A 72,089-nucleotide genomic window follows, 5' to 3' on the forward strand; every position below is an offset into this window, starting at 1 on the left:
TTGGCCAATCATAAGGCTTTATCTACAACCCTAAAACATCATCAATCTTCCTTTATACTAAGAGTTTTTCATCGCTCTCTCTTTTCTTTTCCCAAAACGTGAATATCCTCTCTTCCTCTATTTTCACCCTTTGATTTAGAGTTCTAGGGTTTCTAAACATCAACCCACCCCTTAATTAATTTCTACACCAATTAAATAAAAATAAAAGACCCTTTTGCCCTTAGGCAAAAATATAAAAAATAAAGAAATAACATAACAATTATGTTCTAACAAAAATATACACTCAAGAACACTAATTTCCAAACAAAAACTTAAAGTCTCAAAACTACTTTATTTTTAAAACCCTTATTTTCCCGAATCTTACATTATCTACTCCACAATGGGTCTTAATGTTTCGATCCTAAGTTCATCGACTATCATCGTTAAGGTCAATCACCCTACGTTTGAGGTATTTTTTTGAAGTACCTGAAAAACACTAGAAAGGATGAGAGCAAGGGGGTGGTGGGGACGGGTGGTTTAATAATGTCTTTGGAAAACTTTTCGCAACCCTCTTTATATACCACTTTCGTCGAGTACAAATTTTTTTAGGTAGTTGTTAAAGGTTCGACTTTGTAAATGATGTTAATCAACAAATTCTTTTTTTCATACTATATAGGATATTCACTATAGTTTTTTAAGAGCTTTCTTTTTAATGAACAATCGTTTAGTATGAACAAATATTGTATTTAAAACTAAAATACAACTATAAGTTTAATAAGAGAAGCATTTAAACAGAATTAAAAAATAAATGCACGAATATTTTTTATAATGATTCATTCAAACTAAGTTACGTCCAATCTCCACTATCAACTGAAGGTTCCACTATAATCTTCAACAAGATTACAGTTGAGTATTTCTTGACTTTTCTCTTTTTCTCTTCTCAGATATTCTCTTTTTTCTTGAGCTTCTCAGTGCTTATCTTATAAACGCCTTTCATAGGATTGACATTTACATTGTAAGTTATCCTCTTGATTCTTTCATTGAATGATCTTCTATTTAAAGGCATTTTCAAAAGGTATCCGTTAGACCGAGCTCTTGGTCTTGATTCTTATGTCTTCTTTGTCTTACGTGTGAAGAAGTCGTTGGTTAAAGTCAACTTATCAGAACAGACATGCTTTTTCAGTACTTTGCTTGAAGTAGGTTGTACTTTCTTTCATACACTTCTTCTTATGAAGAGAATATTCCGTGCATGTCTTCTTTGTCTCAAACGTCCACTTATGATATATTTCAAATAAAGCAGTGAATGTGTGTAGTAGGTTATCTGTATAAAATAGAGTAGATTGTGCATGCAAAAAATATGTCTTATCTCTTATCACTTTTGTTGTTTTTGAACGTTAAGCATTTTATGACATTTAATGTTTATTCAGAACAACAAAGTGCATTTTATATTTTCTATCGTTGAGGTATCGTTTATCATTTAAGTTTTTCCTTAAGATATCATTCGTTGAGTAAGAACTTCATTGTTGGACGAAGTAAAAAATTTAGCTCATGGTATCGTCTAATATGTTATAAATGTTTTTTAGAATATTGCTTTTTAGGGCTTGAGCGATTAGCATGTTTCTTCTTTATAAGTTTTTTATCTTTGTTTAAGACTTTTAGAGAGTTTGGTCAAAAACTTTGTCTCGACACCTTTTTGCTTTTTGAGAGTTCAACTGAATACCATTGGGTACAGTATAACTTACGCCATTAGTATAACCCACTACAAGAAAAAAAAATTATTACCTACAGACAAAATTCGTATATAAACTCTAAAATTCACATATAATGCATTGTTACCTACGGATTACATATGGATAAAAATTCGTATCTAAAATAGTTGTAGGTAACATTACATATGCATTTTTCTGTATGTAATTACATATAGAAAAATCTGTATGTAATTACATACGAAAAAATTTGTATATAAATCTGTATGTAATTATATACGACAATATACGTATGTAATTACATATGGATAAATTTATAGATAATTATATATGAATAAATTTACATGTAATTAACTACAGATAAATCTGTATGTAATATACGCCAATATACGTATGTAATTACATATGGATAAATTTATAGATAATTATATATGAATAAATTTATATGTAATTACCTACAGATAAATCTGTATGTAATTATCTATAAATAAATTTGTATGTAATTATCTATGGATAAATCTGTATGTAATTACTTACGGATAAATTCGTATGTAATCATCTATAAGTTTTGATTAAAATATGATGCTTATTTAATCCATTATAGTGTTGGACATTGACTTCATTATATAACACATAATTAGCCACTAGAATATCATTCATTCAACACCAAACCATTCATTAAAAAAAAACTAACATTTTAAGTATTGAAAATAAAAATAACATTCATTTATTGGAGTTAAAATTGAGTACTTCAAACATATTTCTATATAGATATAATGTAATAATTACAAGGATGAGAAATATATAAATTAACAAAGTAAAAAATATGGGCTAAAGTTAGAAGCAAATGTTTCTTGGATACATTGTCAAGAAAAATTACAATATACACATTCCTGTCAAAAGCCTCCTCAAGTTTTCAAAATTTCTTCATGGATAAGTTGTATGTACTACACAGGAGAATCTAACATTGTGGCACAATTTAACTTTTCATGTTGATCCACCCGTAACATAATTGAAAGATAAAGAACAGTAACAATCAACAAGGCAATATTGAGATACATTTCTTTTTCCTATAAGAAATCTATTCCATATACAAGAGGTTAAATAGTCAAAGTTCACTCTCGCAATATAAAGAATAATTAACATAAATTTGAGATTTGGAAAGTTTCGTGAAAGAGTTTCCAGAAATAATGAACTCAGTCACTATCCATCAATTTTGCAAATGAAGGGAAACTTTTAATTCTGAAATCATAGTTTTTCCTTAGTGAGTTTAAGATTCTTGTATGGGTTTCTATTGATTATTTAGAATACTTTTACTATGTAGTGAAGAGGTAGTTTTTGCAGCCAAGCACCTGCTTTTATTCTTGGTGAGCCCATAGACATCATGACTTGTGCTGAGAAAATCTCTTGCTTATAGTGTGGTCTTACAAGAGGTCTTCAAGAAAGTGCTAACATAATTGAGAAACATGTTGCACAATTCTCTCTTTCTCTTAATTCTGTTGATCTAGTAGGTAATAGTTTTAGATCTATTTGGAGTCATTGCTAGAGGAGCTGTTATATGTGTTGCACGATCTCTTGTCATTGCAAAGATGTTTCTTCCATTTGATAGCATGAGGATATTGACAATTTGATTGTGAATCATTTTTCTCAATAATTGGACTAAAAGAAAAAATTGGAATAAATTTATTTTATTTAGTATACTATGAATAATGTATTTTATTTTATATTTATATATGTGTAACATCCCAAAAATATAGTGTAAAGCCATATAATAGGAACATCACATTCATAATACTACAGATCAGTTCTTACAAAAGATACAGTGTACGGTTATGGTCGAACGACCTTACAAAATAACAAGGGATTAAAATTGTACAAATATACAATCCTAGACCAAACGGTTTACAAAATACTTATACCGAACGGTCCTCTAAGATAATAAAACAGCAGATGGCCGAACGGTTCTATTGTTCGACCTTAACATCTACCTCTACCAAATTTTTTTCTTCCAGCACCTCTTCCAGGAACGCTTCTCCTTCTGCTCACATCCACATGGATAATCATTGCAACAGAAGGACAACCACCGAACGTACAAAACGGACAAGACAAGAAGTAGCGTAACCCTATGTAATTCAATTCAAGTATCAACATAAGTTTCACACAATTCAAATAAACGAGATAGTTCATTCACTTTTACATGCAAAGCCTAATACTAGACTCTGACTGTCCGGATTGTATGAATTTTGTGTAGCTACGACGTTCGTGCACCCGGGTGATGTAGTAACTGGGATACCCTCAACAGCTGCCACCCGAGGTTAGTCCTATCTGTCCAAATTAACCATAAGGACTAGGACCTCCTGTCATTCTCACACATGACTTACCCTTCTCTACGTGAGAACGAGTAATCACGAAATATCAGGATGAACCGCTAGCTTAGTATGCCCACATTCATACTTTACCAATTCCAATATCCATTCATGAGATATTCCTCCCCGGAATACTCTTTCATAATCAAAGTCATTTCATCCATATCATATTCCATCATCTTTCATCATTAAAACTTCACTTAACCAATTTGAATACAAATCCCGTAGGATACCAAATATCGAACGTAAATCTTCAACCCCGAACGAGACCGAACACTTGGAGTGAGACCGAGAGGTCTCTAGTTCCAAAACAGATCAAAACCGAGAGAGTTACTATCGGGGTTGGGAAGAGACCGATTACAATAATATTTCACAAAGACTAATAGAATCGAACGTTATTTACAAGGTGAGCCAATTTAATGAACTGACTCATGAGAGTTTAGACCGAACGCCAATAAGCCTAGGCCGAGTACTAAGACTCTAGGCCGAACACCATAGAAACTGATACTGTAGGACATCGAATAATAATAAGTGACAGAATTATATGAAGAAACCGAACGCTATAAATACTTAGCTTATTTATGAGTTTAACATCAAGGAGAACGAGTGCTAGTCAAAGACCGAGCACTGTAGAAACTGAACGCTATTGAGTTTGGTCGAATGCTCTCATTTTAAAAATCATATTACTGAATCAAGGTCGAGCGCTTGGTTTAAGACCGAGCACCACTTAGTACGAGCGCTTGGTGTAAGACCGAGCACTACATAGTACGAGTGCTTGGTGTAAGACCGAGCACTACTTAATTTATAGAATAAAGGCTTGATAAATATAAGATATCATTTAACTAATGTTCAAGAACGAACGAAATATACAAATACATATAGATATACTTAAATTTATAACAGAATACCAAGGAACGAATATCCTTGGTTGAACGCTTATATACAAATATTACTAAACGAAGACGCTCGGTCCTCAACTGACATTCCATCCAAATGAAAGAATCCAGTTCCAACCGAGTCCACAAGAAAACCGAATGGTCAAAGACCATTCAGTGACGAACATAAATTTTCATATGGAATTTTATACTTAGAATTCTTTATATCACTTCATTTCTCAACATCTATCTCCATAATTTCATACATCCATATCATAGTAAATCTTCATACTTCATACAGTCAAAACATAGCAACAATCATATTCATTCAGCAATTCAACGAACATGCATCCATTCAAAACGAACATAAAAATCAAATTATATAAGCTTCCCTTACCTCTAACGTGACCAAACGCTTCCAGATATGGTTATTGGTTCACCTCTATAAGTCCTTCTACCCTCAACGCTCAACAATTTCCAAAACTAAACCAAGTGAAAATCAAAACACTATCAAAACCACTCATTTTAGAAGAGTGATCAACACATGAAACCAGAACTTGGTTTGCATGTCCAGGAAAATGCACGACTGAGTGAAGAGAAGAACTTACCAGCTCAGCTTCACAAACTGATCAGTTCAATCGAAAGCCCTTGAGATCGGAAGAGTGGAAATGGTGCCTGAGTGATGATCGGAGAAAGGAATGGTTAAGATTTCTTAGAGAGAAGATGAAGAAATCTAGAGAGAAGGAGGAGATTTCAGAAGGTTGAAGATGGATGGTGCATGCAGAGAAGTGGCATAAAAATTTGAGAGTTTTAGTTTTACTCCTACCATCAAAACCGAACGTCCAATCTGCATCACACACTTGTCTTCCACTTTCTGAACTTCAGACACTCCGATTGCTTACACCTGGCGTCCACTCGAATGGGGTTTTTAGTGGGTTTTAAATGGATTCTGACAATATGGATCAACAATTTATTATAATTTTATGTTCTTGGACTTGTATTTAATTATTTCCAAATTTTTAGTTTATTATTATATTTTTCTGATGGTAAAATGAAAAGTCAATGAACTGACTCTGATCCATAAAACTTTATGGATATTTAACCTTGTGGATTTTTTTAATAAATTTTTTTTTTAACTTTGTGGATTATTTTTTGACCCGAACCTATATAGATTAAGGTTAAATCTTATAAAATGGACTAATTTGAAAAGTTTAGCTCCTTTTACCATGACGACAATGTCTCCCGTCAAAAGGTCTATAGCCAAAAACAATAGTTATGTGACAAAGATGGTGAGGAAAGGAACTTTAACGGGATAACTATGTTCTCGTTTTCGAAGGAGGAGAAATGACTTTTGGATAAAAAAACATTTTCGGAAAGATTAGATGGTGGAGTATTTCGAAAAACATTTCTGAATCCAAATTGCTTTTCGAAACACTCGTTCGTAATACATTTTTATACCTTAAGATAGATAGAGTGTTTTGGAAAATACCTTTTATAGGAGTGTTTTTTTATTATAATTTTGATGAGAGGTAGTTTTGGAATTCCACCTTTTATAGGAGTGTAAGAAAAAAAAATATAGTACGGGAAAAAACACCCTAAAAAAACTAATAAGATAAAAACCCACCCCACCAAAGTCATCCCACGAAACCAAACAAATCATCAGGCCCAAAATACTAATACCACCTCCGCATCACAAACACCCATATGCTTAATAATCAAATAAAATTAATCTAATACCGAAATAAGACCCCATATTCCTAAAATCTTACACCGATTATATATATAGCATTACAAAAAAAAAAAATCAAAGTAGCAAAACGCCATCTTCAAAACGGCAAATTTCATCCAAAAAATATATGCAATCCCAACACTATTTTGCATCACCAAGCCCTCAAAACCTTATAACTTTAACTTTTTATGACACACACACACTAGTTAAGTTTTCTTATATTGCCAAAATATGTCTTCTTGATCATCGCTCTAAACAATTACCAAGTGGACTGACTATGCTTCCCATCAAACTTAATGTTTCCCATCAAACTTATTCCGACTTGAAGAAGAAAAAAAAATCACAAGACTATGCGTCTACAACTCTCAAAACATATTTGTGTTGCTTTTTTCCATACAAAAATTTCTAATTGTCCTTAATAAGGTTCATGTCAACCTAAAAAAGAAAAATTGAGGTTCAACTTTTTACTTACCATAATTGCTTAATGATAAATATTATTTGCCTAGGTTTAGGAAAGTGTATGTCTTTTATTTTGCTTTTCTCTGCCATAAATTTGGTGTGGTCTTCTTTTATTGCTTATATATATATATATATATGGGAGAAACGAAATATAAATCCCTATTTGATCTGAATAATAATAAAATAATTAAAAATATCTATGCATGTAAATTTACGTATGATAAAACTCTGTAGTTTATTAAATAATAAGAGAAGTCAATGGAAGATACTTGTGAATGGTGTTGTGACACATATCAAGTGTTGTTTTGTACACGGGTGGCTGCGGGGTACCCACGGCAAACCAAAAGGTAAAGGAGGAAAGGGTGTGATGGTGGGACCCTCCCTGCACTTTCTCGTGTAAATCCTCCTCACTCGCTCTGTAAACTCTTTATCACTTTCTCCCTAATTGCATGCAAACAAATTCATTTATCAAATGCTTCATTATTCATATCACATGACTTCTCTCTTACCCTGCTCCACCTCCACCAATAACAACTTAATATCTATAATAATGGCAGCGATAACAGTTCAAACAGGAGGAGATTATAACATCTCCGCATTAAACAATAATTTAAATGTTGTAAATGTTAACCCAAACTTTTCAACAACTATAGTTTAATAAACATCCTATTTAAGTATAATTTGACGTAGCCTAATTTCATCACGTAATCATCATTAGCACTCTTTCAACAGTAAATGTTTTAGACATGTGAATAATACTTGAATATTAAAATCACTCTCTTTTGTAAGCAGATTATTTAAAGTTTAAGTAAATATTTTTTTATTATAACTTTTTTATATGTTTAAATCCAAGAATATTTTTATTTAATTTCTTTTACGTATCTTAGTTTCATGTGTGTGTGTGGTATTATCTTATTAGACGTGTTCGTCGAGACTCTTCTAAGAGCTTCTTTTGATTGTTAAAATAGAAAAAATTGGAATTGATCAAGAGTGTTGGGAGGGAGTAATCTAGAGTGCCAATAAGGATGGAAAAGCTTTTTACTTTTTAACAATTGCACCAATTCGCTCCAAACCCAATCTATCTCCTCATCTCTTCCAAAAACGAAATCCAGATAACAATAGAATCCACTGCGGGGGCCAATAATAAGTGCCCACGTGTCAATGGGAAACACGTCACATCATCCCTTCATTCGTCCCGGTCCCACCTCTGGAAAAAGTCCTTACCTTTTGGCTCGCTTTTTCTTGCCTTCCCAAGAGTGAGAAACCGAAACTCTAACGGAGAAAGAGAGAGCGTTGGTGAGTGTTTGTGTTTTGGTGTGTGCGCATTCATTCAGTGATGTGCAACAAGAACAGTCCTTCTTCTCCAAACATTCAAACAACCTCTATTATGAAGAGGACTCGGAAACCGACGAAACGGTATCACTCTTCTTCCTCCTCCTCTTCGTCTTCTTCCTCGCTTAAGCCGCACCGGCGCGGGAACCGGACCAAGACGCGGAGGCCCAAGTTCGTCAGCTTACGTCTTCAGCTATCCGAGCCCAAGAACATGGGGTCCCAGCCCAAGCCCAAGCCCAAGGCCCTACAGCAGCCGCAGCTCAACCTCTTCCCTCTGCATCCGGAGCACCATGACATGCAGGAGGAGCAGAACGTGGCTCTGCTCTTCAGCGCGGAGGGCGGGGCAACGCTGACGGGGCTGCTAGAGGAGGATTCGATGTCGCCGTCCTCGGCGACTACAGAGGGGTCGCTGTCGGCGCGTACGTGTCCGGAGGAGGACGCCGGGAATTGGCTAGTGAGGAAGGCGATGCGGCGGAGGGAGAGCGAGGAGGGGAGCGAGGAACGGTGGGTGTGCTATTCGGAGGTGGTGGAGGAGAAGAAGGAGACGATGGAGGAGGTGACGAGTTATTGCATGATGGGGACAACGACGACGACGGCGATGACAACGTCCTTTGGATTGTTGTCCTTGAAGCTGGATCACCAGGGGATATTGAATGCTTGGTCTGATAAAGGCTCGCTATACGTCGCGGGGGAGGGAGGTCCACACATTGTCCCTGACTTCCTCAATGGTTTCCTCCTTCATAATGCGTTCCTCCCCCATGTAATTTTCTCTCCTTAATAATTATATTTTGTCTTTGTAAAATTTCAATTTATTTATTTTTGTCTGATCTTTCCTTCTTTTTTTTTGCCTGATTTAGTACTGTTGATGCCATTTTTTTATCAATCATCATTAGTGAATAGATATTTAACCTCAGAAAGGTAGATGGTGGCCACGAATTGATACAGGGGCCAGAGAAATTGTTCTAGTTGATGAGTTGGTTTTTGAACAGGTTGCATGGGATGGTTGGGGGAATGGTGTGGTTGGGAACACATGGAATGTTACTGAAGATTGTGGGGGTAACAAGACGAATGTGAAGGAAGAAAACGGTTGGAAGTTGGGGCAGAGAGAGGCAAGTGTTCAGAGATACAAAGAGAAGAGGCAAAGCCGACTCTTCTCTAAGAAGATCCGTTATGAAGTTCGCAAGCTCAATGCTGAGAAACGGCCCAGGATGAAGGTACTATTCCCTACACTCATTTTTACAATGTCTTAGGCATTCGATCATATAAACTTATGGGTACAAAGTTGATGTTGGACTCACTCACAATGGTTCTACAATAAGTTCACGTGCCCTACGATAGTTTGTGGTAATGTCATTGTAGTTACACGGTGGTAAGTCGACATCGTGCCACCCCGTGATACACTTCAACTGCACTCCATAGTGCTCAGGATTAGAAATCTCTTGCTGTCAGAAGCCTATAAGTCTAACAGTACTAGCATTAGTGATCTGGATCTCATATAGTAGTGTGGGCACATCCTTTTGTGAATAAAAATGCAAATTTGATCAAGTTGAAGCAACCACATACTTTGCTTGATCCTTCAATCCTGTTAACTATAACTTTTTCTAACTTTGTTAGCCCAACTATTTTGTCATTGCAAATATAAAAGATGAACAATATAAAAGAAAGTGGGGACAACAAATAAAAACTCACTATGAAACAATCCTATAACAAAAGTAGAACAAATCTACTTTTATAACTCTAGAATAAGAAATTTTGCCCCACCAAATAAAATCCTGAGATCTAGTATCATAATCAGGAAGCTTATAAGTAGAATCCAAATACATGAGTAAAATCTAAAAGCATATGTCTAATGTGATATTGAACGAACTTACCGTTATTCATATGTATTTTATACTTTTTGAAAATAATGTCATTTATTTACTAGCTTTGGTACGGTCAAGAATGAGCTGCGATTAATGATTTTTTGTGAGTGAAAGGGCAGTAGTAGAAGACTAGAAATGCTGTCATCACTTTCTGTCAAACACATTTTCATATTTGGTGAGATTTATTTGGGTCAGCGTGTTTTGTAAGATTAGGATCAGATGATGCGTTGCAATTACTATAAACAAACATTTTTGGTATAATTCTTGTTTGCATGTTTGTCCGTTAAAAGTGGGTTTACAATATCAGAACTTGTTAATCCCATTGTGGTCATGCTAAACTCTTGTAAAATGAATTTCATTTTGGTACATTTTGCAGGGACGATTTGTGAAGAGGGAATGAGAAGTGCAGAAGGATTGGGACGGTTGATAATAAGAATGTTGTGTGATATTACAGCGTTGGAAGAATTTTTCATGTCTTTGGTTTTGGGTAGTGCTGGGATGCTTTCTTGGTGAAATGTTTATGCAATGTAAAATCCCAGTGGTACAAATATGAACAACCGGGAAACTCTATATTCAACTGCTGTACTGGCGCAACATGTAAGGGCAGTTTCTAGACCTTTGATTGAAGGAGTTTGACAAAGTGTTACAATGTGTTTTATATCAATCCAAGGCTTTAGAAACAGTCAACCATGTTGTACTAGTACAATAACAAAAAGTGTATAGCTTACTCTGAAGACTCGAACGTAGTCTCAAAATTAAATATTTGGAACATGCTAAAATACTGGGGAACTGGAAACTGAACCATAGTCAGACCGACAAGGGTAGGCTCTAGGTGAAAGTATATGTTGTGTGATTCAACCCTTATATTTTGACATTTAATGAAATAAAAATAATAAACATTAATTAGTGTCTCTTTGTGGTTTTTGTATTATCTTTCAAGATATTAAGAAAATCTATTAAAAATATTATAAAATATTTTTAAGATATTTTCTGATAGTGTCTTATAATATATTAATTGATTATTAGATTCTGATATATTTTTAAAAACTTTAAAGATAATATCTTATTATATAATAATTTTGTTATCTTTTAAGATATTGATATTATTTTGTAGTATAATAATTAGTTATCTTTAAGATAACTTGTTTAATATATATATATATATATATATATATATATATATATATATATATATATATATATATATATATATATATATATATATATATATATATATATATATATATATATATATATATATATATATATATATATATATATATACTATTCTACTACATGGAATAAATACTCAATTCTTGTACTCCATATCTCTCAGATTATTTTGTACTTTATATAGATCCTTTAAGTTCTTATTGGTTTTAGTGTAGACGAGTTTTTTTGTATGATTTTTTTTTGTGTGTTTTCATTAAACTTAAAGCTTTCTCATTGGGAGACAACTCATAGATTCTTGAGAGCCTCATAATTAACCTTAAGAAACTTGAACCAAATTTTATAAAAATATTTGACACTCACTAAGTGGTTTAGATAAAATTGTTCTTTGACCATAAATGTTATGACAATGTGCTATAGTTGAATTATGAATAAAAATGATGTACGTTTTTTTCTTACCTTAGCTTTTATGTCTAACGAGAAATTTTTTGAGCAAAGTTTGAATGAGGCACATTCTATAAAAAAAATCTTTTCATTCAAATAATCATATTGTGACATTTAATGATTTTATTGTCTTATATGTTACTTTATCCAATGTTTTTGAGATTATTGTATGAATGTGTAAAAAACCAATAATATAAAAATTTATTTGGTTCAAGATTTTTGACAATGATTAGTAAAGAACACATTAATTAGACATGACAAATAGAACATATTTGAATCAACAGATAACACTATTCTTTCTATCTTGATGAATTAAAATTATTAAATTTCAATTTCTTCCTAATATCTCATAATCGAATTGAATCATAAATTGTCGGGTTAGTGTGAAGAAAAATCTTGAGAGATTGAATGAGGATGAAAAAAAAAGAAAAAGAAAAAGAAAAAGACTTTGACGTTTAAAGCAAATCTTGATAAAAGTTTCAAAGAAGAAGAAGACTCTGAAGAAGATGAGAAAAATGAGTCTCTTCGTTAAGAAATTTAATAAGTTCATAAAGCTCAAAGGAAGAAGAAGATTCAAAGGTAAAAAGAAGGAAAACAAGGAATCTTTGCAAAATTATCATTGTTATGACTACGGTGAAAAATGACACATGAAGGCAAATTCTCCAAATTCAAAGAAGGGTGAAGAAAGAGGCCAAAAGAAGTTCTTCAAGAAAAAGAAGGAATATATTTCTTGGGAGAAAGATAATGATTCTACAACAAGCTCAAACAACTCTGATGAGCAAGCCAACATATGTCTAATGGCTGGTGATGACATCTCGGAAAATCAAATAAGTATCTCTAGCGACTCTGAAATTTCATATTATAGTGAAAGTGAATTGTTTGACACATATAAGGAATTAGTATTTGAATCAAAGAAATTAGATAATGCTCATTAGAAATTAAAGAAAGAACTTAAAGAATTAAAATCAAATCATGAAAAAGTTCATGAAGAAAATAAAGATTTGAAAAATAAAATTTTATATTATGAGAAAGGTAAATATGCTAAAAATGAAAAATGTATTTCTTATTTAAATAAAAAGATGTCTCTAAATAAAACAACCAACGCTAAATGTAGAAATAATTCAAAAATAAAAAAGGTTGTTAAACATGTTCCAAAAAATAATTATAATTACTACGATTGTAATTATGGTAATAAAATTTAAAATATTCCTAAATATAATTATAATTATAAAAATAAAATAAAATATGTTTCTAGATATAATCGGAATTACTATTATGACTATAATTATAAAATTAAAATAATAGAACCCATAAAATTTGGGTAGAACATGGAACTAAAAATAATAGGAAACCAAATGTTGCTACTTGTTTCTATTGCATGAATAAGGATCATACATCAAATAAATGCAAGATAAAACATTATGGTATTCCTTGTGGAAAGCTTACTTGGGTTATAAAATAATTTAAAATATTTGTCTAACTAACCCAAAGGACCTAATGATTGGGTACCTAAAATAGTTTGTTCTCTTTCTACTTTGCAGATGAGTTCTAAATTCAGGAAGTCCATGTGGTGCCTTGATAATGGTTGCTCAAGGCACATGACAGGTGATATCAAGAAATTTACATACTTTCGAAAGAAAGGACAAGGTTATGTCACATATGGTGACAACAACAAGGGAAATATCCTTGGATTAACAACTAGATGTAGGATCTTTATGATCCAAACTAGATGTAGGATCTTTATGATCCAACTAGATTGGGTACCTAAAATAGTTTGTTCTCTTCCTTACTCTTTATATTTGTTTAAATTGTTTTAAGGAAAATTTTATATTTATGAGAAAATTATTATAAGAACGATTTGCGATAAACCAATTCACCCCCTCTTGGTTTGTTGTACACACTAACCATTTCGTTGCACCGCTCTGACACATACCACAAAAATCATCTAAATAACAACATATCAATCATGTGTTTCACCTAATCAAAAATAATAATAAACATAATAATTATAATTCTAGAAAACATCTAATCATCAAACACCAATTAACAAACAATAAGGTCAAATTCTCGTAACCACATTATTCCATAATTACCACCTTTTCCTGGGGTCTTACACATGATGATAAGAGCATAAGTCCACCTTCCACAAATGACTCCAACTCTTCTTGAGTGTGTTTAGCCATGGCTAGGGGAATTGCCATCAGATGGACACACTAGGCACGAAAGGTCACACGTTCTCTAGCTATTTAAGCATTCACCCATAACCCATATTCACTAAGTTTGAATGGACAAACATTTATTAGCTACTTGAGTGTTCACTTGTAATGTATATTTATAAAGCTTAGATAATGACACATTCGTCAACTACTTGAGTGTTTTCCATAACACATATTTACTAAGCTCGAATAAACACACATATGCCAACTACTTTAGCATTTACCCATTACACATGTTCACTAAGTTCAGATGGACACATATCCATAAACTACTTAAGTGTTTAACCATGACACATATTTATAAAGCTCGAATCCACAAACATTAACAAGCTATTGGTTAAAGCTTAAATCCACAAATATTTGTAAATTACTCGTTAAAGCTCAAATCTATAAAAATATGCAAGCTTGTTAGAGTTAGAAGCTCATAAATTCGCAAGTTATTTACACGATAAAATCCATTAAAGCTTGGATCCAAGTGATCACATGTTTACTTAAATCATGTTAAATAAAATTTATTTAACATTTCCATTAATTAGATCCAAATTGAATATATTGAAGTTGTTTCAAAATAAACAACCCGTAAGACCTAAGAAAAATAAAATACCTAGAAAAGTGGTGGGGGAGGATGTCTTTAATTAAAATAAGAAAAGATAAGTTATATAGAAGCAAATTGTAGAATAGTCGGTTAGAGCTCTTTGTTATGGGTTAGAAGTCATGTGTTTGATTCTTGTTGTGTACATAAAAATGTTTTTTTTCTTTTATTTATTTATATTATTTGAACCTAAGGAAACCTAGGAAGGGAAAGTTAATGTATGAACGTGAGATTTCTTAGATTGGAATATCTAATTTAGGGATTAATCAGAATTGAAAATATATTTTATTTTGTGTTTATTTTGTAATAATGGGCTTTACCAAGGCTTAAGGGATAAACCTAGACACTCTCGAATTAGGGTTAGACGTGCCTTTTATTTAAGATATATTGAGATAGAAACCCTAGAAATTGTGAAAAAGAGGTAGAAATGTGAGTGTGTCGTGAGAGAAAAATAGTATTCGTGTTGAAGGTTCGTGAGAGCTTGTGGCTATTTTAGAAGAGCATTTTCTGATCAAGGATAAGAAGTAGTGGAAACCAAGGTAAGAGGAGTTATCCTTATACTTGTTTTATGTGTTGATGATTGCATTAGTTGTGTAGGTTGCAGCAAACAATGTTGTTATATTACAATCTGAGTTGTCTTCCTTTTATTTTACATGATGTTGGAACATTCTTTTGTTAGTGATGATGCTTTGGTGTTGTCATGAAATGTTCGTGAAGCATGGTTTATTTCACGTTAATCAATTTTGTAATTATTGTGTTATTAAGAAATTTTTGGGGTGAATGCTCTCGTTTCATCTTGTTAATTTTCTGTTAATGTGTGTATTGTCAAATGTTGTGGTGTACCATGCTTTCTTTGGTTCGTGATTGGTTTAGGAAGTCATGGAAATCTCCTTAGCTAGATTGGGCCAAAGCTAGAAGAGAAAGCCATGGTGAAGGGTGAAGGGTGAGTGTTTGCGAAAGTTAGTAGAAATGACAGCTAAGCTCACAGTTTTTTGTGGTTTATGGTGATGAAGGTGATGTTGATGATTCTCTAAGAGAGGTTGAGCCAACTCTTGGAGAAAGGTGGCTAGAGGAGGCCACTTAGGTTGCTCTAGAGTCCTCTCCATTCCTAGAGTGACATGTGGTCATTAACTATGAGGAAAAACTCTCCAAAGGGAAGGTGACACATGGCATGGATGGCCCACCCCTCCTTGTCCACCAAGTTAAATGAAACCTTGGTTAACAAACCCAAAATTCATGTCCCACTTTGGTCAACATTGGGCCTTGGCCCTTTGTTGACTTGAGTGGTCTTAACCCTATTCTACTTAGCCCAAAAATACAAGGCCCAAAATATATCCTACATCACTAAGCCCATAATACAAAGCCCAATTAAATCATATACTACTTGGCCCAAAATACAAGGCCCAAAATTATTCTCACTCTACTAGAAGCTTCATTATGGCCCAAGATAGCCTAAGAGAGAGAGAGAGTTTAGGTCCATCTTCCACATATGACTTCAACTCCTCTTCAAAGTGCTTGGCCATAACTAAGGGGTATGCCATTGTGGTCCATGGTTAAGTGTATGTGGGGGGATCCTTTTATGATTTTAATTAAACCAGTTAATGTTCTTTTGGGTCTTGATAACTTTCTTGGGGTAAAGTTGACGTGGCAATATGGTTTATTGCATGAGAATGTATTTTTCGTAGGTATATGAATTATTACATGATGTATGACTATTGTGGAAATTTTGGAATATACTTCTTGACTTTATGATAAATGCTATCAGTAGTATGTGGGTTTTGTTGTCTGATCTATGGTGTTAGATATGGTGTAGAGCTGGTATATCAAAAACCGAGTTGTGCTTCATTTAAGTTGTGTTGTTCCAAGTTTAAAACATATGTTTAAAATTTAATGTGTTTAGTTTCTATATAGGAACCATGATGTCAGGGTTAGAAATCGAGTTGTCTACATTGAAACTATGTTGTTTTATTTTTTTATCTGTGCTAATCAAGGTTGAACCCTACTTTTAGGCTTGAATCGTACTGCTTTACCGTAGTCTGGGCTATTCTTAGTGTTAACCATGCTCCTTGATCAAAACCATGTTGTTTTGTATTGTTGTCGTGTTGTGATTTTATGTTGTCATGTTTTTTTGAATATGATGTCATGGTGTTTTATATGATGCCATGATGCTTGAGTACAATGTGGAGTTGTTTAATACATTGTCATGTTGTTTTAGTGCATTGCGATGTTGTTTTAGTAAGTAGCCATGTTGTTATGCTATGTTGTCGTGTTATCTTTCTACTTTGTGCTAGGCTGGGTTAGACAAAGTGATAATAGGTTACGGAGAGGAAGAAACATATTGGTTGGATATTACTTGGTGATAATATGACTTGGTGAATTTCATGGATGCGGTTTTATTTTTTGAGATGGAATTGGTTATTTGAGTAGTGTAGGTGAGTATGGTTATTGTTTATTATCTTGTATTGTTTTACTAGTTAACTCACTCTTATTTATTTGTGTTTGTTCAATGATCATATAACTCATGTTGTTATACGAAAAAAAATGTTGTTACAAACGATGTTGGAGATGCTTAGAATGAGGATGCACGTTGAGAAATCTTTTGGGGAATTTTGAAATGAATTTGGAACAATAGTTTATGTTTTTTAATTACAATTTTGAAAAAGTATATGAAAATTTGGAATCAGATTAAAGTTGTTTACGAATGATTTTAAATTTTTTTATAACGATTAAATAAAGTATTTTTTTTTGTTGTTCAATATTTAGTGAAGGTATTAGATGTTTTTTTTAAGTTATTGAAGGTTTTATAGTTTAGAAGTGAAGAGTGTTACACAACCACTTAATCGAGTCAAAGTAATATTTCAAAACCATTTTGGAAATACAATTAATTACCTATGCTATACTTGATGAGTAATACAACTCTTTCATCCATCAATTCGCTCCACATGCATTTCATTTATGGATTTCTAGTTAACCTAAGTCGTTTTCCAAGAAATCTGATACAAGAACTTCACTCATAATAACTTTTACAAAAGTGTAAAATTAGGTGTTAGAAATATATACAAAGTAAAGGGGAAGGTTTTAAACCAACAAAAGAAATAAAGCAAAAAAGAAGATAAAAGTAACAATTAATAGCAAAATAGTTAATAAATAAAAAAGATTAAATAAATAACAAATAAAAATATAATGACTTAAACAATAATAATTAAATACGTAATTCTACTCTCTTTTCGTAATTATGATGTCTAGTTGGTTATCCAATTATTATGTTAAATTAATTATTATTTTAGATTTCAAATTAATCAAATTAACTTCTTAAATTTGTTCTCGTTCTCAAATTCAGTAAGATAATATTATGATTAAAAGTAACAACTTTTTAGATTAACTGTAGCTTCTCAATTAAACATTATTATTTATAATTATGTATATTTTTTTAAATTTTTTATCAAGTAAAGAACTAATTAACTAAAGTGATTTTTTAATTAATTTTAGTTAAAGACCTTTCATCAAAGTAATTTTTGAATTATTTACAAAAATTCATCCATCACATGAAAGATACGAAATTTAACCAAAATGAGTTCTCAATTAAAATTGAAAATCCTTTGACTCATAATATTGTTATCGTAAAAACCATACTAACTTGATAGAATATAAAAATCATTAGGTTTACTAGACTAGGATATGAAACATATATATATATATATATATATATATATATATATATATATATATATATATATATATATATATATATATATATATATATATATATATATATATCACATTAAGAATAAAAAAACATACAATTTGATTCTATGTAACCTCAAAATATCATTCCCAAAGCCTTAGAATTCCATGACGGATATAGAGAACGTAAAAGTAAAAGAAAATAGAGGGAAAGAGGTAAAAAGAAAAGGAGAGGACGTTAAGATGAAGCAATGCTTATCTTAATTTCTTATATAGCTTAGCTAATCCATACACTTAAACTTAAAAATAACTATTCTCATTTTTTGTTTTTCTTACCAAACAACTGGTATAAGAAAAAAATAATATTTATATATAGTTTTTTATTTCCTCTCCTTTCTATTTTCTTCTGTTCAAAATGTGTAAATAAAGGGTAAAAGAAAAAACCATCTTTGATTTTAAAGTATTCTTTTTAATGTAATATTTTTACTAATCTCTTTACCAAGTAAAAAGGGACCATTCATGCTGAGACTAAGAATTTAACGCAGTTATTATTTATTTATTGCGGGTTAATTTCTACCTAGGGATTGTGGCGTAAAATATTCTGATCTGAGTTGCAAGGAAAAACCGGAACAAAGCAAGGAAGCATACCATACCAACGGCCTTCAACAAGTTTTCTACTGACCACCATGGTTAGAATACGGTTGTTTCTCTTTGTGTGTTGCCGCCTAATAAAGTCCAAACAAAGATTCCAAACATCTAAATCTAGTTCATCTACTTACCCCGATTACTTGCAGCATGGTCTTGGGGATCTACTTATCATTGAATATTTCGTCTACATCATTATTCCATGTATACTTTACACATTTCAAATATACTTACACCTTAAAATAGTACATACTATTGTAGGACTATTCCCTAATGTACATTACACTAATTTCAGAGACCGTGTTGAAGTTTCTTTCATTGCCTAAAACACTAAAAGAGTTTAGATGCGACAGTTATGTTGTCTTGTCACACTGCAGAGGTTATCACATATACTAAAGTGAAGACATAGAGACAGCGGACAAGAGACAAAAGAAGCTTAAGCCTTTAAAGCTTCCTTCCTCTCTCTTGGAGTCCCAAAAACTAAATTACGAGGAAAGAAAGGAAGTTGTTTCAGGCGGGGTTATTCCTTTCGATGCGTTATTATATGTAGGCCTATCACATTGCACTTGAAACGCAACTAACATAAGCCTTATCACCTCTTTCTTGCCTCAAAGCTAGAGTTCTTCATCTGCATTTTGTTTTCTGTAGCCACAATGAATAGCATTGGCAAGTTGGGTGCTATGCAACAACTTATAAAAGGTGGAAGAATGCTGCCTGCAGCTGCAATATCTGATGACAGCGTTTTGGTGAAGAAAATAGTGGCAGAGCATAACCCTGAGGGGATTGAATATGATGTCAGGCCCCTTCTCCAAATAGTTGAGGATGTTCTAATACGTTCCACCTTGAGTTCTGAAGGTGCTACAACGGTATGATGCTGATAAAAAATAAATAATCATTTCATTCTCTCGTTGTTTAGGGACTAAAATGTATTTTACAAATTTGAGGGTTATCATATATTTAATGCTTGGTTTTAATTAATATGATGTTTTGTTTGAGTTTTTTTTTTCCTATTTTCTGATTAACCTGTACATCTTTCAGGGTGCCCTTGGTCGTGTTGATCATGTGGAAGACAGAAGCTACCATCCTGGCCAAACAATAGAGGCTCTATCTGCTAAGATTGATAGGATTTCCTGTGAGGTGATAGAAAAATATCCTAAACATTAATGTTAACATGGCTATCACAAGAGTTTGAGCTACTACCTGATATATTCTGTTCATAATTTCTAAAACGGATATATTATATTTAGGAAAATGTTTTTAACAATTAAAAAATATTTAATTGCAGTATACTCTCGAAACCTTATTTTCCTCATGTTTGGGTCATGGCTGTCATAGCTGGAACATGTCTGCATGCATAATTTCCATCAAGGTTTAATTATGTTTCAGCCTCTGAAATTTGGGGTAAACCCGTTTTCAGTCCCTCAGATTAAAATAGGTTCATTCTAATCTTCCAAATTTAGTAAAATATGGTTTTAGTCTCTAAAAATTAAATTTGAAGGACAAAAGAACAGTTTTACAATTTACTCCCTCAAATTTAATGTTCAGGATTAAAATCTTAACTTTTCAATTTTGAGGGAGCAAAATAAGTTCCAGTGAATTTGGGGGAACCAAAACAAAAATCACCCTATATTTTGAGAGACTGACATAAGGGAGTCTTTGCATCAATGGAACAAATTAACAATATCAAAACCAACATGAAATTTCAGATTTCCTGCAAGACTCTCGGTGGTGATGCACACTCCACAACAGTTGGAATATTTGACATGCTTACAATCTTCAAGTGGGATGTGAAAATAGTGCTGACCTTAGCTGCTTTTGCTCTAACGTATGGTGAATTTTGGCTGCTGGCCCAAATTCATGATAAGAACCAGCTAGCCAAATCAATGGCAATTCTGAAGCAACTACCTAGTATCATGGAGCATGCAAGCTCTCTAAAACCACGGTTTGATACTCTTAATGATCTAGTTAGAATCATAGTTGAGGTGACCAAGTGTGTCATAGACTTCCATGATCTGCCATCTCAATATATTACGCAAGACATAACAGCCTACACCACTGCCTACAACTATATCCCAGTTGCTTCGTACTGGACCATCAGAAGTATTGTGGCTTGCGCAGCTCAAATTACCAGCCTCACTACCCTTGGCTATGAGTATGTTTTCCAATCATTGTCAAGTTTTTCATGCTTCTTAGAACATCCATGCTCAGCATTTTGAATTCTCTTTATAAATGAATGGTCATATGTATGAAGAGGTTCCATCTCCAACACCGTGTTTTAGATACATACCTATGTCAGGATTTTGTTTAATATCACAGACACAAATAATATACCAAAAACACTGTTTCAGGATATTCACATCCACTGATGCTTGGGAGCTATCTACTTTGATTTTCAAGCTCAAAAACATAATTCACCATCTCAGGCAGCTGCTAAATAGTTGCCACGAACATATTGGTAGGCCACTTTTGGCATATTTTGTACTTTCATTTTTAATTACAGAAGGGTTACATTGCTTTTACTTTATTTCCTACTTTCAAAATTTCGTATAGGAAATAGTGACAACAGAAAACAATATAAGTTGGTTTTACTGTTTTGTAAGTAAACTTTTTTAGATAGGAAACAGTTAAAACAGTGTAACTCGTTAGCTAGCCAACTAATTTAATATCATCATTCAATGTAGGGAAAAAGATGGATACTGAAGCTTACCAAATGCTGCGAGATTTGTTTTCAAAACCCCACACTGACAACATGAAGGTTCTCAAAGCTCTCATTTATGCACAGGATGATATTCTACCTCTATATGACGGTGTTACCAAGAAAAGGGTTTGATTTTCTAACACAGTACCTACCTACAATATGCATCAGTATTATGAGAAGCTGTGTTGGTGATGCTAATCTTTGAATAATCAATGGAAACAAACAGGTTAGCCTTGAGCCATTGAGAAGGAAGAATGTGCTGCTTCTATTTTCAGGCATGGAGATCTCCACCGATGAGCTTCTGATTCTTGAACAGATCTACAACGAATCGAAGGCTCATGCACCGAGAATGGAGAGTAGATATGAATTGGTTTGGATCCCAATTGTGGATCCAAACTCGGAATGGACAGAACCAAAGAAAAAACAGTTTGAGAGTCTGCAAGAAAACATGTCATGGTACTCAGTGTATCATCCATCTTTGATAGGCAAGCCAGTCATCTGGTTCATCCAGAGCGAATGGAAGTACAAGAATAAGCCAATTCTTGTGGTTTTGGATCCACAAGGGAGAGTTTCTTGCCCCAATGCTATTCACATGATGTGGATTTGGGGAAGTGCTGCCTACCCTTTCACAAGTTCTAGAGAAGAAGCTCTATGGAAGGAAGAGACCTGGAGACTTGAATTGCTAGTAGATGGCATTGATCAAGAAATTTTGAACTGGGTAAGCATATATTCTGACAATCAATACACTTTTTTTCTCCTTTTTACCACTCATGAGGTCGAGTTGTTGTTTTTCTACTAGCATATATGTGTGTGTGTGTGTGTAAATATATATATATATATATATATAATTCAGCCTTTCCTTAGGAATGTCATGAAAGGCTTAACACCACAGTTCCAATCCAAAAGCATAATGCTGCTATCTCAATGATTAAAATAGTACAGGACTAAATGAGCCAATCAAATTTTAACAGGAAAAATGTCAAGTATGGCCACTAATTCAGGTGGAGAAATGAAATGTTACTATGTGTAGTTATGACAGCACACTGCGGTCAATGCACTTACTATGTTTTCTGAAACACTGTATATTAACTAAATTTATCCATGTTAACTACATGAAATGGGTCTCGCTCTATTTAACGAGTTTAGAGAATAATGTAGAATGTGTTACTAATGTTAAGAAAAATAACAAATGCCAATTTCTGATTGCGCAGATTAAGGATGGAAAATACATTTTCTTGTTTGGGGGGGATGATCCTGAATGGGTAAGAAGATTTGTGAAGGAAGCCCGCAGGGTTGCAATGGCTACACAAATACCCTTAGAGATGGTATATGTTGGGAAAAGCAATAAAAGGGAGCAAGTGCAGAAAATCATCGACACAATAATTCGTGATAAACTGAACACTCAATATTGGTCAGAGCAGAGCATGATATGGTTCTTCTGGACCCGTCTTCAGAGTATGCTGTTCTCCAAGCTTCAACTGAAGCAGACCGATGACGACGACCATGTGATGCAGGAAATCAAGAAGCTTCTGAGCTATGACAAACAGGGAGGATGGTTTGTTCTGGCAAGAGGGTCTCACGTTGTGGTAAATGGGCATGCCACAACCGGGTTCCGAACCCTGGTGGAGTTTGATTCCGTGTGGAAAGATGATGCTGACAGGGAAGGGTTTGAACCAGCTTTTAAGAATCACTATGACAAAGTTCATTCCGTTGTTAGTCCTTGCTGCAGATTTGAATTCTCTCATGCAATGGGGAGAATCCCAGAGAGGCTCACGTGCCCTGAGTGTCGCCGCAACATGCACGTGCTCACCACCTTCCAGTGCTGCCATGATGAAAAAATTGACGAGGACTTTTTTGTCAGCACCGTAACTCCTCCCACCAATTGATCAATCATTCTTCACTCACTATTGCTGCTTGTGTTTCTCTCAAATTTCAACCACAGCCTTGTGTCTTTACTACATGTGTTTGTTCTTTTTATCACATATTAATGTAATAAAGTGTACGGTGAGGTTTGGTCTCCCCACTGTGTGATGAGAAATTATTATGACTTTTGTCCCAAGTTTGGATGATCAATAATAAAGTTACAATTTCATTTACTTCTCGTAATACAATCTTCATCATGTTTTCGTTTTTAGAAAATGCCGTAAATAACAATGATTAAGATAAAAAGTATTTTTAATACTTTTATAGAAATTGAGAAAAAATATTTTCAAAATTTTCTTACTTATTTAAGCATTGTTTTATTTTATTTTTTTTAAGATTTTGAAATTAAGTACCTTTATGAACACTTTGTCTAAATTCACTAACCTTGAAGCCTTATTTGGATCACAAATAAGTGTACTAAACAAGTCAGGAATTGGCTATATCGGTAAAGACAGTAAATTAAGATTAGAAAGTTCATTAACATTAGTAAACTCTCATCTCTAGCATGCTTTTACTGCAATCATATTGGTCAAAGGCTTGTTACTATAAAAATTTTAGTGTGTCTACAGGTTAATTTAAATGGATTCCTACAGAATCATCACTGTAACGCCCCAAATTTCAGGGTGTCACGGGTTATTACAAAAACTGGTAATTTTTAAAACTTTCTTATAGTACGGAAACGTATTTTCAAAAACCTCGGCATTTAATTTTACATTGCATAATAGTTTGAAAATACTTGTTCAATTGCATTATTTAAAGAAAACCGAAATTAGGAAGAAAATAAAATAACTCCAATTACATTGTCTTAAAAACTCAATTGCAATAGCCTTAAATAAAACCCTGAGTTTGTCCCTCATCATCTCATGGATCTATCATGCTTTATCTTCATCTGTAGCATTATCTACTCCCTATAACATCACACATTATACAATCATCGCATTCACATACACAAACACAAACATGTATGAGTAACTTACCGATAAAGCAATCATAATAATAAGATATATACATACTGATTATATCAACAATAATCAAACACCTCTTACATAAAAGTAATAATAAAAGGATTCCTAAACCTCTAACCCAACAATCAATCACGATAAATTACTAAATCCTCGAACCCCGATCCTCGATCATCACATATCTAGACTGCACTCTATTCGTTCACCAGCTCATATGTTGTTTACACCACATAATCCCATCACTATCAATATACCATTCCTTGGAGCATCATCGTCATAGATACACCACACTCATGACTATCCCAATAAAAAACAACACTGCGATCATCACTGTACCATAATATCATAGTGGAAAGAGTTCTTCTCACTTTTGTACCCTACCTCACCGACTGTAGCCACTCCTACAACCCACTTGTAGCCTCCCCTATAGGACATTTGTAGCCTCCCCTACAGATCATCTCCTTCCAATGCACACAAGACAAAAGGAAACACTTATCCGTAGATAGAACCAGGATTTACGAGATACAACAAGTAGACTTATCATTCACTCTCATGCTCATCAATCACATACTCAAGTACATCCCAATACTCACTCATGCTCCACTCTCAACCACAAGTCAAACTGACCCTAAACATAACCATTAACCTCAATATCTGATTATCATCATGTTTCATAGCTCCTTAGGCTTGGCACGTCCATTCTTCATCAAATACGCCATTTTTCACCAAAATGCACTGTGATGATCGATCACACTTAAGATAATTGATTTGTTACTACCCAAATCACCCATGAGTAAAGCAACACACCTAAAGAACCACGCCTATAGTGGTAGAGAACTTTACCCCTCATGCATAAGTTACACCACCAAAAACTCCACTATTTAAACCAAATAACGTGATCTAGGAAATACACAACATCTACAATCACAACCATATAGATTTATCTCCCCTTACAACATTATCATAAATTGATCAATGCATTCATAATAATACCAAAATGAACACCAAATCACCAATATAACATTTATATCACAATAGTTAAGTCCTTATTACAATTCCATCACACCAAACAACATCAATTCATAATAACACTATAACAACCAATGCGATAACCACACCTATATTCCCTTAAACATGTTAAGCCCATTAGCTCTACACCATATGTCAATTTAAGGCAACTCGTGTCTATCCAACTATCATTATAAATGTATGTCAACTTTCATACTTCATCGTATCATTCTTGTTTATCAAAACAAGATGATTCTAGTGGTCCTCATCCGCAGTTTTGGACCTGTCTCCCATGTTCCCAATTGTTCACCCCAACACTAAACTCAACATGAGTCGAAACCCTTCGGGCGAGACCTCCATCCCTTTATACCCTCTCGCAAGAGGAAAAAGTAGCACTCGAATCTCAGTCCCTTCCACCGCCCCTCCAGGACTAAGAGACTTATCTCTTCCACCGCCACTTAAAGACGGCGAGATCCACCTTTCTACCCTCTCGCAAGAGGAAAGGTGACTACCTTTCTACTCCTCGAAAGAGGAAAGAACAAGACTCGAATCTCAGTCCCTTCCACCGTCCATCATGGACGAAGAGACCCATCTCTTCCACTGCCCTCATGGACGAAGAGACTCATCTCTTTCACTGCCTTTTAAAGACGAAGATATTCATCTCTTCCACCGCATTTTAAAGACGAAGAGATTCACCTTTCTACCCTCCCGCAAGAGGAAAAGTGACTACCTTTCTACCCCCTCGAAAGGGGAAAGAGCAGCACTCAAATTCTAATCCCTTCCACCGCCTATCATGGACGAAGAGACCCATCTCTTCCACTACCCTCATGGACGAATAGACCCATATCTTCCACCGTCTTTTAAAGATGAAGAGATTCACCTTTCTACCCCCTCGAAAGAGGAAAGGTCACTACCTTTCTACCCCTCACAAGAGGAAAGGTACAACCTCGAATTAACTAAGTATAGCCAGAAAACCATACTTAAAACATACCCACCATCACACTACATAGTTGGTTCAACACCGTGACTCTCTCACTAAACTAATCAATTATCACATAAAATCATTATCACGCTTCTCGTAACCCATCCTCTTCCCCTGCCTCACACAGGTGAAAGAGAGACCCTAACTTTAAAGGTATCACCACCACCACGCTGAATCACTTCCTACTCTTGAACAACATCACGTAGGAAGGAATAATGGATTATCATTCGAAATAATCAACTATTTCCTAAATCACACTCAAAACCAACGGATAGATAATCGATTATCGTAGAGTATTTTTACTCCAAAGAGAATTTTAAAGCATACACTACAAGGAAACAAATAAAACACTAAGCCCTATATAAAAACAACTTATTACAAAAACTTTTATACATAATACAAGTCTTTATAAAAATCTTCTTACAAAATCAACATTTGAGACTTAATTTATATATCATCAATATGCTTCAAGATTTTGTAATAGATACAACACAGTCAAAGAGGTTGTTATCAATTACAGTGCTTCTATTTTTTTTTGGGTAACGTTCTATTTTTTTTTAGTAAGGTTTATTTCAACCGTTTCAATATACATCAAATCTCTTGTTTCGAAAGTATGATAAAATATATAAATACTCTAGTAAACATTTTTAATATTATTTTTAATCTTTTATATTATGCTAGTTAATATCCTTAGTTAGTCATTGTCTAGTCTATTTTATTGCACTGAATTATGTTGATACTCATAATTGACTTTCATGAAATACAATCAAGAAACAATTTCCTTCCCGAAACTAATTCTTGTAGATTTTTGTAGAATGATTTTACACCCATAAAGAAAAAAAAAACATTTGAATTTTCTGTATCAAGTTTGGTGGTTAGAATGGAGCTAAATAAAAGTTCCACATAGATTGGATCAAACGACTGCTCTTAAAACTAAAGTTACTTCTTGATCTTCCAGTTATGGGATGTGCGGGGTCCGCTTGCAATGCCTTCATAGTAGTGTGAATCAAGTTTTCCTTTATTCCAAGCTTTGACAAAATCTGTAAACAACTCATGTGCTGACTCGGACAACAGATCAGAGAAAAACACATTTTTCTCTTCCTTTAGCCAGGCAGCGAACTCATTATTCTTTGCAAAATAGTCATCCTTTGACAATTGTAGGAATTCCTACATCCAAAGTAGCCAAGATGAAACCTAAATACCAATGAATCAATATATAAATAATTTCAATAACTACTCCTATCAACTAAAAGCACATAACTTGATCAATATAAGCCAATTGACAAGATATCAGTTTCAGCCTTATAATAGAAGGCCAGGACCTATGTTGAATAGAGTGGTCAATCCTAAAAGTTTTCAATAATTTGATAATTATACAATTCAACTAAATAAAGTCATTAAAATAAGGGAAACAAACACTGTTGGACTGTTAGACGTTGCAGCATTAACCTTTTTTTTTTCTCTTTCTAATAATATAAAAGCTTTCCCTACAACATAACAGTGAAATTTTGTAGAAAAAACAATGCGGTAAAATGTGAGGGTAGAAGAATAAATTTAATAGAAACAACTGTTGAACAGAAAAGCATAAATGAAAAAATGAAAGGGTGAGGTCCCAGATACAACTTGATAGTAATACAATGTTATTTTGCATGTAGCACAACTAATGATATTGGCAATACAACTTACCGTATGGGCATCACCTTTTCTATGCTTGTTTCTGTGCTTATCTTTCGACTTCCCTGAAATAACAACAAACTGTAGATTTAATTTGCCATGAAAAAGAAACCCATTTGAAAAAGGGGAGTAAATTAACCAGAACTTTAGTCGATAAAACAACCAAAGTTAATGCTCATCTAACATAATATTAAGCAATAATGACTGGAAAAATCGTAATAGAGAGGAAGAGTATGACCATCTTCACTTCACTTGGGTTAAAATGTAGGCATTCAACTATTTAGAAAGAAAATATTTCTAAGAAAAATTTCTAGTTTTCTCACCATTCATCAGCGGAGCAATTGTTTTACGGAGAGTTACCAAGGTATGAGAAACAAATTTTAGCCAAAATTTGTTTTCTTAAAAATTGAAGCATTTTTTAAGAAAAGGTGATGAAGTACCATACACATACAGCACTACGTAGAGCCACTGATACCAATAATTCGTGCGTTGTTTCTCTCAAAAATCAATTGGGCAAATTCAACTCAAACACATACAATATTAACGTAGGACAAACCGCACACATGGCAGGAAGAAAGATCTTTGGAACGCTGAAAAATAATAAGGAATATGGAAGAAGGGTGATATACTAAGAAATGAGGAATAAAAGTAAAAGAAGAATCAATAAACAACTTCGATCATAAATTCAGTTTTGCAAATCCCTAAGAGCAATGGTCAATAAATCATGATATACAAAGTTTTTATTTGAAAGCATGGTAATTAATGCATTGATAACATTAAATGTTACATTTTGAAATAGACTTACCATTTTAAATTTCCTAATGGTTGCTGATAGTACCAAACACAGAAATAGAGACAAAGGTAAAATAATCTGTCATTGCTCACTCTGTCTAAACGGAACATAGGAGAAGAAAAAAAAAAACTGTACAGGTCATATACTCTGACCTCACTCCCAATTTCCCAAAATTTCCCAAACCCCCTACACGTGCTCCCCCTCTCCTCTGTATTCTCCCTTTCCCTCTCCCTCCAAAACCGAGAAAGAATCTTTCTGTTAAGATCATAATAATTGGGTGTGTGCATATGGTCCTAGAGAATGGGTTTCCAGTTCTTTCTTTTATAAACCTTAATGAACTTCCCTTTTTGCCCTTTTTCATTTAAACTTGTATTCGTATCAACTCCATCCTCCATAATTGTTACCTTGTCCTCAAGGTGAAGTTCTGGAAAGTAATTTCCCATCTTTTGTAGATATTCCCATGAATTTTCACACGATGGCATACCCTTCCATTTCACTAACACCTCAGCATTCTCTCCCTCTCCTCCCCTAACTGCTTAAATCTCTTCTGGTTGCATTTCCAACTCCCAATTTTCAATTATACACAAAGGAAGTGACTGCATACTTTTGTTGACACAATTGGCTTTAATAAAGAAAGATGAAAAACTGGATGGACCTTGCTTCCTTCTGGCAACTTCAATTTATAAGCTACCTCTCCCACTCTTTCAATGATTTCACAGGGCCCATAATATCTCTTACACATCTTTTGATTAATTCTCTTGGCTAATTTTTTTAGCTTATAAGGATGGATCTTCAAGTAAACCCAATCCCTTATCTTGAATTCCATCTTTCTTCTATGTTTGTCCGCCTGTTGCTTCATGTGGTTTTGAGCTTACAATAAGTGGTCTCTGAGTTCAGTTAACATCTCATTCCTCTCTTGTAACATGGAGGTCACTTCTTCCATGGGAGTGACTGACACATCTCCTCATACCACCGGAGGGGGATCTCGCCCATAAAGGGCCCTGAAAGGAGTCATTTTTGTAGCTTCATGGTAATTGGTATTGTACCAAAACTCAGCCCAACTCAACCATCTATGCCACTACCAGGTTTTGTCCTTGTCATGCATGAGATAAGTCTCCAAGAAACTATTCACCACCTTTGTTTGACCATCCGTTTGAGGATGGTAAGCTGAGCTAAATTTTAATTTAGTCACGGCCAATTTGAACAACTCTGTCTAGAAAGAACTCATGAAGACCTTGTCTCTGTCTGAAACAATTGATTCTGGAAATCCATGAAGTTTTACCACTTCCTTCAAGAACAGTTCAACAACTTCTTTAGCACTATAAGGGTGTGCTAAGGCTAAAATATGTGCATATTTGGTGAACCTATCCAGCACCACTAGAACTGTATCCATTCCTCCCGACTTAGGTAATCCCCCCACAAAATCCATGGATATGTCAGTCCAAATTTGTTTGGGAGTTGGAAGAGGTTGTAGCAACCCTGCTGGACTAAAAGTTTGATACTTATTTCTTTGGCAGGTCTCGCATCCTCTTACATAATCTTGGAACATCTTCCTTATTCCCTCCCAATAGAATAGGTTAGATATTCTTTTGTAGGTCCTGAAAAATCCAGAGTGACCACCTATGGCAGTATCATGGAATTCCTTCAAGATAGATTTGATCTTTGGAGAGTGTTTAGGAATGACGAACTTATCTTGGTAATATAACTTACCCTTCTGCACCATATACTCTAGATGGTTCCCTTCATTCACTGTCACCTCTTGGAGGATCTTCCTCAGTTTATCATCCTTCTCTACTTCAATCTCAAACTCTTCCCATTCATTGAATTGAACTATGTTAATGGCTGAAAATTGCAGTTTTCAAGATAAAACATTTGTTGCCTTATTTTCCAGCCCCGATTTGTATCTTATTTCAAAGTCGAACCACATAAGCTTGGATATCCACTTGTGTTATCCCTCTCCCATTAATTAGCCAAGAATTTTAGATTCCTTTGATTTGTGCGCACAGCTTCTCTCCGATCAGCTTTTGGGGCGTGTTTGTCACACGCCACCTTCCCGGTGTCGGAATCACACTGCGCCACTGCCGTTCGTCTCGTCGAACCTCCCTCTCTTTGTTCTGAACCTCCATAGCAGCCATGGCAAATAATTGTAAGACTTCATGGCATTCCACATTTGATTGTTAGTGATCGAGACCCTTTGTTTATGAGCCTCTTTTGGCAGGAATTATTTCGGTTACAGGGAACAACTTTGAAAATGAGTTCTTCTTATCATCCTGAAACCGATGGTCAAACGGAAGTGGTAAACCGATGTTTAGAAGCTTATTTATGATGTTTTGTGTTGAAACAGCCCAAGAATTGGTCATATTGGGTACCTTGGGCAGAATTATGGTATAATGCTATTTTTCATGGATCGACAGGAAAGACTCCTTTCGAAATCGTTTATGGGAGAACACCACCTACATTAGTGTGCTTTACATAGGGAGAAACGCATGTGGACGTTGTAGCCGCTGACTTGGTTGATAGAGATGAAGCTATTCGACCATTGAAATATCACTTGCTGCGAGCTCAACAGCAAATGAAGAAATTTGCAAACAGAAAACGTAGATTCATGCAGTTGGAGGTAGGAGAGTGGGTGTTTATCAAATTACGACCACATAGACAGCTAACCATAGCTTAGCGTATTAATCAGAAGTTGGCACCTTGGTAATACGGGCTTATTTTAATAGTGGAAAAAATTGGAGAATTGTCTTATAAGGTGCAATTTCCGGAATCAGCCAAAGTACATCCAGTTTTTCACATTTCCCAACTGAAAAAGGCTATTGGAAACCATGCACAAGAACCGACTTTACCAATAGAGTTCAGTCTTAAGGAGGAAGATAAGGAAAAGCCTGAGGCAGTGTTAACAGCCAGGAAGATTTAGGAGGGTGGTAACATCATCAAACTGATGAAATCGAAGGGGAGAATAGAGGAGGAGACAACTATAGAAGATGAGGTGCTACTGCAGAGTCAATTTCCTTCTCTCGGCCTTGAGGACAAGGCTGTTGTTGAAGGGGGAGTAATGATAGGACTCCTAATAAGGATCATAAGGTGGGAAGTGAACATGGGCCTATTACTTACACTTGAGATTAAAACTGATAAAATATATTCTTGAGGGCTTAACAGATCCCTCTCATTAATTCTATATATATTGAAAACACAAGAGTACATGGAACACCAAGAGTCTACACTAGACCTCTAGGTACAAAACTAGGTATTAATCATTACTGGTCTAGCATACTAGCCTTAATGATGATATGTAACAGTAATTATTCTAACACTCCCCCTCAAGCTGGAGCATACAGATTGTATGTACCAAGCTTGGAACAAATAAACTCAATCCGAGGTCCCCTTAATGACTTAGTCAACACATCTGCGAGTTGGTCATTTGATCCAACAAACTCGATACATATTTCTTTTGACAATAACTTTTCTCAAACAAAATGACAATCAATTTCTATATGTTTAGTTCTCTCGTGAAATACTAGATTTGATGCAATGTGAAGAGCAGCTTGGTTATCACAATACATCTTCATACTTGGATGTCACAGAAGCTAAGCTCTTGAAGGAACTGCTTTACCCATATAAGTTCACATGTTAGTGACACCATTGCCCTATATTCAGCTTCAGCCAGCTTCAGCTGTTGATCGAGCCACTACATTTTGTTTCTTAATTTTCCATGAGATAATGTTTCCTCCAAGGAAAACACAATATCCAGTGAAGGCTTCCTTTTTCTTCATATAACAGCCCTTGCCCGGGAGCCTTTTTCACATACCTTAGAATGCGAATGATAGCATTCCAATGGCCAACACATGGAGCTTGCATGAACTGACTAACCACTCCAACTGCAAAAGATAGATCCGGCCTTGTAATAGTGAGATAGATTAGTTTTCCAACTAGCCTCCTATATCTCTCCGGGTCGGAGAATAACTCACCTTCTTCTGTTGTTAATTTTTTATTTGGGTCCATAGGACTGTCAACCGGTCTACAATCAATCATGTCTGTTTCTTGCAAAATATCCAGAGCATACTTCCTTTGAGAGATTACAACTCCATCTTTTGACTAAGCTACTTCAATGCCTAAGAAGTATTTGAGGCTTCCAAGATCCTTGGTTTGGAAATGTCTACACAAGTACTCCTTCAATTGAGATATTCCAGCAGTACATTCCCTGTAATAACGATATCATCAACATATACAATTAAGTAAACACATTTCCCGAGAGACGAGTGATAATAAAAGACTGAATGATCTGCTTCACTGCGTTTTAGCCCAAATTTCTGAACAATGGAGCTGAATTTTCCAAACCAAGCACGTGGTGATTGCTTGAGCCCATATAAAGATCGGTGCAATTTGCAAACCATACCAGACTCCCCCTGAGCAACAAACCCAGGAGGTTGCTCCATATAAACTTCTTCCTCAAGATCACCATGGAGAAAGGCATTTTTGATATCCAATTGATGAAGTGGCCAATGACGAACGACTGCCATTGCGAAGAAAAGACGAATGGTAGTCATCTTGGCCACGGGAGAAAAGGTGTCACAATAATCAAGGCCATAAACCTGAGTGTATCCTTTTGCAACTAGCCGGGCTTTTAGCCTATCAATGTCACCATTAGAGCCGACTTTAACTGGATATACCCAGCGACAACCAACAGCCTTTTTTCCCGGAGGAAGTGGAAAGAGCTCCCAAGTATTACTGTGGTCAAGAGCCTACATTTCTGCAATCATGGCTTGTCGCCATCCAGGATGATCAAGTGCTTCTTTCACATTTTTGGGTATAACCACAAAAGAGACTGTTGGAAGTCTCACATTGACTAGAGATAAGGCCAATTCATAGTTTATAAGTGGGTGCAAACCTCATCCTATAAGCCGGTTTTGTGGGGTTGAGTTAGGCTTAAAGTCCACTTCTAACATGGTATCAGAGCCATAGTTAGAGCCTATCCTAGCGATATTTGTTGTTTGCTGGGCATATTGTTCCACCCGCTATCGGGTCGCTATCGGACCACCCATTATAAATGTCTAATCCCACGCTCGAGATGTATATACCTCGGCGTGAGGGGGGGGGGGGGGGGGGGGGGGGGGGGGGGGTGTTGGAAGTCTCACATTGACTAGAGATAAGGTCAATTCATAGTTTATAAGTGGGTGCAAACCTCATCCTACAAGCCGATTTTGTGGGGTTGAGTTAGGCTTAAAGTCCACTTCTAACATATATATTGAAAACACAAGAGTACATGGAACACCAAGAGTCTACACTAGACCTCTAGGTACAGAACTAGGTACTAGTCATTACTAGTCTAGCAGACTAGCCTTAATGATGATATGTAACAATAATTATTCTAACACTTACCAAGGAACAATTATAGAAGGAACAGTTAGGCCCAAAATATGGAATGTTTATGTCAGAAGAAAGAAAGTGGGTTAGGAAAAGAAAGAGTGAGAAGTTAGTTGAATGACGTGTCAAGAATTTGGGGATAGGGGAATTCTGTTATAGGAGAGAGAAGGGAGAGTGTGAAGGGGTACGGAGTAGGAAGTTGTGAGTCGGTTAGGGAGAGAGTGATCCTCTGGAGAAGTCTAGTGCTCTGGGTTTGCCTTGTTGTTGTAGAGCTATCAGCTCAATAACATTTTACTGCATAATATTCTAAATAATATAGACTTAAATATTGATTTATTTCTTAGTTTTTATCAGAGAATGTGTCAAACAGTGTAAACAACTCAAATGCTAGCATGAAACATGTTTGACACGTCAAAAAAATTTAACATAATTTGGTTAAAAATGACTATATACATTTATTTTTAAAGTTTGGGTACTAAAATGTATCAAAGTTTTGGATAAGAAGGAATTCCAATTTTGTGTCAAAGTTCAGGGACTAAACATATTTAAGAATTTTAATAATATTGCCAGTTTCCCGTCATAATGGCTATATAGTCAATAAAAAATATATCATCAATATTTTCAAAGAGAAAGATAAGGAAATAGTGAAAAAATCTGCTGTGCAATGGCAATATAATTGGCCAATAAGGTGGGTTTCAAAGGCTAGGGAGATTATCAACATCCAGGAGAGAGATGCAAGGGTAGGAGTATCAGCAAGACCCTTCATAGAATGAGCATTTCCTATTTCCACCTTGAGGGTAATATAGAATTTCAAAGGGCAAGTATTGTTAGGATGTATAAGAAGGAGGACTGAATAAGGACAGCTATTAGTCAGTTACTCCATCAGTTATTTACTCAAACTATTTAGTAAAAATGGTTTGGTTAGAAAAATAGGAAAATCAGATTGGGGAAGGTATTCGGTAAATCAGATTGGGCATTCAGTGAAGGGAAAGATCCGCTATGAATGGCAAAAACCCCAGGGAGAATTATACTCTCCACTATCTGTTATGTTTTAAACAATAAAGTTCCACCCTATTTTATTTTTTTTCACCAAGGTTCCATTCAAGCAGGTAGTCACGTTTTATGGCTATACTTTGCCCTATTATAGTAGGAAATCAAGTACCTATGGATACATGATTGAGAAATGCTTTCATTTTCCAAGACCAAATGAATTTAAATTTAAATTCGATCTGCTAAGTTATGTTATGAACTGGAGAATGGATGAGAGTTTTTCCTATTCATACACCCATCAAACAGAAAGATACCTAAAATTTATTTTACATTCAAAATACATAATAAATATTGACATGCCTTTCGGATTAGAACATTGAAGATTTCAGCATATAAAAAATAAGTGTCCATGGCCTCTCGCTTCCTATTCTAACAGGCTTAGGCTTACAATCTCTCGATACCCTCCAAATCATGTTGACTGTAGATAACCCTTCCCTTTTTTTTCCTCTGATTGGAATTATTCCATAACATGGAGATATGATCCTAATCTCTTAAATATACTAACACAGCCTATCACAGCCTAAGGTACTTTCAAAGCAATATTTCTTACACAATAATACAATATTAATGCTATTATATTCCGTTTATTTAAGATTTGAAACTAATACTGCCACCAAGGTTTAACTTGGATGTCCAATCCAGATAATCAGAACCCAAATATGCATGTATCTATGTCCTGCCGGTACTACAGTTAAGCAACAACAAAAGCCCTGTTCCACTAGATGAGGTTGACCACATGGATCATATGAAGTTTTTCGTCTAAGTTTAAGACCAAACTTAAAGACATTATTCAGTATAAGGTTCTTCTTAAAGACGTCCCCCAAATTCCCTCTTTGTCCTCCCCCCTTCCCCTTTTGACATGACTAGAAGCCATGTTGGCTACTCTTTGGTGCTTTCAATGAGCTTCTCTATTCTTGCCCAAACCATCTTAATTGATTTTCTGCATTTTTTTCCTCAATTGGTGCAACACCAATTCTTCTTAGAAGCAATACAGTGTTATCAACGTGCTGAAAGCTGAAATTCCGCCATAAAACATGTCACTATAGCCAGAACGGCCTTAGCATACCTCCCTTCACAAATTGCCTATGGCAGTTGGCAAAAAATCTGCCTCACCATTCCACCACATGTCAAGGTGCCACCATTTAGGAATACAGATACTTTCATTTTGTATCTTGCCTTTCCTTGTGTGACCATACATTCATCTTAACAATCTCATTTCTACTTTTTTTTTCTCTCTCAACCTTCCCAGTTCTATCCACCAAAGTTAAGCAAAGGTTAAAAAGTAAAAGATATAAACCCTACTGACCCTTCTTATCAGATTTTTCTTTGGAATGCTTGCGAGATTTCTTGTCTTCCCTTGGCTCTTTCTTTTCCCTCTTCCGTTCCTTCTTCTCCTCATCCTCTACCGTTCTCTGCCTCTTGCTTCTCTTATCCTCTGTCAATTAACCCCAAAATTAACAAACAACAATAACGATAAACGGGCAAACACAAAAACATGGATAAATAAGAACTAAATCCAAAGTTTTTCTTCTTGCCCACTATTTTAAAGAATCCATGAATCAAATTTAGTTCCAATCCCAAAACATAGTTTGGATTTTTGCAGAAAGTGGAATGATGCATAGCGAGGGCAAGTCAAGTACCTTCTTCTCGTTGGAAGGGTGAAGTTCGTTTCGATTTCCTATCGCTTCCCATGATTTTTTTCTTTCTTTTTCTGGCAAAATGTTATAACCAAATTGCTCACAGCGTCACTCAAAACCCGTTCTCACAATTAGTGTGAAGAAAGAAATCCGCAAATATAAATTAACGCGTGTTTTGTCTGGATATTATGACAAGAGTGCTCCTTCCTGCACCTCATTTGTTTTAATATGCACCTCCCAATTGACATCTTCATTTAATAAAATCTAAAAAAAAATGTAACGATGATTTAATGATTTTCAAACACTAATAATTCTTATCTATATACTATTGTACTGTAACTCTTGGATGCACTCATCTCATTTCTTCACTGTTTGTGCATGTACTTCCAATCTCATTTTTTTTGTTAATTTTTTGTTATTAAATTATTATTTTTATTTTGTATTTATTATATACATTTTTTAAGTGTTAATTATTTTAACTTTTACTTTAATTTATAAGATGTTTCTATTTATATAATATGTTAGATGCTGTTTTTAAATTTAATTTTATGTTGTTTTAGTTGTATGTTGTTTTAGTTTTATGCTTTTATTTAGGTGTTTTAGTTGTATGTTGTTTTTTAGTTAATAAATAATTTTATATTATTTTATGCTTTTTATACAGTTGATTGTTAAGGTAAAGTTGACCTTTCTCCTCAATTAGATCTTTCTCTAAGAAGATCTCGTCTCGGTAGCTTTGAGAATGAACTCATAGAGGAAAGGTACACCTCGATGTGTTCTAATGTTTCAGCCTTCCAAATTCAGAAAACAATAATAAAGCAAATGAAAAAGAAGGAAAAGCTTGACCATAGTTCAAGCTACGGCAAAGTGTGAAACCGCATTTCCAAATGCAGCAAAGTGTGAAACTACATTTCCAAATGCGGCAACCGTATTTCCAAATGCGGCAACCGCATTTCCAAATGCGGCGTTGTATGAACTGCCAGTGGTTAGAATGCATTTCAAACTGTTTCTCAAACACACTTGTAAGTGCGGAGAACTCTATAATCCTTCTTTCGGAGAGCTCTACAACTCCTTTTCCAACTTGTGCGGTTACAACATCGACTTTCATTTGCCCAAAAATGCTTGTAAGCGACAACGAGTGAGGCAGGAAGGGAGGATGGGAGGAGCACTCCATGCGAGAAGAGAGAAGAAAGGGGTGTATGCAACAAGGAAGTAAAGTTCTGACAGGGACATAGTTGGAATAATAAAAGAATAGGGAGGTGCAGGATGAGACTAGAGAGGTGCAGGGAGAATCACTCTTATCACAATCATGAAACTAACTGGTATTTTTATTTGGTCGCAATTGGTTATCATCTTTAAAGTTTAAAACATTTATAATTTTCATTTTTCTGAAATATACTTGTGTCTATATTATTAAATTTTTTAAATTTGACATAATTGAATTTTAAATTTAAATGAAATATTATTTTTAATAATTTATTATTTAGTTTATTAACAATGCTATTATTCAATCATTTATTCATCCTTTTATATCATTATTTAATTATTGCTATTATATTAGAATTATTATGTTATTGTATTATTATATTATAATTAAATATTATTATTAAATATTATTAATAAACTATTGATTTTTAAAATCAGGAGTAGATGATAGAGAAGAAGAACAAATTAGAATAATAGTTAGAGTTTTACAAATCTAAATATCTATAAGAAAAACTCTTAAAATATATGTATATATGTTGCTAAGATTCTCGAGCTTTATTGAGTGTTTGAAATACTCTTTTGAAAGCTTAGATGTTCGACTTAAAATATATGTATATGTGTTGATAAGATTGTCATCTTATTCATAATATTTTATTGTAGTGTTTTTGTAAGAACTTTCTTAAAAAGAAAAAATTGTTTACCTGGGAAGTTCTTGTATTTTGAAATATAAAGCTCAATTGCCGGTTTTTCAAAAGGATCGTTTAGCTAAAAGGAGATAAAATAACACAAGAGATTTTATACTAGTTCGCTCCAACTAAGCTACATCTAGTCTCCTTCGTAGAGGGTTTCACTGTACTCTTCACACGATTACAAATGAGTATTAGCATCACTCTTGGTACTAAGTCTAAATATTCATAGGTGTTTCTCTCTTTTCTCTCACAGTGGTAAGAAATCTAACGCTTAAGCTCGAGAGTATCTCTTTCTCTTTTTCTCTTATCTTCTATTTTCTTCAACTCAAATGTATTCTTTTTCTTTAAGCTCTTTCTCTCTTGATGGATATATCGTTGTAAGCTTTTTGTGCTCTTTAGCTATCCTCTTGATTTTCTTCTTGAGAGATCTTTTATTTATAGACTTCATGGATATATGTCCATTACACTGAATTTATATTTGATAGTCTCGATACTTGTAATTTCTTTTTCTTCTTTTCACAGCAGTTGTTGTTTATGTCAACTTTTATCAGAGTAGACATATTTTTTCAGTCTTTTGCTTGGAGTAGGTTGTACGATCTTTTTAGACTTTGCTTCAAGTGAGGAACATTCTTTGAGTATCTTCTTTGTCTCTAACGCCCACTTTTTGATATTTGATCTATAGCACTGTGGAGACATGTAGAATAGTTTATTTGAAAAATAAGAGTAAACTGTGCATGCAACATATATGACTTTTCTTATCATTTTTATTGTTTTTGAATGTTGAGCATTTAATTTCATTTAATGCTTGCTCAGAACAACAAAGTGTTTTTTGATTTCCTACCGTTACGTAGCATTTAACAATTAAATTCTTTAATCTGAAGATACCAAACGTATTTAAATACTTCATCAAAAGATGAGGTGCTTGTTTAGCTCATGGTATTATTTTAATCAAATACACGCTTCTTTGGCTTTTGTCTCTTTTTAGACAAATAACATTTAGCTTGCTTAGACTTTATTATATGTTTTAGTAATTAAGTCTTTTGATGCGTTTGTCCAAGACATTGTCTCGAACCATTTTTGTTTTCGAGAGATGTTGAATACCTACTAAAGGTATTATAAGCATTGAACGTTTAGCTCAATCTCTCTTGGACGCTTTTAGACAACACATCATATGCGTCTGAGTGTTTTAGTCTAAAGGTTTTTCTATTCCTGAGATCTAGGTGTTTTCCTACATGTTTTTCTATTCATAAAACCTAAATGTTTTTCTATGTTTGGGGTTCAGATTTTATGTTGTGTGTGTTTTGAGATTTTGGCTCTAGATTTTATGTTTTCATCCTAGGTTATTTTCTGATGTTAACCCGTTTTAATGTTATTTGATTAAACTTCAAAACATTATATCATTTGTTCGCATAAACGATTTAGTCTTTAACAATTTCCAGTGCCATTAAGCCTTTGTAAATCATCATCCACTTAGGAGTCTCCTCTAGCTTGTGTGATATAACTTGAAAGAGTTTATTTCATCTCTTGGAAAGAACGAACACCTCTTGGAAAAGACAAATACTCTTGAAATTGGAAGCTTAGAATGTTGAAAAGTTTTTGAAATCTTCACAACATATATTTATCCTAATAAGAACATCTGGATATCTTTTTCAGCATAGAGATTCTTTAGCTTCTTTTATGTATTTAATTAGATGAAAAGGTTGATTGATTAATAAAAAGAATATATTTTAACGAAATTCAATTCTTATTTTCACATTATTCATATTTTTTCTCTCATCTAATTGAATTTTTTTCTCACCTAATTGATTTTTTTTCTTTATTTCGTTAAACACATTTATTTGCTCTATCTATCTCTCCTTTCTTTTTTTGTTCATATCCATCATATTTATTTTCTATCCTTTTCAGTTTACCAAACAAACATTAAGTTTATGTCTTGAATTAAAGTGCTTCAATTATACAATTTTACCATTGATACTTCATGTGTTTTCAGCACCATCCTAGTATTATACCCTTCTATATATTTTGATGTTAAGGTTAATATACATATATAACAAAAAATATTTCATATAAGCAAAACTTTACTATCTTCTATTTTATATCTTTTAACATTTTATATTTAAAATTTGTATTTCAAATAATTGATATTTTCAAATTTTACAGACTAATTAATGTTTTTTCAAATATTTATTTAACATCTCCTGTAGGAAATATATACATGAAAGGTCAGAATATTAAATAAGACATTTTATTTTAAATTAGATATTCTAGTATTTTAATTTAATCAAACATTTTTATATTAATGTACGTTAACTTAAAATACAGAGATATATTAAGAATTAAGAATGCCATTACATTTAGAATAAAATGTGTGATTTTAACAATTGAATAAAAGTATATTTGAGAAAAATATCATTTAAATTCTGAAATTTTAAAACATTAATTGTTTTGAATAAATACACACACACACATTAAAAATATTTAAATGTCTTAAAGAGATATGAGAAAGTGATTTAAATACTTATTGTCTTAAATAATGCTTTGATTTCAAGTTTGTCTTCAATCACATGTAAGTTCGAGTCATCCTTGTCACACCTTTATGAATGGCACGAACTGAAATCTTGTGTTTTCTCTAGTTAGAACCAAATTAATATTTTTGCTTCGTCAGTTTATAACATGCAATTTAAAATATTACAGATTAACAATTTTCACGAAAATATCTTGAAATACAGGTTACTCTAAAATTAATAAACAAAATACCTTATAGGAGCCCTATTCATACATGAAATTTCCCAAAATTATAAAATAACAATTCCTATAAATATTACAATCAATATATACTTATAAATTCCATCAAAATAAATCATTTCCCGTATACCTAAAGCTCTTGAATATTGCTAAGTTTACCTATGTCTTGCTCATACACAACAAAGTTTATATATTATCATAGATCATAGATAATCAAGAAGCTATTACGATAATAGCTACATTAATTCCATACAAGACTAAACAGATCAGAGGCAATACAAATGTCTTACTAGTTTAACAAAATATAAAGTCACGTATTAAAACAACTAATTTCTCTAGTCTTTCGGTCGTTTAACACGGACAAGACGGAGCTAATTTACAAGTAACCTAGCTTGGTTTTGTAGTTGAATTGTTTACGCGGCAAACAAAACAAATTCGATCGGGACTAGGCAATCAACTTTAAAGCCAAAACACATGCGTGCTAGACCATAATGTTAATAATTTCATAAGCAACACAAAAATTCAACAATACTAAGTAAAAGTAATTTAGAACAATAAATGAGAATGGCAGCACCAAAATTCTACGAGCCAATATCAGAATATGTGGCTCACTTCTTGGATTTCTTTTGTGCTCTGCAATAAAAGATGTCATTTAGACAATATACAAAGGCCAAAGGAAATAAACATAGGAAAAGCTTATAAATTAACTACTCACTGGGCAGGCTGCGGCGCTGTAGCTGCAGACTTTTCGCCTGGACCCTAGTCAAATTTTATAATTCCAATTTCAGCAAAATAATTTTAATTGCATTAATACCCAAGTGCACCAATCACCAAATCCACATTTAATATCAACTCAATACAGTATGAAACTCACTTGGGCCAATCGCTCCTCCCTCCGGGCAATTTTCCTTTCTCTGCTGGCCTTGTTCTTGGCGCGTTTCGCCTCAAACTGATCAGACAAAGTCTTCTCTCTTGCCTTCTCTGCTTTCGACTTGTGTATGCTTTCCATCAAAACCCTCTTGTTCTTGAAAACATTACCCTTAACCTTCATGTACATGTCATGGTACATATGCTTGTCAATCTTCTTCGACTCCCTGTACTTGCGAAGCAAGCGTCTGAGCACACGCATTCTCCTCATCCAAAGGATTTTAGTGGGAAGCCTAGCCTCCCTCGTACCCTTACGCTTACCTAGTATTATTCAGGAAATAATATAAGTAATCCCCTATTTCCTTGCTGTTTCACCCACAAATGTTTCATATATAAACTTGGTATTTTGCAAGACAATTACACTGATAACCCCCATTATCAAGAGTGTTATCCACAGAAAAAGGCAGAAAGCAAAAATTATGAAAAATAAACATGTCACTGTGGCTTACGGTGCACCATTAGAGGACTCCCTTCACATATGACACATGGCAGTCAGCAAAAATTAACCCACCACACTGTTCTGCCATAGAACCACCACTTACCAACATTATTTGTCAAAATGGGAAACAACCCAGTAAAATATTTCATGATATCACAGCAATTCCACGATATGTCATAGATACCAACAAAGTTTGGGACATTAAGAACTAAAGACAAGATTACATTACACATTAAGGTCCGCTTAAATAAATAGCTGAAGATAAAGCTTTATTGAATAAGTAAATTGTATGCACAGAACTAGGCACCTAATTATATATACTGGTTTTATAATCAAAAGAAAAGTAGGTTGAACTATTTTTATGTATGTTGTAAGATTACTTTCCCCAGCTATAGTGCAGAGTTCATTTCTGAAAAAGTTCACGGACATATCATAAGCTATCTAAAAAAACTCTAAACCATTTCCACGGGAGGATTTAACAAATTGAGAAAAAAAAACCCGAATGATCTAACAATTATTAGATTCCCAATCCATGAGATAGAATAGGTTTCACACAAGGGCAATTAGGGCGGTGACTAAAAATACCATATCCAGAGTGACGTCCTTTTCTCTTAGCTTCCTTCATTCGACGGGCACGTGAGCGAGAGTGAATCTTGGTGGGCTTCCTGATAATAAATCCATCCTTAACCAGCTTCCTTATGTTTTGGCCTGAAAACAAAACTCCCAAGTTTAAAAACATACACATAACCACGAATAAGGCAAATAAGGCATTTGGATCCTGCAAGACCTATGCAATCATTAGAAAAACCAACGATATTCTACAGTAACATTAGTGACAGGATTTTCAATCTACGCGTAAAGTAGGCCGTGTTAGCATTCGCATATATTCATGCAAATGCTCAAAAACACCAAAAAAGTTCACATCCTATAAAACCTAAAACGAAATCATTTAAATGAAATTAATGATGACAAAAAAGCGGAAGAGAGGGGATGAGTACGAGAATTGGCCATGGAGATTTCGTTGACTTCATTGGGGTCAAGCCAAACCTTCCCTCTGCCGCACTTGAGAACACTTGCAGCGAGGCGCTTCTGCAGTTTCAGCGAAACCATTTTTGCTGCAATTGTTGGTGATGCCAACCTTATCACGGACGGTGAAGAGGAAGCACCTTAAAACTCTAGGGTTTGGATATTATACTTGTTAGGTTGGGTTTGTGTCCCATGGACTACATTTCATGGCCCTTGCACTTTCTGAGTCTTAATGGCCCAATCCCATTTTTCATCTTCTGTTAGAGTTTATGCTACTTTTAAACGGGTCTGGCCTAAAGATCCACGACAAATTTATCTTGGGTTAGTCTGGGTTCCTTCTTACTGCACCTACATACTTTCTGTCTGCACCCATAGAATTTAATATTTCCATTTTATTTTTATTCCCTCTCTATGCTAGAAAAACCTACTCACAATGTCACGTTTACTGTTGTCAAAATGAATTAAAATCTGCAGATCAACTCGTCCCACCACAAATTTGGGTCAAGTTGAGTTTAAAAAAAATATAATTTTTTAATACGGACCAATTTTCAACTTAATCAACTTAGAACCTAGCTCATCTAGGGGTTGAACTCGTGGTGAGCCGAGATGACTTACAAATCCACCTAATTTAATCTAATTATTTACTAGTGTGTTTCAATATTATTAGTTAACACTTTTTTATTGTATTGTAGATGAGATAAAGAAAAAGATGTTTCAAGAGAGCAAAATATTATAAATTTATCCATTCAAGATTCTAATCTTACAAATGAATAAGTGATACAAAAAATTATCAATATTAGAAATTTATTTGTTTGCTTTTTGTGCTTGCTTTTGGATTACATTTGAATTGTATGGTACTATTTTTTATTTTAAATTATTTTTTGAGTTTAACATCATTTTAAAGTTAAATTTATTTATATTTGAATTACAAAAGATTTGTAATATTTTTTTGGATTTGAAAAAAAACAATTGTACTTAAGTGAGCCACTGAGCCAACATATTTAACCTATTAACCCATGGTTGGTCGGATCGGGTTTGAATCTTTTCGGCTCACTAATAAATGAGCTGGGTTGGGTTGACTCACTAACTGACCAACCCGTGGTGAGTCGGTGATACGACTGTCGCAGTCATACAAATTTGATTGCAGATAATGAATGCAGTATAGCTAGGATGTGACTCCTAGGTCGTCTCTCAAGGACCAATTTGTGGGTTTAGTCTCAGATTTAACACGAAGGGGGGGTTTGTGAATTTTGGGTTGGAACAATAAATTAAAACTGGAATTTAAAAAAAACAGAATTTAAAAACACTGAAATAAATTTTCAAAGCAGTAAAATCAAACAGTAAAAAAATGTTGAAAACGGTAAAAGACGGTAAAAAAAAGGAACAGTAAATATTCAGAAACGGTAAAATTTAACGATGCATAAAACAATAAAGGGTAAAATAAAAGAGACAGTGAAAATAAAAGCACTTGACTGAAAATGAAATTTATCAAAGATTCAATACTTGAAATTAAATTGCTGGACAGTGAAAATAAAAATTACACTAACACACTACATGCTTCAGAAATTAAAACACTACATTTGCACTGTTTAAAATAGAAATCCAGAGAGTTATTTGAAAGAGAAAGAGGAAGAGGCGAGAGCCTCTTCCATGGCTGTCCTAAACTACTCCTAATTCCATACTAAAATCTCTTCCCTGAATGCTCTTCCGGCCTCTCCTTTATAGCAAAAATCATCGAAGTCTTAGTGCTCTTTTTGGATGGTCCAAATACAACATAAGGTGTGCACTCTACCCATGCCTTGCTGCCGTGGGACATGCTGCCTCCCTAATTTCAGATTTCATTCCATACTTATACTCTGCACGTGAACAAAATATATGCTTTTCTCCTTCCCTTCACTGTATGGACGTGAGTAAGGGACCCTCCATTCAATAATCATCTCATGAAAATGAATTGGCATACACTATTCCTACCGAGACACCTCTCCACCATCATGCTATTGAATCAGCGCGCAACAGTACCTTGGAGCTCTCCTTTCGTTCACGCTGCAGGTGGCAGCCTCCATCCGTGTTCCTTTGCTCAAGGTGGTTTTTCTGGATGTTATGTCTCCCGCTGCTGTCCAAACATTTCTTCTCTTCTTGCTTTCTTCTAGCCAAAAGTGTTAAGTTATTTCCATGTGCACCACTTCTTCTCAAAGCTTCTCTTCATCTTGCTGCTGTAATTCTTCTTCAACTCATGGTGGGCGTGAGCAGTTCCAAGCTGGACTGCAACCAAGTTGCTGGATGAAGGTGATGGACGTTGAAGCTGCTGTGTGAAGGCTGGTGCTGCTGGACCGTGTGAAGGTTGGTGGATGCGTGAAGACAGCACGTCCCAGCTCTTCCCAGACCGGACGCTGCTGGGTGTTGGACGGTGCAGTTGGGCGTAGAATGACCGAGGATTACCACCTTGGTAGCGACTGCACCAGCTCCTTGCTCAAGCTCCTCCTTTGCTGCACCAAGCATCCATATGCATCCACTTCTTCTAGCTGCCATCTACGTGAAGTCCATGCCTCTTCTTCATTAATATGCTTCATTTTTCCAATGAGAAAGATCACTTCTTTGGTGGTGGATGGACGTGAAACTGTAGCAACATCACTTGGATGTGAGCTGCTGGATTGTGAAGGGCTTCAACGCTGGATGCTTCTCGTGCTGCACCAGGCCGTGAGCTTCCCAAGATGGAGATCAAAATCTAAAAGCTTCTGTGGAATAGGAGAGCACATCAAACAAATCTGCATATCTCTTTTCAAACCAAAGTGGGCCGTTTGCTTTCTTCAAAGATGGTGGGTGCTCTTTCTCCAAGACCAAACCGTGACCAAACTACCAATTGAGTGGAGTGGAATAGCACAACATGCAGACATCTCTTCAAGCCAAAGTGAGATTTCTTTTGTGTGGGGCCGTGACACCACTCCCTTTAATAATAAAATTCAGCACATATTGGAGCTCCTCTCATGCACGTGAGCTTTCAAATTGGTGGCCCCCTTCTTCCATCAAGCACGGCTTACATATTTAAAACGAATTCTCCAATCTCCCATTTGATTCCAACATGCATTGTAAAATGAATTATTCATAGGCCCCATTGGAAGATGACTACCGTGAGTGGGAATTGTGGCAGCTCACTTGCATAGAAAAATCACATATGTTACCTATATAACCGTAAGCTTCATTTCAAAGTGGCCCCTCCATGGTTGCAATGGCCGAACGTGAACTAACAAGTCGTGACCCTTTTTAATTGTTCACGGCTTTACTACATTCTCTTAAGCCAAACCAAAATTCTCCAATCCTAGGTGGCACTCTACTTTTTGTTCCATGTATGCTTGCCAAAATGAATTGTCCATGTAGTGGTTTGATGCGTGTGACCTTTCACCAAATGCTGGACCTTACTCCAATTCAAATGCAGACGTGAGTGCTTCTTCCAAGTAAACAGACAGTGTGCAAATGAAATTTTTTCAAATGTGCCAAAATATTATCCAACAATTTTCCTGTAAATAATTAATCTCAGATAATTCAAATTAATTAAAATTAGAATTACTGGTCAATTTAAGCACAATTAGTGAAAACGGGAAAATATCAGACATTTTAGCACAATTCCCTGATTAATTATATTAAAATAAACTAAGTGAAGTGAAGAAAATATTGGTTCATCAGTCGGGCTAGATCATGCTAGATTATCCATTTTGACAACACTAGTGACAGTGCACCTCCACTAGTGCAAATAAGAGATATGAAAACGGGTTATACGTCTCGGTTTTAAGAAAACCGAGGCATATGTAGAGGCGGTGGCATTTTTGAAATTTTGACAAATTTATACGCCTCGGTTACAAAAGAATCGAAGCATAAAAGTAAAATTAACTCGGTTAAAAGCAAAACCGAGGCATATTCCTGTAATTTATGCCTGTAATTTTTTGAAATTGTCCAACTACCTCGGTCCTCTCACCAACCGAGGCATATTCCGAAATCAAAAGGTAACCCTAATTTCGACTTGGGTAATTCTTTTCTCTCCTTTACGAAACTGCATCCTCCCAGAAGCAGCATCAAGCTTCTTCACCGCGGTAGACGAGTGCGGCAAGTACGGCGACTGCGGCGAGTACGGCGAGTGAGGCGAGGCATGGCGAGGTGGCGGCGAGGTGGCGGCGAGGTCGCAGCAAGGTGGCGGTGAGATCGCAGCGAGGTCGCGGCGTGGTCGTAGCGAGACCGCAGTGAGGCCGCGGCGAGGTGGCGACGTGGTGGCGGCGAGGTCGCGGCGAGGGGATCCTGGACCGATGGCGTTTCTGCAGCGGTGGGGTTTCTGAAAGGGTTTCAATTCCATCTTCTTTGTTCTCTCTTTCTTCACCACGACAGACTCAATGTTGGCGGCAAGCGTGACGAGGCACGACGAGGTGGCGGCGAGGTCGTGGCGAGGTCGCGGCGAGGTCGGGGCGAGGACGTCCTGCAGCGGTGGCGTTTCTGCGAGAAGGGGAGGCATCAACCTTCAGGCGGTGCGACTGTTTGCCGGGGTTCGAACCGAGGTCCGAGAGGGAGTGGTTTCTTCGAGATGGGTCGGGTGGTTGCATGCGGAAGAGCAATTTGTCCAGGTGTGGAAGCAAAGAGGGGTTTGTGGGGGTGGTGCATGTGAAGGTTCCGGATGGCGATGATCGAAATGAGAGAGTGCAGAGAAGATGCTTGAATTGGGTATGCCGAGAAGATGCAGAGAAGGTGTGCGACTTACACGAGTGCGAAGAGAGCTCGGAGAGTGGATGCTCTTGAATTGGGTATGTTAAAATCAGTTATCTGTTCAATTGGGGGTATGTTAATTTTGAATTGGGTATGTTCAAATCAGTTATCTGTTCTGGATTGCTCCTTATGATCTTGAATTGAATTGGGTATGTTCAAATCAGTTATCTGTTCTGGATTGCTCCTTATGATCTTGAATTGAATTGCGTATGTTAAAATTGTTGAATTGGGTATGTTAAAATTGCTCTTTCTGATGTTCAATTGGGTATGTTAATTTTGAAACCAGTTATCTGTTCTCTGTTCTGGATTGCTCCTGATCAATTACAAAAGAAGATGGAGCGGCTGGTTGATGATGTTTTTGAATGGTGATTGAAGAAGGGAGAGCAGCCGCCAACTTTGGAGAAGAAGAGTGTCCTGTGGAGAAGAAGAAGGAGTGTGGCGGCATGGTGGAAGTCAAGCACACTACACTTCACGCTCCAGCTCCAGCTCCGGCCAGCAAAGGATGGTGTCCAAAAAGAAATGAGTAGAATGTCTTGCAGAAATGTGTGTACGTGATGGACAGCAGCAGCAAGGGCACATGAAAAATGACAAAGGAAATGTGCAACACTAGAGTATGAGAAGAGTAGAGTGGATGGTGGTGCACGTGAATGAGACCGTTGGAATAAAAAAAAAAAGAACCTACGGCCTCGGTTAACTTTCAACCGAGTCAAAATTCTGTATTATTATGCCCCGGTCCTAGAACCGAGGCAAATAGGCTATCACTTTTTATCTCGCCTAGATATGCCTCGGTTCAGAAATTGCTATCTATGGCCCAAAAGAACCGGTGCAGTTTCCCCTTTCTGTACTAGTGCTCACTCCCTGCCACACTGCACCTTACTCCTTACCGCACTGCACCTCTCTCCCTTGTTCTTTCTTCAAGGAGTCAAACACCCCACTCTCTCATTCTCTCTTTAAGGCGCCATACATCTCCCTTCCCTCTTTCACTCTTTAAGGAGCCCTACTACACCTTCGTTCCTCTCCTCCTTGTCTACCTACTCTCATGTGTCCTAATATAGGGAATGAAATTATGGGAAAAGAATTATGGAAATGAAGCTAAAGTTGACATTTTAAAGGGAAATGGAGGTGGCCAATGTGATGGATGTGTGTTTTTCTTTTTTCTATTATGTTATCTTTGATTTTTGTGTGATGGGAAGAGTGGATATGAAGGTGTGTGAGAGAATACGAAGATGGAGATGAAGAAGTTGATGATGGATGGAGAGGGGACCTCTCCTTTTTGCGATGAAGATGATGTAGGTGGGAATGTTACATTGAAGATGATGGACTGAAAATGTTACATTAAAGATGATGTAATGCGAGAATGGTGGAAGAAGTTGGTGAAAATGTGAAAGAAGTTTGTACCACATGTGTCCGTCCATGTATCCTAGATGTCGACAAACATATAATTACTTTCTCATGTCAATTAAACATATTATCATTAAGATTAAGCATCATTTAGAATAACTAATTAATCAAAGACTAATCGAGATAATTAATTATATGGATTAAATCTATTTATGTAAAAAAAGTTCATAAACATGTAAATAACACAATACACGAATTAAATTAATGAAGTTTATTATTATAATATTTATTATAAAGTATTTTATGTAGGTGCATCATTTCTCGGTTTTGAAGACACGTTGACTTAGAACATCTTAATTTAAAAGTGTGAAGATGAAAACATGCTCTCCCTTTGTCTTTGCTTGAAGGAGTTTAGAGGGTCTTTACAGAATGATCTTGGCCTTGTGAGAACCTTAGTGCCTATCCTAGGGCCAAGGTTTGGTTTGTGAAGAAAAAATATGTTGACCAAAGGACCTTATTAAGTCCTCAACACCTTGGCCTCAACTTCTCAGTCTTAACATCTCGACCTAAACATCTAAGCCTCAATTTCTCAATCTTACATCTTGGTCTCAACCATTCAGGCTTGATTTCTCTATTGACTTTTCAATATTGACATTTTAGGTTGACCATTCAACCTCAACCATTTAACCTCAAAATCTCAACCTCAATTTCTTTGTCAAAATTTCAATCTTGACATTTCAACTCGACCATTCGGCCTCGATTTCTCTGTCACCTTTTCAATCTTGATATGTCAGCTTGGTCATTCGGCTATAACCTCTTAACCTCAATCTCTCTATTGACTTTTAAGTCTTGACATTTCAAATTTAACCATTTATCCTTAACCATTTTGCCAAACCATTCAACTTCGATTGCTTGGCCTCAATTTCTCTATAGTAGTCTTGACATTTTTTCCTTAACCATTCGACTCACCCATTCAACCGAAACCATTCAGCCTAAACCATTTGACCTTGATTTCTCTGTCGACTTTCCAACCTAGACATTTTGACTTAGCCATTCGACCTAAATCTATCAGCCTTGATTTCTCTGTCAAGTTTTTAGTCTTGACATTTTGGTATCAACCATTCATCCTCAAATTCTCTCTTGACTTTTTAGTCTTGACATTTCTGCCTCAACCAATCAGCCTCATTCTCTCGATCTCCATTTCTCAGTTTTGACATATCTGTTGGAACAATCGGTACCGTTATAGAGTCGCGCAGCGGAATTAAAAACTTGGAAAGCGTGTTACGGTCACAAATCAAGTTTCGATGGTCCGTTTTAGAAAAACAGTTTTCTTAGAGAAAATTTATCAAACAGTTGATGTGCTAAGAGTTTAGGGATCAAGAAAATCAACATAGAATTTTTATCCTGGTTCGAATCAAAAGATTCTACGTCTAGTCGTTAATCACTAAAAATAGTGATTAACTTTTTTCACTAAAATATGGTTTCAAGATTACAATCAGATAATCAAAATAAGCAAAGAATAGAAAACACCTTCCTTCGACAAACGAACGGAAGAACCTGCTCAGCCAACTTGAAAAGAACTGCTCCGACCTTTGACGCACAAAACGCGAGCTTCTCCTATTCACAAGACCAGGCAAGAGCACTCTATCACTTTGAGAACTTCCTCAGACAAACTGTATTCTCAAAATGGCATAGATCCTTTTCACTCACAGAGAGCTTCCCTTAGGCACAAAGCTCTAATACTCTCAATTGAAAAGTTACTTTCTAAGAGTTGTGAAGACCTCTATTTATAAGCCTAGTTTCGTGCAGGGTCAAAAACTGAAAAAACATCTCCCAACTGCCACTGATAATCGATTATCAAAAGTGATAATCGATTATTCAAGTCCGTTACAGGGTTTTCAAAATGTGATAATCGATTATATGATGTGATAATCGATTATTCCTGTATGACTCTGTGATAATCGATTATTGCCATTCCATAATCGATTATTACAGTTAAAAATGCAAGTTTACAAAGTTTACGAGAATTTCCTACTACATTTAATTTCTACAAATTGCTTTTAACTAATTCTAATATCTTCTTCAACTAAAACTTCTTGCAGCATCATCAAAACACATTTCTTCAAGATTTACCAATACTCCTTATTGGTAACAATCTCCCCCTTTTTGATGATGATCAAAAATTCAATTTGTTAAAAGCATTTCTAATTTCCTGCACAGATTCCATACTTACAAACATGTTAGTAATAACTGCACTACTTAAGTTAGAAGTTTTCTCCCCCTTTTTGATCATAAGCAAAAAGTAAAAAAGTGGAAAAACTCCCCTTCAAATTTTTCTCCCCCTCAACAAAAGAATTGATGCATTTCGAAACAGAAATAAAATTGAAATTTCATAACATGAAAGAACAGAATACCTCATGGAATATAAGAACAACAAAAATTCAACTCTAATTAAGAAGTACAAACAATATTAATTAATCCATAATAGAGATAAAAACAATATATCTAACAAACTCATATATCTTCCCCTATAGGTACCAGTTATCCCATAATATGTCAATCAAAAATAGATTTCCCAATTTTTTATCATAATCAGAAAAACATCTAATCTTTATGCTCCCCCTAAATTTGTTAACTTAAAAAGAATTTGGATCCTTTTAATTCATTAAAAATTACTCCCCTAAAAGTAATATTCCTTTAAAAATCAAAGACAGATTCCTTAAAACAAAAAAATTTTAAAAAAAAGTTTTTTTTTTTTTTTTTTTTTTTTTTTTTTTTTTTTTTTTTTTACGTTGTGACTTAAGATAATCGATTATTACTTTAAATAATCGATTATTTGCGAGCCAAATTGCCAAAATCCAAATTTTGAGGATGAGATAATCGATTATTACCCTTGGTAATCGATTATTTACGTTAATTTTCGAAAAACACAAATTTGGGCCAAATTTTCAACCTAAGACACATCTAACATTCATAAATTATTTCAAAGCTCTTAAAAAATACCAGGATACCATAGGGTCTTTTTTTTTTCTTTTTGAAAAATTAACCTGCAAAACAAAACAATAGAGTTTTGGTCCCCATAATCTCATTTGGGTCCTTTGAGGTTAGAGACAATTTACTTTATAACAGGAATCCAAGCATATTTTCCATTTGGAACATCAAAATGTTTAATTCTACATTTGTTAGAAGTGTGCCCCTTTTTCATACAATAAAAGCATGTGACAACATTTGGATTTCTATAAGACACAGTTCCTTTTTCAACCCATACCCTACGGGTTCTTTTAATTTGGTTCTTACTTTTAAAAGCACTTTTGTTTTTATAAACCTTTCTAACAGTTATAGGCATTTCAACATTATTATTTCCAGTTGCAACTTCAAGAAGATTTTCAAGAATATCAATATCAAGCATATGACTCTTACATGAAAGACATTCAACAGGATGTTCAACATTTGAAGACTCTTTCATTTCCAAGTTGCAAATTTTATTTCTCAAACTTACTTCCTCATCTAATGCCTTCTCATATTTAATTCGCAATTCTTTAAATTCCTTTTTCAAATTTTTATGAGCAGCATTCAATTTTTCAGATTCATCAAGCAATTCAAGAAAAGCTTTTTGCAAATCAAATTCACTAGATTCAGAATTAGAACAACTTACTTGGCTTGCAGTATCATCAGTATTTACCATCAAACAAAAGTTTGCTTCTTCATCATAATCACTTGAACTACTTGAGTCATTATCAACCCAAGCAATGTGGACCTTCTTCTTTTTGTGAAATTTCTTGATAAATGGACAAACGGCTTTTATATGGCCTCTTTCACCACATCCATAACATTTAAAGCTTGATGAGGAGCCTTGATTTTCCTTCTTTTTCTTCAAGAGTTGGCTTTTAGATGATTCATTGCTGGCCATTAAGCATAGATTTTCTTGCTTATTTGAATTGTTTGAATTTGAGGAGCTTGAATCAGACAACGTCAACTTAACAACATTTGTGACTTTATCATGAGTAACTCTTAAAAATTCCCACATTTCCTGAGCACTTTCATAAACAGAAACTTTGAAAAAATCATCAAGGGTTAGTGCAGATAAAATTATGTTCCTAGTCCTAACATCATATTGTGCCATTTTATTTTCATCCATAGTCCACTGTAAAAATGGTTTTTCTACCTGCATATCATTTACTAAAATAGAGGGAACAATTGGTCCATTCATAACAACTTCCCAAATACCCCTGTCAATAGACTCCAAAAATATTTGCATTCTTATTTTCCAAAACGCATAATTTCCCCCCGTAAACAAAGGAGGTCTATCAATAGAAGCACCCTCAGCATAAACTTGGTCATGACCGCCCATTTTCGAAAAATTTGAAAAACTATCAAAGCAAGCTCTGATACCAATTGTTGGAACAATCGGTACCGTTATAGAGTCGCGCAGCGGAATTAAAAACTTGGAAAGCGTGTTACGGTCACAAATCAAGTTTCGATGGTCCGTTTTAGAAAAACAGTTTTCTTAGAGAAAATTTATCAAACAGTTGATGTGCTAAGAGTTTAGGGATCAAGAAAATCAACATAGAATTTTTATCCTGGTTCGAATCAAAAGATTCTACGTCCAGTCGTTAATCACTAAAAATAGTGATTAACCTTTTTCACTAAAATATGGTTTCAAGATTACAATCAGATAATCAAAATAAGCAAAGAATAGAAAACACCTTCCTTCGACAAACGAACGGAAGAACCTGCTCAGCCAACTTGAAAAGAACTGCTCCGACCTTTGACGCACAAAACGCGAGCTTCTCCTATTCACAAGACCAGGCAAGAGCACTCTATCACTTTGAGAACTTCCTCAGACAAACTGTATTCTCAAAATGGCATAGATCCTTTTCACTCACAGAGAGCTTCCCTTAGGCACAAAGCTCTAATACTCTCAATTGAAAAGTTACTTTCTAAGAGTTGTGAAGACCTCTATTTATAAGCCTAGTTTCGTGCAGGGTCAAAAACTGAAAAAACATCTCCTAACTGCCACTAATAATCGATTATCAAAAGTGATAATCGATTATTCAAGTCCGTTACAGGGTTTTCAAAATGTGATAATCGATTATATGATGTGATAATCGATTATTCCTGTATGACTCTGTGATAATCGATTATTGCCATTCCATAATCGATTATTACAGTTAAAAATGCAAGTTTACAAAGTTTACGAGAATTTCCTACTACATTTAATTTCTACAAATTGCTTTTAACTAATTCTAATATCTTCTTCAACTAAAACTTCTTGCAGCATCATCAAAACACATTTCTTCAAGATTTACCAATACTCCTTATTGGTAACAATATCGACCTCGACCTCTTGGCTTCCATTTCTTAGTGGGCTTAACATCTTGGCCTTGACTTCTCAATCTTAACATCTCAGCCTTAACCTTTCTAACTAATATAGACTAAAGAATGATTCAAATAATTTCAATTTTTACGCAATTAAAGTAAATATGAAACATAAATGGTAAAAGTGAACTTTGGTAACTCAAACCTTAGAAATGGAAAGATTAGAAATGATATGAATTAGTATTGTCGGGGTATGATTTCACCTACTTCACTCTTATGCAGGTAAAATTTATGTCTTCCTCATTGATATGCTAATGTCAATCTACTAATTTACTCAAACTCAATCCTTTGGTAGAGAGAGCCTAGACTTACTTATTAAAATCCAACCCCTTGGAAAACCTAACAAGTTCATCCGTTTTAAGAATTGAGATCTAAGACAACCAAAGGTCTAAATTCCATCCCTTGATACAATTTCCTTTAGGTGTTTAATCCAGTTCTAGATTCACACAATATTTTCCAATATCAACAAGCAAACCAAAAATCATGCTATGGTTGATCAAATCATAACAAGCTTTAAGTGAAGGAATTAAACACTGACAATCAATGGAAAAAGCTTATAAAATCATTAAGAACAGTTGCAATTACATAAGAGATTCGTGGTTACTTCAATCCCCTAACAAGAATGAAGTTAGCTCTCCATTGTTATGGAGAACTCAAGCTTACAATGGAAGAAATAGAAAGAGGAGGAGACCTAAGGAAGAAGAAGGGAGAGCTACCATACACCCAAACTAGCCTCCAAGTGCTCCAAGAAGGTGTTTTCATGCTTTAGTCGTAAAAAAATGCAACTCCCTTTTCCTATTAGCATTAAATAGGTAAAAAATGCCACATAAGCAAAAGTCGCGCTCAGCACCCAGACAGGAGGGTGTCCAAGCACCAACTCTGCGAACTGGATGGCGTTCAACGCCTTGGATGGGAGACCCAGGCGCAAGATTATCGAAGAAAATGGCGCTCAACGCCTTGGTTGGGGCACCTAAGCGTCAACTTTCCGCATCAAATGGTGTTCAACGCCTTAGATGGGGCGCCCAGGTGTGGTCTTTACGAGGCAAATGACGCTCAGGGCCCTTGGAGGGGTGTCCATGCGTGATCTTGGCTTCATGAGATCATGGTTTTGATACTCTTGGTGCTTTTTCTGGGTTCTAACGCCTTGATTTGATTGATGTTCTTTCAAAGCACATAATTAACCTAAAAAATAAGGGATTTAGTGATGATATCTCCTAAGTGTAACCTAAACTATAATTATTTACAAAAGCAAAATAAAATAGAGGATTAAGCAAGTTTCAAGCTAAAGGGAAGCTAATTTTGTCTCTAAAATGCACCTCAGATAATGGTAAGAATTACTGTTATCATATATCTCAATCTATTGTGGGTTAGTACATCTCAACCTATGCTAGCTTGGTGCTTCTCAGCCTGGCTCAGTACATCTTAGCTTATGATAGCTTGGCACATCTTAGTCTAAGGTAGCTAGGTACATCTCAACCTATATTGATGGCATACCCTTTAGCCATGGTCAAGCATCTATAAGAAGAGTTGAAGTCATCCATGAAGATGGTCTAAACTCTACCTTTTGGACCACCTTTCGAGCCATCATGGAGTATAACTTGGAGTAGTATAAGTTTCTTTAGGCCATGTATTTTGGCCAAGTAGTGTAGGTTTCTTTAGGCCATGTATTTTAGTCAAGTAAGTAGGTTTGTTTAAGGCTTGTATTAAGACTTAATTAGTATAGGGTTTTTCCTTAAGCTAGACATCCAAACCATGTGGAAAGTATATGTCATGTGTCATGCTTCCATTGGAGCGGATTTAGCTTTAGTATTGGTCACATGTTCTCTCCTCATTAGAGAGGATTGGTGGACAATTGTCAATTCCTTAGAAGGCCTCATTTTTGTCCAATGAGTTCAAGAGTGAGAGATCATGCTTTTAGGGTTTTTAAGAGACACCCTTAGCCTATAAATAGAGGTGTCTCCTCCATGTACTCATCTTTGATGTTGAGTAAAGTTATGCTATTCATTTTTTGTCATACTACTCATCTTAAGATCAAGAATAGAACAACCCATGAGCCTCCTTTACTCACCTTTCTTTTTGAGTTGCCCTAACCTATCTTAGAGCCTTTAAACACCACACCACCACCATTTAACCACCATATGGTCATGAGCTTCTAGCCTCAAAAATATCATAGCTTCCGTATTTCCAGCTCTATCCTTGATGATCCACCACATTTTTGCATCATATATCTTCAAGGGACCATCTTCATAACATTGTTCTAGCTTTGGCCCAACCTAGCTAGGAGATTGTTATCATATATTAACCTGGTGCATCTCAGTCTTGTTAAAACAAGATCGTTTATAAGATAGAACCGTTTAACACCTTCATGTTTTGAAGTTTAACAAACAACGATAAACCAAATGAGTATTTAACAAAGTATTATCCTTGTGAAAATAATGAAACAAGTGTTATGACATCTGAATAAACAAAGAAAAGTTTCAGTAAACGCACTATAACCGAACAATCCTATTGACAATAGACACACTATTACTAAACAATGATTTATTATGAAAAGATCACTGTAATAAACAATATTTTAGTAAATGCATCAATATTTTACATGATATTTTTGCTAAATGTGATCTTATTATACCTCACTAAACTATGCAATAATGTGATACATGATATTTTTGGTAAACATACTAAAGCTATAAATAATTCTTCAAAACAATGTGTTCAACAACACTTTCCTAAACACGCTTTTGTACTAAACAAAGATCCCTAAACGATGAGCTGTTAGTAAATGCCTTTAAAAGGTTAAACAATACCTTATACTAAATGATGTTTTCATATAATGATGAAATCTTTGTGAATCAATGCTTGGTATCTTTTATAATGATCTATATACATAGAAAAATTGACATGCACCAAATCATTTTGAACACGCAGTGCAAAGCATTAAATGCACAACGTTTCAAACAACAAAACTAATAAGGACATATCTGTTAGCATTCATTTTACTCTACTATATGTAGATGCCTATTACACGTATCGATCTGCTCCATCATAAATAAGTCAAAAGTGGACGTTAGAAATAAATAAGACATTAATGAAATGTTCTCTATATTAAAAGTTGTGCTAAAGATTTCATACAACCTACTTTGGTTAAAGTACCTAAAAAAGCATGCCTGCTTTGACATGTTGACTTCAATCTATAGTTGTTACCTATGAAAGGCTTCGAAGATATGAAGATTATATACAAGCATTGTCTAACGAATCTTTTCCTTTGAAACCTATAAGTAGAAGATCCTTTGGAAAGAAGATCAAGAAAGACAAGCATAAGAATAACGGAAAGATCATTAAAGAAGTGGAACTCACACTCCTACAAGAACAAAACTCTAAGAATACACTCCCAAGCCTTGTAGAGTCATAAGTTACATCTTTAAGAAGAGAGAAAATCCTACAAGGTCTATTAGATTGAGTTGTATTGTAAACACATCCGCTCTATGAAAGTTATCATCTAAGAATTTTAAACAATATGATTGATTGTACATTCAAATCCTTGGTGGTTAGTTCAATTGAGTTAAATGCCTACTAGACAATTGTCTAGGAGAAACCATTTTATTTATAAATCCTATAATAGCTTATGAAGTTAACTGTTGATATACGCTTTTTTCATAAGACACTATTTTCCTTAACAACTTTCTTTCTTAAACGTTGTAGTAGTTTTACTAAACGCTTGAAAAACACTTTATCTCTGAACGTTGTGGTTTAAATAGTGCCTTATAATCAATCGTTTAACAACCTGTGTAGATCGTCTAACCGTCACCAAGGTTGTTAAACGTCTATGTGACAGCGAGTATAATGTTACCTTTGGAAAAAACCAATGCAAAGTCTTAAACGACAAAAGTCTACTGGTATTTACTACTAATAGGCAAGATAAATTGTACAAAATATATCTAAATGAATTCCAAGCTCAAAGCGTTTCCTGTCTAGTATTTGTAAAAGATTAGGCACTATCATGGCATACTAACTGTGGACATGCAAGTATGAGATTAATCTCAAAGTTGCAACGTCATTACCTTGTGAGAAGCTTGCCTAAAAGACTATTTTGCCCTTTAAAAAAATATAAATAAAACAAAGGTTTCCCTTAACTACCTATCTCCCTAGAATTGAACTCACACCCGTTCAATCCTAAATCACTCTTTCATTAACAAGCCAACACATCACATTGATAATATCACACAAACACAAATCACCCAATTATCACATACCAATTATGTGTTGCACTTTTATAATAATAACATGAAATAATCAACATAGCAATTATAATTGTAAGACACACCTAAGCTTCACATCAATTACCAAACCTCCCTTATGCCAACATTTTCCAGAAAAAAAAACCAAACAAAGAGGAGTTAGAGTTGACTTACCCTAATTCCATTTCCAATCGGTTCAACTGAAAGCTCTTCTCACCATAGACACCCGATTACTCTCTGATTTTGAATCAAACGAGAAACCAATGTGAACTGTAAAGAGAAGCAAGAAAGAAACGAGAAGAAAAGGATTTCAGAGAGAAGTACAAGTTTTTGAATGGGATACTTTTGTGATAGGATTTTGTTTCTTAAAGCATTTTTCTCAAATCACCCAATCACATAACTATACATATCTAGTCGATCAGCCCTCTCGAGGACACTTTTCCCCTGTCCTTGACTCACTGCTCCACTACTATTCTCACGTGTCAACAAGACACCATTCCATTCACAGAGCGTCCAACATATGACAACCAGAGTCGTCTAACACTCTCAACAAGGACTCATCTACTTATTGTAATTGCATTAGTCGTCTAGTGCATGCATTTTACACTTAGTTGTCCATTTAGTGTAAAACACACACCCCTATATTGGTGAAACTTCGCCTTTTGTCTAACACTCTAACCAAGATACCCTTCTTCCAAATTCGTTTGCTTACTTCATAACTTGGCATCATATAGTCCTCCGCTAGTCAACCCATCATCATTTTCTATTTTCTTATACGTTGTAATTATTTTTATTGTCTTTTGCTTAAGAGACTAACCTTTTTAGATTGATTCTCTTGTGAGTTCATAATAAAAGTTTTGTGCAATTCAAGTGTTATTCTTCAAATTCTATAAACAAATGCTATATCATCAAAAAATTTAACCATAAAATTATTTTTTAACGTTGGTTGATAATTCAAATTTTCTCCATAATTGAAATTCTTGTTATTTTGTTTAATTTTGAAAATTTCTTGTTTATTTAATTCAAGATAAAATAATACAAGTCTTAAACATAGACATTTGAAGAACCTTGAGATATCTAACACATTAATTAACGTTTGTTTAATTAATTTTATTTTATTTAAAAATTGAATGAATGACAATCACGTAACAATTGATAAAGAATTTAAATGTTAATGATTTGAGAAATTAATATGTTTTTCTAATTGTTTTCCTCTCATTCTTTTAATACATCTATAACAAAACCCTCTTTCTACTTTCTTTCTACCTTATTAAGACTTTGGATTCACCAACCTTATTTATACTTTATTCTTTATAATTTTTTTTTTGTGATAGATGATTTTGAACGGTCTAATTTTGCATTAAATTATGTACTCTAGGCGACTTTTAACTTTACATTAAACGATCTAATTATGCATTAAATGATCTACTCTAGACAATATGTCCATTCATTAAACGATCTATTTTATTTGATTGTAAAAATAATAACAATCAGTCATGGCCATAAACATAGGAATTTGACAAATGTAAGTGCAAGGAAAATCTAAAAGGTTACCAAGTTCCATAAACGGATTACATAAACCCACTGATAAAAATGTTCCCCCATTTTCATTTGTTATCCATGTCATTTCCATACATTAAGCATAACGCACGAGGTGAAGGCCTTTGGATGAACCATATTGTACAACAATACATCTCAGCAGCCTCAACCTCAGATGGTTAGAAGTGAGTAAACCCAATGTTAAAAGAGAATGGCGTGCTACGTACTCTTACTGAGAACATGGAATGAAGGTGAACTAACCTGCGTCATTGAATAAAAGCTTTCTTGTTAAAATTCTAATTGCAACATTTTGTGACGGATTTATTCAGATTGCCACACCGTGATCTGGGTCAGCCCCATCTATGTCAGCATCGTGTGGTCATCAGTAACATTGATTAAAGCAGAAGAAACACCCTTTAGACCTGCCTTCAATATCAACTTTCGGGGTTTCGCCAGAATCATCTCTTCGAGCCATTAAAGCACTTGTACCTGGAGATTCTGGTGGCAATACAGCATTTTTGGATGATGAAATACGCATTGGAGCAACTGGATCGGCCGGGGAAATGGTAATTAGATATCGAAGCAACATCTGTATTATTTGACTAAAATTGGGTCGATCATTTGGTTCCTCTTTCCAACAAGAAGTCACAATCAGAGCCAATTCATCAGGGAGGTCTTCAGCGCTCGGCCTTGTACTCTGAAACAGTTAAGTCAATATTTATATAGTGAATCCTTAGTAAACTCCACGAAAAAATGCAGCACACTCAATGATAAAAACATATCAAATTATGATCGTAGTCATAAAGACCTTGAAAATAACAATTTAAACTCTTGAAGATTACACTATATATGATGTACCAAATAATTTATATATTGGAAAGGGGCGATATTCTTGCAGCATAAGAAACAAGACTAATTCATAACCAAACCAGAGCAATGGTGATAGAGTAAATGCCATTAACCTTGGCAATATAAATTGAAGGATCTACATGATTTGAAAGAATGCTTTTTGTTAAGTTTTAAAAAGTGGACTTTAAACTAAAGTCAACTCTACAAAACTGGTATATACATCTCGAGTATGGGATTAAACATAAATGCCCAATAGAAAGTGGAACAACATGCTCAATAAACAACAAATTTATTAGGATAGACTTTAACCGATGAATTTGATATCATATTAAGAAATGAATTTTAAGCCAACGTGGGACTTCCAACCCACAATATCATGTTAAGAAATTGATTTTAAGCTAATGTAAGACTTCTAACATACCCCTCGAGACATATCATTTCGAGCGGATTTTCAAGACACCCCTATCACACCGAAGTATATCATCTTAAGCATGGAACTAGACATTAATGGGTATTCTGATAGCGGTTAGAACAATATGTCCAACAAACAAGAAATTTGCTAGAATATGCTTTAACCTAAGACTTTGATATCATGTTAAGAAGTGGACTTTAAGTTTAACTCAATCCTACAAAACCAGCTTGTACAGTAAGGTTTGCATCCATTTATATACTTTATAAATTGACCTTATATCTAATCAATATGGGACTTCCAACATTAAGTAATAATCAAATCTTAATTTTACTCTATTTTATGCTTTTTGTTTTCAAATATTTAAACACGGCATTGTAAACACAACATTTTAGTTCCTCCCCATGTGATCATTCCATGCATAAATCTTTGAAAACATAAATCAGAGTGAACTAAAACCTCGAAATAAAGGTTTAAGGGTCTGGTTCAACAGACTTCTGCATAAGTTTTGGAAAAGAAAAACAAGACGAAAATTTAATTGATTTTTACATGAGTTAAAATTAGTTTAAGCATGAACTGATATAGAAGCTCTTTCGTATAGCTTCTCCAATGTTTTACTTTTAATTTGTGCATAAGCTATGTTTCAGCAGTTTTAATTTTAATTTCGTATACCTTCTAGTTATGATAGGAGATGGCTTGCTAGAGGTTACAAATTATTCAAATGTTATGACTTTGAGCATAATTCATTATGGTAAGCACCAGATGAAAAGAATGTTATCAACCTTAAATGCAGCTGCATATGCAGCCTGTAGATTTGACATGCCTTCAAAAGGCAACCTATTATGGATGAGCTCCCACAGCACTATAGCAAAACTGTAGACATCCACCTTATGGTTGTAATGTTTCTTCTCCCCTTGTCTTAGAGTGACAGTGCTGTAAAGCTGTAACCAAACAAAGATGAAATGGTAAATTACTAACATGGATCACCAAACTGAAAAATAATAAATTGTTCAGTTTTTGACAATTAAGAAGTACTTCTGGAGCCATCCAACGATATGTCCCTGTCTCAGCAGTCATCATCTCTGCTAAGGACTCTTCTCTGGCTAGACCAAAATCTGCAAGTTTAACAGTTTTATGATCTTCTGTCAAGATCAAGTTATCTGAGATGAAAACAAAAAATTTGATCAGAATTCCACTAGATCGTAAAATAGATAGATATTCCTTGATAGATATTAAGCTGTTTCTTTGTAACATCAGTTCTATAGAAATATGAAGCTGTTTCTTTACCCAAATATTTATTATCTCGATGGTCCATCGAACACCTTAGAAGTGAATGAAGGAATTGCCTACATTTTTTCATCCGCTAAAAGTATATTTTTGGTCCTTTACATTTTACTAAAATTCATTCTTATTCTTTATCTAGCAAAGGATTCATTTGGTCTCTTTAACTCTTGAATTTGAGTTGATGTTGTCATTCTGAAACTCTAGTAGATTCCCATTTTGGAGAACAGTTTTGAGCCTTGTTAGATGTTAAGATGTGTGTTTCTGTTATTTGGGCTTAGTCTATTCTGTATTAAGGGCATTGGCCCATATCTTACAATATAAATAAACTACCCTATGTGTATGCTAAACACACAAGGGATATTCTCTCCCAATCTTCTCTATTACTCACAAGCCTATTTTTAATTGACTCAAATCTTGAAATTTATCTTACTAGAGTCACCAACTTGAAAGTATGAAATGAGAGTAATTACCAAAGCAAAAAGGGCATAAACAAAGAGGACAATGTGAGAAAAGTGACTCTTACAAGTAATGGAAAAAGAATCTTGTTAGGTTTCTTGCTGACAAGAAACCAAGCCTTCCCTCTGTTCTGATGACAGAACACACAACACACACTCACAGTAGAAAAACCTTGTATTATTATATGGGTAACAAAGAGAATGTTCAATGACATCCAAGGGAACTATCTCCCTTCTCACAGGTACAAACCAGTCCACAACAGAGATACAAAATCGTGTCTGTCTCAAGATACCTTCCCCTTATATATAGTCATCCCCCAAGGGACACTATAACAGCCTAACCATCCGAAACCTCCTAACAACCTATGTTGTGTTTTTAATTCCCCTTTCTCCTAACATAGACCCTCATGGTCCTATCCAATCTAATATTAGATTTTCCAGTTTCCTAGTTCTTAAATTTAGAGAGAGAATGTATATTTTTTTAAATGAGCACCCTATTCTACGAAACAAATCCCTAAAATTATGGGATTGTTATTCTAGTAATAATAGCAAGATATAGAGAATATAACAAATTAAATACATGGGAATAATATCTAAAGTTTCCTAAAATATATTTTGACACTAGTTGATCAAGGAACTCAATTTTTTATGCTATTTCACATGTTTAAGATATTATCTGTTACATTTTAGAGCCATGGCCTTGGGAGTTAGTGAAATACTATGGTTAAAGATAACTTTAGAAGAAGACTTGAAGATCGATTGGAAGAAGCCAATGAAATTGTATTGTGATAACAAGTCAACAATAAATATTGCACACAATCTTGTGCAACATGATAAAACTAAGCATATTGAAATATATAGACCCTTTATAAAAGAGAAATTAGATAATGGGACAATATGTACACCATTTATATCCTCTAGAAATCAACTTGCAAATGTACTAACAAAAGGGTTAATCGGTGCTACATTTCAATCTATTTTTATCTTTAAGGGTTAGGATTTTTGGCAAGTGTCTTGCCTCTTTTTGTATATGTTAGAATCTTTTTATCTGTATTAAAGTCTTTGCTTTTATTAATTATATTTCTTCCTTATTTAGGAGATTATAATTATCAGTTATGATTAGGATATCCTTGAAATATAGGGATTATTTCTTTAGGAGCTATTATTAGACTTCCTAAAATAGCTTTCTAGCATTGTTTATATGGATTTGTAATCTCAGCATAATAACATATACATTTTACCCTAAATTATGAGATGGTATCAGAGCTCTCAACATCTGGGAGCCGCCTCTAACTGCTCACTAAAACCCTAGCCGGCAACCTTCATTGCTGCCACTCTTTCTTTCAAAACAGCCTTCATTGCTGTTGCCAACACAACTCTACACTATAGCCTTCATTGCTGCAGTGTTCTTTCTTTTGTAGTGCTTTTCCTTTCAAATCTCGTCTCACTGGATTACCATTGTTCTGCTGCTTGGACATGGCAGACCAAACTATGGAAGTGGTGCCTACTGCATCACAAACCAATCAGGAACAACTCCAGAACCTCAACACTACCTACCGCTTAAATGGAACAAATTATTTGAAATGGGCCCAGCTTGTTCGCAGAACTTTAAAAGGTAAAGGGAAAGCTAACCACTTGACTGATGATGCTCCTCTAGAAGACGATCCCAAATTTACAAAATGGGATGAAGAAGACTCTATGATCATGGCATGGCTATGGAACCCCATGATCTCAGAAATTACTGATACTTGCATGTTTCTTAATTCTGCAAAGGAGATTTGGAATGCAGTGGAGCAGACATACTCAAAAGCTAAAGATGCTGCCCAAATATATGATGTGAAGGTGAAGACTGTCGCTGCCAAACAAGGAACCAAGACTGTTACAGAGTATGCCAATCAACTCAAATCATTGTGGATGGAATTAGACCATTACAGGGATGGAATTAGACCATTATAGGGTCATCAAAGCCAAGTGCTCAGATGATTCTGCCATGCTCAAAAAATATATTGAGCAAGATAGAGTCTATGATTTTTTGGTAGGGCTTAACTCTGATTTTGATCAAGTGAGAGTCCAAATTCTTGGTAAAGACAAAGTTCCAGGAATTAATGAAGTGGTAGCTATGGTAAGAAGTGAAGAAAGCAAAAGGGGAATAATGCTAGAATCCCCAACCATGGAAAGCTCAGCCATGATAGCAGGGGGAACATATTATTAGAGAGTTTAGCAGCAGTGACATGGACTGGGAGTGGGGAACAAGTCATCCGAGAATTCAAGATACTGGTGTCTCTAGTAAATCCAACTTCAGTGAATCAGTCGGGGGAGCATTTCTTGACAAAGTGGCAAGTCCTATGCAAGAAGAACAAGATTATCACCAGCACCCCCAATATGGACATGGCTGAGTATTTGTCTATGGGTTTGGAGAGCAAGGACACAAATAAGAGTGTGGTGTTATTTGGTAGGAGTTGTTGGGTTGTTAGGGTGTCTATGTCCTGGAACAAATCACATGAAAAGTAGGTATTCTTATGGTAGGTTTGGAGCTGATAATAAGTGCAGTGACATTGTTGATGTTGCTTCTAAGAAAGGTGCAAAAGCTGCTACTCTAAGGGTGGATAATTTGACAAAGGTTGGTGGGGAAAATACATCAGGTGAAGACTATGATGGGAATGTTGTGACTCTTTCTTCTCAGAGTGAAGTTGCAAAAGTTGTTGATTTTAGTGGGGAGAGTGTGGATGGACTTGGTACATATGTTAAAACAGTGGAGGAGGGTGAAGATAGAGGAAAGAAAGTAGAAAGTGGTGGGAGCATAGTGACTACTACTTCTGAGAATAAAGTAGAACATGCGGTTGTTTTGAGTGTGGATGGTTCAAAAGTGGTTGGTGTTGAGGAAGAAAAAGACGGGGGAAGCAGTAAAGAGGTCAAAACGTGGGGAACTTGAGAGATGAAGGGTATGGTTTTGTTGTTGGTGATTTTGATTGGGGACAAGCCAAGAGGAAACCTTGGTGGCTTGGCCTAATTTATGACCCACTTGATGCATCTGATGACACATTGAAGCTAGAACAAAAGAACAAATCTCTGGTTACCTACTTTGGGCATGGAATCTATGTAGGGTGTCTTCCATCACAGTTAAAGCGTTTTGGGGACAACATTGATGAGAGGGTTAAACAGAGTAGCTGCATCGATTTTTCCAATGTTGTACAAGAAGCTGCAAGGGAGGTTGGAATACTTCTATCTATGAAGCTGAGACGTTTAGTCGTTGACAAGCGAATAGGTTTTGAATCTGAATCTACTCTCCTATTAGGGAAAATTCTGGAATTAAGGAAGGAGTGGTAGTGCCAGAAATTGTCATAGATAGACTTTTATATAGTCAATCCGAGCCAGCATAATTTCTTCCTCATGTCAATCGAATTACACGAGTCAGTGATAGCGGTAGTAGTATTATGGAGCTGCAAATCTTTAAGGCTTGACTTTCTGCATATTATTTGTCAAAAGGGCATAAATTACCTGCTTTTACGGATCCCAACTAGTGCTTGGAATTGGAAATAGTCTAATAGATGAAATGATTGTTGTAGAGAATAGTAAAAGTCGATTGCCACAACAAGAACCACGAGACTGGATTAGAGATATGCAAATTGCTCTAAAGGTGGGAGAAGGGTCAGCAGTGAAGAATCACACCTTTGTAGTGAAGAAAGAACCAAAACAGAAGTGAATTTCGTAAGTGGGTTCCCTTCCAATGATAAGACAATATCATACTGCCATGGGATCAAGCTTCATTGTCCCAACCTTGAGGACAAGGTTGTTCTACAGCAACGTGTAATGATATGATATAATATGTACGATAGGAGGAAACAAATTAAGAAGTAGTTGTTGGTTAGGTTGTTAGGGTGAGTGAGGTTTCCTTTATATAGTTGGGGGGTCCTAGTATGCAGGGGACTTTTGGGGGTGTTAGAATAATTACTGTTATATATCATCATTAAGGCTAGTCTATTAGACCAGTAATGAGTAGTACCTAGTTTTGTACCTAGAGGTCTAATGCAGACTCTTGGTGTTCCATGTACTCTTGCTTTTCAATATATATAGAAAAGAATGAGAGGGATATGATAAGCCCTCAAGAATATATTTTTATCACTTTTTAATCTCAAGTTGGTATCAGAGCAGGTTCATCCTGCTCTGGTTTCTGTCCTGGGTTGTCTACCAGCTGTCCGCCGCCGTTCGCCGTCACTGGTCCGTCCGGCGACCACTGGATCTGGTTCGTCTCTTTACGCGACGACCACCCCCACCGGTGCCGGAGTCTGATTCTCTGTCCGCCGTCACTGTTCTGTCCGGCGACCACTGGATCTGGTTCGTCTCTTCACGCGACGACCACCCCCACCGGTGCTGGAGTTTGATTCTCCTCCACCCTCCGCCACGCGCCGCTTCTTTGTGCGCTGCGAACAGGTGCGTACTGTTCACGCGTCGCCCTCTGGCCGTCAGAAGGTCACCGCGACACCTCCATAGCTGTCACCTGAGCCTTCTCTCTCTATTCTGACCCTCAAAACCCTACTTCAATGAAGTCCAGAAGCTCCCCTTGAAGAAAACCCTAAGAAACCCTCTTGGTTTTTTGGTTCCTCACTGCTGTGTTTTTTCTTTGTCCTATTTTTATCAAGAATGACGTTTGGAAGTGTTCTTTCTTTCTCTGGAAGTCCCTCCATTACATCCGAAAAGCTAAACGGAAAGAATTATCTGTCTTGGTCTGCTGCCGTGGAAATGTGGTTCCTCGGTCAAGGACATTATTACCACCTTAAGCAGGATGGAAGCCAAGTACCTTCTGAAAAGGCTGAACAATGGAAACAAGCAGATTTCCAATTGTGTGCCCTATTGTGGCAAACTGTGGAACCCTGACTTTTGATATCTCTTAGAGCCTTCAGAACATGTCACTCTTTTTGGAAGAAAGCTCAAAGCATTTATGCTAATGATATTCAACGTCTCTATGATACAACAAACAAGCTTGCATGTCTCAAAATGACAGACCATGATATGGTCTCCTTCATGACTGAAGCCCAAGCAGCTGTGAAAGAGTTGAGAATGTTCTTGGAAGAAGAATCTTTGGAAGACATCAAGAAGAAACTTGACAAGTATTATATGGTGATGATCCTCCATGCTTTACATCCAGATTTGAATCATATCAGAGATCAACTTCTGACAAGTCATGAGGTCCCTTGCTTGGAAGCCTTGACCACATGTCTTCTTCGTGTTCTAGTGCCTCAATCTCAGGAAGCTCATGAAACAATGGAACCATCTGTCATGGTTGCCACGCGAGGAAAAAGAGGACGTGGCACTAGAGGAGGAGGACGTGGAGGTCGGGGACGTCCACGGTGCACTTACTGTAAGAGGGTGGGTCACACCCAAGAAAACTGCTACTCCTTGCATGGTTTTCCTTCAAAAATCGCCAATATCTCTAAGGCTGAAACTCCCACTTCCGACTCCAAGTTCACTGAGGAAGAGTATCAAGAGTATCTGCGATTAAAGTCTAACAGCTTGGCCCAATCATCTCAATCCCCAAGTACATCCACAGCTTTGCATTTCTCAATCCATGGAAGGTTAAAATTCATGGGTAATTGACTCGGGTGCTTCTGATCACATCTCTGGTAATATCTCATTGTTCTCAACCCTTTCCCTCCAAGAAAAACCCCATTTCATTACCCTTGCAAATGGCTCTAAAACTTGTTCAAAGGGAGTCGGTCAAGTCTCCCTGTCTCCCTCCCTCTCTCACTTTGAAATCTGTTCTTTTTGTCCCGAACTATCCAATCAATTTACTTTCCTTAAGTCAGTTAACCAAAATGTTACATTGTTCAATAACTTTTGATTCAAAATCTTTTGTTATACAGGAGTGTGGCTCGGGGAGACAAATTGGAGAAGGATATGAAGCTGGAGGTTTATACCATTTTGGATCTCGTCCACGGGTATCCTGTGTTACAGCTCTTCCCCCTAAAGTGTTACATGACCGATTTGGCCATCCTCACTTGTCAAAGTTAAAAAAGATGTGTCCTGAACTTAGTGGTCTTCAGACTTTAGAATGTGAGTCTTGTCAACTAGGAAAACAGGTTAGATCTATCTTTCCTAAAAGGTCTCAATCAATATGTAATTCTAGTTTTTCTATTATTTATTCTGATGTCTGGGGACCTAGTCGCATCTGTTCTTTTGGTTTTAGGTATTTTGTTACATTTATTGATGAGTATTCTAGATGTACTTGGGTTTATCTAATGAAAGATCGCTCTGAATTGTTACCCATCTTCACATCCGTTTTGAATGAAATCAAGAACAAATTTGGTCAAGTAATTAAAATCTTAAGAAGTGATAATGCTAAAGAGTATTTCTCCTCCACTTTTTTGCAATCCTTAGCTCCCATGGTATTTTGCATCAGTCCACTTGTCCTCATACACCCCAACAAAATGGTATAGCCGAAAGAAAAAAATAGACACTTGGTTGAAACTGCTCGTACCCTTTTGCTTGGTGCCCATATTCCTGTTCATCACTAGGGGATGCCATCTTAACTGCCTGTTTTCTTATTAATAGGATGTCCTCCTCCTCTCTCAATAATAAAGTCCCTTTCTCCATTGTCTTTCCCAATGATCCTCTCTTTCACACCCCTCCTCGAGTTTTTGTTTGTGTCTGTTTTGTTCACGACATGTCTCCGGGGCTAGACAAGCTCTCCGCTCGTGCGATCAAATGTGTCTTTTTAGGCTATTCTCGGCTTCAAAAAGGGTACCGGTGTTACTCTCCTGAAACCAAGAAGTACTACATGTCTGCCAATGTTACATTCTTTGAACAAACACCTTTCTTCTCTCCATCTGTTCAAGATGTTCATATCCTCCAACAGGTCCTTCCTCTTCCAGTGGTTGAGTCCAATATCTCCAATGTCTAGTCAATCCAAGTCATGCTCAAGGTCCTCCCGAACCTTCCTCTCCACATATTGATATCTTCCGCCATAGTACCCCGATGGATAGTCCTCTTCCAGAAAATGGTGGATCTCCTCCTTCAGATTCTTCTCCCTCACCGCCTCTTGCCACGCCTCCTGGTGAAAATGATTCTGGTTGGCCCATTGCTCTCAGAAAAGGTACTCGTTCCACTCGAAACCCTCATCCCATTTATAATTTTCTTAGCTATCACAGACTGTCACCCTCCTTTTATTCCCTTTTACCCTCAGTGTCTTCTGTGGTTATACCCAAAAATGTGAAAGAAGCACTTGATCATCCTGGATGGCGACAAGCCATGATTGCAGAAATGCAGGCTCTTGACCACAGTAATACTTAGGAGCTTGTGTCACTTCCCCCGGGCAAAAAGGCTGTTGGTTGTCGATGGGTATATGCAGTTAAAGTCGGCCCTAATGGTGACATTGATAGGCTAAAAGCCCGACTAGTTGCAAAAGGGTATACTCAGGTTTATGGCCTTGATTATTGTGACACCTTTTCTCCCGTGGCCAAGATGACTATCATTCGTCTTTTCTTCGCAATGGCAGTCATTCGTCATTGGCCACTTCATCAATTGGATATCAAAAATGTCTTTCTCCATGGTGATCTTGAGGAAGAAGTTTATATGGAGCAACCTCCTGGGTTTGTTGCTCAGGGGGAGTTTGGTATGGTTTGCAAATTGCACCGATCTCTATATGGGCTCAAGCAATCACCACGTGCTTGGTT

At 35.4% G+C, this 72,089-nt stretch overlaps 5 protein-coding genes across 10 annotated transcripts in view; 2 read left to right on the plus strand and 3 right to left on the minus strand.

Moving 5' to 3' along the window:
• Positions 1-8,350: 8,350 nt before the first annotated feature.
• On the plus strand, positions 8,351-11,109 carry LOC108327771 (uncharacterized). Its single transcript, XM_017561470.2, has 3 exons — positions 8,351-9,206; positions 9,436-9,660; positions 10,685-11,109. The coding sequence occupies exons 1-3, from the start codon at positions 8,451-8,453 to the stop codon at positions 10,706-10,708; spliced, it is 1,005 nt and encodes a 334-aa protein (XP_017416959.1). The 5' UTR covers positions 8,351-8,450; the 3' UTR covers positions 10,709-11,109.
• An 8,367-nt stretch (positions 11,110-19,476) lies between these two features.
• LOC108327817 (protein SIEVE ELEMENT OCCLUSION B) lies at positions 19,477-23,853 on the plus strand. Its single transcript, XM_052873516.1, has 7 exons — positions 19,477-19,925; positions 20,098-20,196; positions 20,766-21,211; positions 21,408-21,514; positions 21,741-21,883; positions 21,984-22,475; positions 22,969-23,853. Exons 1-7 carry the CDS (start codon positions 19,713-19,715, stop codon positions 23,641-23,643), a joined length of 2,175 nt encoding a protein of 724 aa, XP_052729476.1. The 5' UTR covers positions 19,477-19,712; the 3' UTR covers positions 23,644-23,853.
• A 3,561-nt stretch (positions 23,854-27,414) lies between these two features.
• LOC108329306 (style cell-cycle inhibitor 1-B) lies at positions 27,415-37,338 on the minus strand. Its single transcript, XM_017563466.2, has 4 exons — positions 37,154-37,338; positions 36,820-36,948; positions 28,319-28,371; positions 27,415-27,799 (listed from the first exon to the last, which is right to left on the minus strand). The coding sequence occupies exons 1-4, from the start codon at positions 37,203-37,205 to the stop codon at positions 27,572-27,574; spliced, it is 462 nt and encodes a 153-aa protein (XP_017418955.1). The 5' UTR covers positions 37,206-37,338; the 3' UTR covers positions 27,415-27,571.
• Positions 37,339-42,245: 4,907 nt separating this feature from the next.
• On the minus strand, positions 42,246-44,335 carry LOC108326801 (60S ribosomal protein L19-1). The gene is made up of 5 exons (XM_017560367.2): positions 44,152-44,335; positions 43,739-43,861; positions 42,662-42,975; positions 42,503-42,546; positions 42,246-42,420 (listed from the first exon to the last, which is right to left on the minus strand). The coding sequence occupies exons 1-5, from the start codon at positions 44,261-44,263 to the stop codon at positions 42,396-42,398; spliced, it is 618 nt and encodes a 205-aa protein (XP_017415856.1). The 5' UTR covers positions 44,264-44,335; the 3' UTR covers positions 42,246-42,395.
• Positions 44,336-61,329: 16,994 nt separating this feature from the next.
• LOC108328943 (serine/threonine-protein kinase STY13) overlaps positions 61,330-72,089 on the minus strand; it is a 17,078-nt gene continuing 6,318 nt past the window's right edge. For 5 of the 6 annotated variants that reach the window (XM_017562858.2, XM_017562857.2, XM_017562855.2 and 2 more), the window contains 3 exons: positions 63,716-63,840; positions 63,463-63,621; positions 61,330-62,119 (listed from right to left, as the gene is read on the minus strand). In XM_017562858.2, coding sequence (XP_017418347.1) covers positions 61,805-62,119; positions 63,463-63,621; positions 63,716-63,840 — 599 coding nt within the window. In that variant the 3' untranslated portion in view covers positions 61,330-61,804. The remainder of the gene's footprint in view (positions 62,120-63,462; positions 63,622-63,715; positions 63,841-72,089) is intronic. The other variant, XM_017562859.2, reaches the window with a different exon arrangement.

The sequence above is a fragment of the Vigna angularis genome, chromosome 2, assembly GCF_016808095.1.
Source record: "Vigna angularis cultivar LongXiaoDou No.4 chromosome 2, ASM1680809v1, whole genome shotgun sequence".
Lineage (NCBI taxonomy): Eukaryota > Viridiplantae > Streptophyta > Magnoliopsida > Fabales > Fabaceae > Vigna > Vigna angularis.

What these genes read in the sequence shown, in the direction of transcription:
- LOC108327771 (XM_017561470.2), top strand. Translation starts at nt 8,451, where the DNA reads ATGTGCAACAAGAACAGTCCTTCTTCTCCAAACATTCAAACAACCTCT. An exon ending in ATAATGCGTTCCTCCCCCAT is followed by an intron (nt 9,207 to 9,435) that starts GTAATTTTCTCT and finishes GTTTTTGAACAG; the next exon opens with GTTGCATGGGATGGTTGGGG. An exon ending in AGAAACGGCCCAGGATGAAG is followed by an intron (nt 9,661 to 10,684) that starts GTACTATTCCCT and finishes TACATTTTGCAG; the next exon opens with GGACGATTTGTGAAGAGGGA.
- LOC108327817 (XM_052873516.1), top strand. Translation starts at nt 19,713, where the DNA reads ATGAATAGCATTGGCAAGTTGGGTGCTATGCAACAACTTATAAAAGGT. An exon ending in GTTCTGAAGGTGCTACAACG is followed by an intron (nt 19,926 to 20,097) that starts GTATGATGCTGA and finishes TACATCTTTCAG; the next exon opens with GGTGCCCTTGGTCGTGTTGA. An exon ending in ATCAAGAAATTTTGAACTGG is followed by an intron (nt 22,476 to 22,968) that starts GTAAGCATATAT and finishes CTGATTGCGCAG; the next exon opens with ATTAAGGATGGAAAATACAT.
- LOC108329306 (XM_017563466.2), bottom strand. Translation starts at nt 37,205, where the DNA reads ATGGGAAGCGATAGGAAATCGAAACGAACTTCACCCTTCCAACGAGAA. An exon ending in ACCCTTCCAACGAGAAGAAG is followed by an intron (nt 36,949 to 37,153) that starts GTACTTGACTTG and finishes GTTAATTGACAG; the next exon opens with AGGATAAGAGAAGCAAGAGG. An exon ending in GAAAAGGTGATGCCCATACG is followed by an intron (nt 27,800 to 28,318) that starts GTAAGTTGTATT and finishes CTTTGGATGTAG; the next exon opens with GAATTCCTACAATTGTCAAA.
- LOC108326801 (XM_017560367.2), bottom strand. Translation starts at nt 44,263, where the DNA reads ATGGTTTCGCTGAAACTGCAGAAGCGCCTCGCTGCAAGTGTTCTCAAG. An exon ending in AGGACGTCACTCTGGATATG is followed by an intron (nt 42,976 to 43,738) that starts GTATTTTTAGTC and finishes GAATAATACTAG; the next exon opens with GTAAGCGTAAGGGTACGAGG. An exon ending in ACAGCGCCGCAGCCTGCCCA is followed by an intron (nt 42,421 to 42,502) that starts GTGAGTAGTTAA and finishes CTTTTATTGCAG; the next exon opens with AGCACAAAAGAAATCCAAGA.